The sequence below is a fragment of the Bombina bombina genome, chromosome 3 (genome assembly GCF_027579735.1).
Source record: "Bombina bombina isolate aBomBom1 chromosome 3, aBomBom1.pri, whole genome shotgun sequence".
Classification (NCBI taxonomy): domain Eukaryota; kingdom Metazoa; phylum Chordata; class Amphibia; order Anura; family Bombinatoridae; genus Bombina; species Bombina bombina.
The window spans coordinates 29,675,277-29,747,365 of NC_069501.1; positions in this window are offsets into that span (position 1 = coordinate 29,675,277).

The following is a 72,089-nucleotide window of genomic DNA, read 5'->3' on the forward strand; positions in this document are numbered from 1 at the left end:
GTTTCAAACCTATGCCAGGTTCTTAATCATGTCTGCTGAATAGTATACAGGTGTGTCTTTTATACCTGTCCAACTTTTATCAGATTGCACAACAGTGCCATCTTGTGGTCAAAATTTAAAATTACATGTGATAAACTATTGAAAGGGATTTGTTATAAATTCTTATATTTTAAGTTAGTTTCTTCATTGCTTATGTGTGTTTATCACATGGAAATTTAAAACCAAATTTATATACATACAATTAAAACCTATACACATTATAGTATCAGAATCAAATATGCTACTACAGGTACATGCTATCATATATAGATATTTCTTTATAGGGTATTTGGTTCCCTTAATGGGATGAAAAAAAATATTTCCCTTTTATTATTGAACTACAGTGACTACAATGAAGGCAAGGATAGCAATCTCTATTATCAGATCCCATTGTTGTTTGTAAAGTCTTCCTATTGCTACCTATATCTGCCCTTACTAATTCATCTCTCAAATTTTTAGTCTTTTTATAAGCTACCATAATAATCACCAATTAAATGAGATACATACTAATTCTAAAATCAACACCTTTGAAAGTAACAATACTGAATTGCATTGTAATACAGAAAATATAGAGGATGACTTAGTCCACAACATCTCCAATTATACCTTATCAGAAACAGAATACACAATTTTGAACAAAGGTTTATCATACTGCCTACCTAACATACATGATGAATTTATCATAGAACAAGACTTAGAGAGATTTTTTAGGAAACTGAAACTCAAAGTTAATTTCTCTACACTAAAAAGTATGACAGAGACACCTGTAGCAAGTAAGACTAATGCTAAGAAAAAGGATATAAAATTCAATGATCCTAAAACATTTGGTATTAAAGGTAAAAGTAAATTCAACCCACCCACACAACATAGTGTAGCCACATTTGCAAAATTAGTCCAAAAAGAAGTAAAAAATCTTTTAAAGAGAAACAAAAAGAGAGAACTAGTACAAATTGATAGGAAACAACAAGAAACCATTAACAAGTTAAAAAATAACAATGAAATTATAATAAAGGAAGCGGATAAGGGCGGAGCAGTGGTGTTATTAAATAAAATTGATTATGTGAAAGAGATACAAAAACAACTTAATGACACCACAGTATATGAAGCCTTGATTAGAGATCCCACAATTCAAATAGGGAAAGAAATAGAACATATCACCAATGTAGCAATTAAAAATGGCATCATTACAAATTAATTTAAAGAATGCCTAATTGAAAAAAACCCAGTAAGACCAGTTATATACATCTCACCCAAAATACATAAAGATAAATATCAACCACCAGGACGCCCAATAGTGGCAGGAGTAAACTCTATTTTTTCAAAAATTGCAATATTTTTAGACAAAGTATTACAGCCCTATTTATTAGACACATCTTCATATTTGAAAGACACTAATGATTTTCTTGCTAAATTAAAAGATATTGGACAGATTGGAGATAAATGCATACTGTATACGTTAGATGTCACCAGCTTATATACATCAATCAAACATACCAGTGGCATTGAAGCGGTAACTAACACATTGAAAATTAACAACAAATACAATGAAGAAGAAATACAATTTCTAATAGATTTGTTATCCATTATATTATACCACAATTATTTTTTATTTCAAGACACTTTTTTTCTGCAAAAGCAAGGCACTGCAATGGGCTCCAGTGTAGCCCCAACATATGCCAATATTTTCATGTCCCATATAGAAGAGAAATTCGTATATTCACATCCATTATTTTTACAATATGGTGCAGCATGGTGGAGATTTGTGGATGACATATTTGGCATATGGTGGGGAGACACTGGTAGCCTATTGCAATTTGTTCAACACCTAAACACATCTGTAGCTGGTCTCAAATTTACACTTAACATGGAGGAAACAGGAGTAGCCTTTTTAGACACCTTTGTATATAAAGAACAAGGTTTCTTGAAAACCGACTTGTATGTGAAACCCACAGATAAAAATAAAGTATTACAGTATGACAGCTTTCATTCAAAAAAGACAATAGAAGCAATACCCCAAGGCCAATTTAAAAGAGTGAAAAGAATAGTGACTGATGAAAGGAGATGTGACATAAGACTAAATGAAATGGCAGATAAATTCAAAAGAAGAGGGTATCCAGAAGAATTAATTACAAAACAATTAGAATACTTCAAAAATAAGGAAACTAATAGCATCAAAAACAAAACAAAAGAAAACAGAATGATATTTGTTACTCAATATAACTCTCTAGGAACAAAAATATCACACATCATAAATAAACACTGGCACATACTGAGAGACTGTAATCCCCAAGTGGAGGACTTTAAAAATATTCCTATGGTAGCTTATAAAAAGACTAAAAATTTGAGAGATGAATTAGTAAGGGCAGATATAGGTAGCAATAGGAAGACTTTACAAACAACAATGGGATCTGATAATAGAGATTGCTATCCTTGCCTTCATTGCAGTCACTGTAGTTCAATAATAAAAGGGAAAGATTTTTTTCATCCCATTAAGGGAACCAAATACCCTATAAAGAAATATCTAACATGTAGAAGCACATACGCTATATATCTCATCAAATGTCCGTGTGCCAGGATTTATATAGGAGAAACAAGTAGGGAAGTAAGAACAAGAATCACTGAACACAAATCTAACATTAGAAACAAAAACATGGAAGCTCCTGTTTCCTGTCACTTCCTCTCCATGGGTCATAACATCAGTCAACTTAGGTTTCAAGTCATTGAACAAGTTGACAGACCCAGGAGGGGAGGTGACAGGGACCAGATGCTTAAAAGAAGGGAGATGTTTTGGATAAATAAATTAAACACAATGATACCTGAAGGCTTAAATAAAGATTTTGAATGGTCATTATTTTTCTGATTCTATATGATAGCATATACCTGTAGTAGCATACTTGATTCTGATACTATAATGTGTATAGGTTTTAATTGTATGTATATAAGTTTGGTTTTAAATTTCCATGTGATAAACACACATAAGCAATGAAGAAACTAACTTAAAATATAAGAATTTATAACAAATCCATGTAATTTTAAATTTTGACCACAAGATGGCACTGTTGTGCAATCTGATAAAAGTTGGACAGGTATAAAAGACACACCTGTATACTATTCAGCAGACATGATTAAGAACCTGGCATAGGTTTGAAACGTTGTTGATATGATGGACCCTGTAAGAAATGAATAAAGGTCTTTTTAACCCCTTAACGACCAAGGACGTGCAGGGTACGTCCTCAAAAAAAAGGCAGTTAATGCCTGAGGACGTACCCTGCACGTCCTCGGTGTGGAAAGCAGCTGGAAGCGATCCTGCTCGCTTCCAGCTGCTTTCCGGTTATTGCAGTGATGCCTCGATATGGAGGCATCCTGCAATAACCGTTTTAAGCCATCCGGTGCAGAGAGAGCCACTCTGTGGCCCTCTCTGCACCGGAGATCGGTAGCTTACATCGTTGGTGGGTGGGAGCCGGACCGGGAGGCGGGTGGCGGCCATCGATGGCCCTAGTGGTGTGGAGGGGGGCGGGATTGTGGGCGGGGATGCCAGGGGGCGCGCACTGATGCGCGCACGTGCACGGGAGGGTGGGGGCGGGCGCGTGCACGGGGAGGGAGCGGGTGGGAACCGCTACACACAGAAAAAAAAGTGTTGCAAAATGGAACAAAATTGTATACAAAAATAAACAAATTGGATAAAAAAGAAATCCGTTAGGTGGTGGGGGTTGGTCTGTGGGGAGGGGGAAGCTACACTACAGAAAAAACGGTCAAAAAGTAAAAAAAACCCATATTTTTTTGCAAACTGGGTACTGGCAGACAGCTGCCAGTACCCAAGATGGCCCCCAATAAGGCAGAGGGGAGGGTTAGAGATCGGTTTTGGGGGGGATCAGGGAGGTTGGGGGCTAAGGGGGGGATCCTACACAGTAGCATATGTAAATATGCTGCCAAAAAAGTTTATTATTTTTAAAAACCCTTTTATTTTAGTACTGGCATACTTTCTGCCAGTATTTAAGATGGCGGGGACAATTGTGGGGTGGGGGAGGGAAGGGAGCTGTTTGGGAGGGATCAGGGGGTGGGATGTGTCAGGTGGGAGGCTGATCTCTACACTAAAGCTAAAATTAACCCTGCAAGCTCCCTACAAACTCCCTAATTAACCCCTTCACTGCTAGCCATAATACACGTGTGAGGCGCAGAAGCATTTAGCGGCCTTCTAATTACCAGAAAGCAACGCCAAAGTCATATATGTCTGCTATTTCTGAACAAAGGGGATCCCAGAGAAGCATTTACAACCATTTGTGCCATAATTGCACAAGCTGTTTGTAAATGATTTCATTGAGAAACCTAAAATTGTGAAACTTTTTACGTTTTTTTAAATTTGATCGCATTTGGCGGTGAAATGGCGGCATGAAATATACCAAAATGGGCCTAGATCAATACTTGGGGTCGTCTACTACACTACACTAAAGCTAAAATTAACCCTACAAGCTCCCTAAAAGCTCCCTAATTAACCCCTTAACTGCTGGGCATAATACACGTGTGGTGCGCAGTGGCATTTAGCGGCCTTCTAATTACCAAAAAGCAACGCCAAAGCCATATATGCCTGCAATTTCTGAACAAAGGGGACCCCAGAGAAGAATTTACAACCATTTATGCCATAATTGCACAAGCTGTTTGTAAATAATTTCAGTGAGAAACTGAAAGTTTGTGAAAAAGTGAACGATTTTTTGTATTTGATCGCATTTGGCGGTGAAATGGTGGTATGAAATATACCAAAATTGACGTAGATCAATACTTTGGGATGTCTACTAAAAAAATATATATACATGTCAAGGGATATTCAGGGATTCCTGAAAGATATTAGTGTTCTAACGTAACTAGCGCTAATTTTGAAAAAAATGGTTTGGAAATAGCAAAGTGCTACTTGTATTTATGGCCCTATAACTTGCAAAAAAAACAAAGAACATGTAAACATTGGGTATTTCTAAACTCAGGACAAAATTTAGAAACTATTTAGCATGGGTGTTTTTTGGTGGTTGTAGATATGTAACAGATTTTGTGGGTCAAAGTTAGAAAAAGTGTGTTTATTTCCATTTTTTCCTCATATTTTATAATTTTTTTTATAGTAAATTATAAGATATGATGAAAATAATGGTATCTTTAGAAAGTGCATTTAATGGCGAGAAAAACGGTATATAATATGTGTGGGTACAGGGAATGAGCAAGAGGAAAATTACAGCTAAACACAAACACCGCAAAAATGTAAAAATAGCCTTGGTCCCAAACGGACAGAAAATGGAAAAGTGCTGTGGTCATTAAGGGGTTAAGTTGAAAAACAATCTCCACATTTTGAATAGTGATGAACTTCTGTGTAATATCTCTGAGTCTTGTAAATTTGTCTCTAAAAAGCCCCCTACCCTAGCTACTAAACTGGCTCCTAGTATGGTTACCAGTAATAGAAAACAAGCAGCCAACTGGTTAAAGAAAAAAGGCACTTTTAAGTGTGGAGCAAGGTTCTGCATTACTTGTGGTGTCATTAAACAAAGTAATAGCTTCTCCAGCTCTGTAACCAGGGAAAATTTCATGGTCAATTTTTATGCCAACTGCAGAAGTGAATTCATTGTTTACCTACTTGAATGTAATCTTTGCTCCCTTCAATACGTCGGACAAACGACGAGGGAACTCAGATCTAGGGTCAGGGAGCACATTAATGACACCAAGAATTATAACAAGGATTCCGCTGTGGCGAGACACTTTAATCAAATACACTTCACCCATGAGGCACTGTTAACTGTTATAGTGATAGACAAAATAGAAGCTCCAATTAGAGGGGGGAATAAATGTAAATTATTACAGAAACGTGAGTTATACTGGATACATAAACTCAAAACTGTAACTCCCTCAGGTTTAAATAGAGAGTGGGATATGTCTTATTATTTTGAATAAGTGACTTTTCTCATTTCTGTTTCTGTTTTGGTCTTATCTATTATGATATATAATGTTTCATGTTGGGAGCACATAATACTTACTCTAAATGAATGGTACCGGTATGTTTAATGTTTTGGGGTATCACCAAGGAGTTATTGTTGTATATATCTGTATATTTTTGTATCCCAATCAGAAATAGATAATGACAGGCCTTTAATTTAATAATAATTCATTGATCATCTATTTTCTTTTATTATTCATTTATTCAAATGTATATACTTAAAGCACCATAGTCAATACACATGCTAAAGCAAGCCCTATTGTGCATTTACTCTATTACATCATCACCATTTATGTTGCTCTAAGAGAACCTTAGGCTTAAATCAGAGTAATAGCAGCCTTATCGCCCTTAGACATAAAATACTAGCATTATTAAATGTAATTCATTTATGTATTTACTTATTAATTGTTGCACTACATTATGGGGTGATTCATATGATGTCCTTTTTTACTTCCCCATTTGGCCCCAGCATCTGTCTCCCCCTGTTTCCCTTCTAGTGCATAGGTTTTCCAAGTACTGTCTTTTTAAATTGTACTTAGCATACTATTGGATATGGCCCCTTTAAAAGGAAGGGGCCATACCTTGAACACCTGTCCTATGATTAAGTGCCGTGTTTGGCACGAAACATGTTAGGATGTTATGTCTGCCTAGCCTGCTTGTACCTTGTTTTTAAACTGAATTAATAAATTTTGGATTTTTATATTACAACCGCCAGTGCAGCTGATTACCTTTTTTCCGTTAAAGTTTAACTGGTGGCTGGAAAAATAATTCCTTTAGAATGCAATTTTAAACATCTTTCTAATTTACTTTTATTATCTAATTTGTTTTATTCTCTTGATATTCTTTGCTGAAAAGCATATCTAGATATGCTCAGTAGCTGCTAATTGGTTGCTGCACATAGAAGCCTCGTGTGATTGGCTCACCCATGTGCATTGCTTTTTCTTCAACTAAGGATATCTAAAAAATGAAGCAAAATAAATAATAGAAGTAAATTGTAATATTGTTTAAATTTGTATTCTCTATCTGAATCATGAAAGAAAGATTTTGGGTTTAGTGGCCCTTTAAGAATAACGCACAATCAATAGCACAGGGTATGTTATCTTGTACATGGTCTTGTGCTAAGTATAACACACAATCAATAGCACAGGGTATGTTATCTTGCACTTGGTCTTGTGCTAAGTATAACACACAATCAATAGCACAGGGTATATTATTTTGCACTTGGTCTCATGCTAAGAATAACACAAAATCAACAGCAGAGGGTATATCATCTTGTACATGGTCTTGTGCTAAGTATAACACGCAATCAATAGCACAGGGTATGTTCTCTTGAACTTGGTCTCATGCTAAGTATAACACACAATCAAAAGCACAGGATATGCTATCTTGCACTTGATCTTCTGCTAAATATAACACATAATGAATAGCACAGGGTATATTATCTTGAACTTGGTCGCATAATAAGAATAACAAAGAAATCAATAGCACAGGGTATGTTATCTTGCACTTGGTCTCATGATAAGAATAACACACAATCAAAAGCACAGGATATGCTATCTTGCACTTGGTCTTGAGCTAAGAATAACACACAATCAATAGACAGGGTATGTTCTCTTGCACTTGGTCTCATGCTAAGTATAACACACAATCAATAGACAGGGTATGTTCTCTTGCACTTGGTCTCATGCTAAGTAGAACACACAATCAATAGCACAGGGTATGTTATCTTGCACTTGGTCTTGAGCTAAGAATAACACACAATCAATAGACAGGGTATGTTCTCTTGCACTTGGTCTCATGCTAAGTAGAACACACAATCAATAGCACAGGGTATGTTATCTTGCACTTGGTCTTGAGCTAAGAATAACACACAATCAATAGACAGGGTATGTTCTCTTGCACTTGGTCTCATGCTAAGTAAAACACACAATCAATAGCACAGGGTATGTTATCTTGCACTTGGTCTTGAGCTAAGAATAACACACAATCAATAGACAGGGTATGTTCTCTTGCACTTGGTCTCATGCTAAGTAGAACACACAATCAATAGCACAGGGTATGTTATCTTGCACTTGGTCTTCTGCTAAAGTATAACACATAATTAATAGCACAGGGTATGTTATCTTGAACTTGGTCTCATAATAAGAATAACGAACAATCAATAGCACAGGGTATGTTCTCTTGCACTTGGTCTCATGCTAAGTAGAACACACAATCAATAGCACAGGGTATGTCATCTTGCACTTGGTCTTGGGCTAAGGAAAAAACACAATTAATAGCACAGGATATGTTATCTTGCACCTTGTCTCATGCTTAAGAATAACACACAATCAATAGCACAATGTATGTTCTCTTGCACTTGGCCTCATGCTTAGAATAACACACAATTAAAAATAACACACAGTCAATAGCACAGGGTATGTTATCTTGCACTTGGTCTCATGCTAAGTATAACACACAATCAATAGCACAGGGAATGTTATCTTGTACTTGGTTTTATGCTAAGAATAACACACAATCAATAGCACTGGGTATGTTATATTGCACTTGGTTTCATGCTAAGAATAACACACAATCAATAGCACTGGGTATGTTATCTTGCACTTGGTCTCATGCTAAGTATAACACACAATCAATAGCACTGGGTATGTTATCTTGCACTTGGTTTCATGCTAAGAATAACACACAATCAATAGCACAGGGTATGTTATCTTGCACTTGGTCTCATGCTAAGTATAACACACAATCAATAGCACTGGGTATGTTATCTTGCACTTGGTTTCATGCTAAGAATAACACACAATCAATAGCACTGGGTATGTTATCTTGCACTTGGTCTCATGCTAAGTATAACACACAATCAATAGCTGTTATATTTGTGTTATAATTCGGAGCAAATGATGATAGAGAGGATCTCAGTTGCTAAGTTATCACAGAGTGTGTTACCACTATTAAATAGTAGTTTGTATCACTGCAAAGTGTATTACCAAATATGGTGGTTTAAAAAGGTAACTTTGTATTGCAGTGATTTAATAGGTTCAGAAACGAAGGGCAACAAAATAACAAACAGTGCTGCTATATGCAAAACTGTAATAGTCTGAGTAAGAGGCAAAAGTAAATAATGGAAACTCTTAATTTATACTGTAGAATGAATCTCTTGATAGAAACTTTCTCTTGAACACAAGCGGTATAGTAGGTAAGTGTGTAATAAAGTCTCTTTACCACGGTTGTCTAATAAATCATATGTCCCTTTAACAAGGTTTGCAGTAACTTACTGTGGAGATGTACAGAAGTATGCAGCTTGAATCGGAGTACACTTATACCTTTGTCAATGAGGAACTAGACGGTACCTCTGCCTAACGGCTTTCGAATCTGAAAGACAGGTCAGTTACGTCACAGAAGTGGGAGTGGTCTTGCTCCGGTGTTTGCAAGCGGGGAAAGCTACGATACCGATCAATGTTGTTGTTAAGCTTGCAATCCTAAATTGGAGTGGTGTTTCCAGTTATCTGAGGAACAGGTAATAGTCCACTATTAGAGTTAGAATTAGCGGTAGTGACCGAAAGTTGAATCCTGTTTGTTTCCGGCTGAGGTTTCTATATGAATTCAGGTTGAGAGAGGATTGATAAATGTTCTTTGGTCCTTCTTATGAAAGTGATAGTAAACCTTAAATCTAGAGAAAGTAAATATGCGTAGGAATAATCCTCTAGGAAGATTAGAGCTCAGCTGTAGTTCTACATGTCACACTGTAGCAAACAAAATACTAAGCACCTGCTTGCAGGTGTGCAGCACTTATAAAGACTCTGTGGGAGGAGTAATCTTAAAGGGGAATACCTGACATCACCCCCTCTTCAGGCAAGTGGTTCCAACACTTGAGGTCTAGGTCTATCTGGGTGTCGTCTATGAAACAAGGAAATGAGTCTGGGTGCACGAAGGTTCGAGGAAGGTTCCCATGAATCTTCTTCATTGGAATAGCCTTTCCAATGCACGAGATATTCAAGTTGTCCTCTACGGATTATGGAATCCAACAACGTTTGAACCTCAAATTCATCTGAAACGGATTGAACCGGAGTGGGAGGCAGAATAGTAGTGGAGTCTCTCATGTGACCAGCTGGTTTTAACAGGGAGACGTGGAAAGTAGGATGGATCCTTAGGGATGATGGAAGATCCAAGGTCATGGCGTTAGCATTAACCACCTTCACTATAGGGAAAGGTCCAATGAAGAGTTTTCCAAGTTTCCTTGACGGAATTTGTAGGCGAAGATTCTTTGTTGATAGCCAAACGTAATCACCAATAGTATAATTAGGTGTTGGTTGTCTTCTAAGGTTGTAGTAATGGCTTTGGCTTTCTTGTGATTGTCTTATATTCCGCTGGGCCAAGGTGAATGTCTCCTTTAATGTGTCAGTGTATTCATCAACTAGTGGGGATGTAGAAACCGAATCTGAGGAGAAGCTGAAGGATGGGTGAAAGCCATAATTGACAAAGAAAGGGGTCATTTTTGTACTGGAGTTGATGGAGTCATTGTGGGCGAATTCAGCCATAGAGAGGAGATCTGACCAGTTGTCCTGGTGTTGGGAACAGAAGCAACGAATATACTGCTCTAGCCATTGATTGACTCGTTCAGTCTGTCCATTTGTTTGGGGATGGAAAGAGGTGCTGTAACGATGAGAAATCTTGAGTTTTTGACATAATTGTTTCCAGAATCTGGAGGTGAATTGTGTTCCACGGTCAGATGTGAGAATAGGGGGAACTCCATGTAATCTTACTATGTGATCGATGAATAATTTTGCTGTCTCTGTGGAAGTGGGCAGTTTTTGAAACGGGATAAAATGTGCCATCTTGCTAAAAAGGTCTATAACCACAAGTATAGTGTTGAATTTGTTAGATCTGGGCAAATCAACGATAAAATCTAAACCAACATGTTGCCATGGTTTTTCTTGAATGGGTATGGGCATGAGAAGACCATAAGGACGTCTGGTCTGGGACTTTGAGGTTGCACAAACTGCACAGGATTGTATGTAATCAGTTATAGTGCTCTTCATCTGTGGCCACCAGTAAAGTCTAGAAACTTTTTCGTAAGTTCTGTTGATACCTTGATGTCCAGCTGCAGGGATATCATGGCAGTTGAATAGAATGTCGGATTGCAAGCTAGGAGGAATATATAATTTGTTGTTGTGGCAGTAGAGACCCTCCTGGTTTTTATGGAGGTTATGGTCAGTGATGAATTTTTGTTCCAAACGATATGACTTGAGAGAAGAAGATAAAGGTGAAGTGAGACCTATGAAGTTTTCTGGTGGGATAATTGGTTTTATGTCCGACATAATCGTAATGTTCCTGTCTTTACGGGAAAGGGCGTCTGCCTTGCCGTTCAGTTTAGCTGGTCTGTAAGAGATGGTATAGTTGAATCTGGTAAGGTAAAGACACCAACGAGCCTGACGAGATGATAGAGTCTTACTACTGTGGAGATACTGTAGGTTCTTATGATCAGTTATAATCTGTATGGGTTTAACAGTGCCTTCGAGGAGATGTCTCCAGTGTTCAAGCGAACGTCTAATCGCTAGTAACTCCTTCTCTGATTGGATAATGTAACTCAGCAGGGGACATAGCTTTGGAAAAAAAAGCTATTGGATGAATTAGCGAGGAGTCTGATAGACGTTGAGATAGAACTGCTCCAATGCCAAAATCTGAGGAATCCACTTCGAGTATGTATGGTAGATTAGGGTCAGGAAAATGTAGAATAGGAGCTGTGGTAAAACGAGTTTTAAGAAGCTTAAAAGCTTCATTTGCATCATTGTCCATGAGAAAGTGGTGGTTGCACCGGTAAGACGAGTTAGTGGCTTAACAATGTGAGAGAAATTCTTTATAAACTTTCTATAGTAATTTGAGAAACCAAGAAATTGTTGTAATTGTTTTTTGTTCCTTGGTTGTCTCCACTCAGTTACTGCTTTAACCTTTGAGTCTTCCATCTTGATTCCATCCGGACTGATATGATAACCAAGAAAAGATAATACTTTGGTGTGGAAAATGCACTTCTCTATTTTTGCAAAGAGATGATGTTTCCTGAGTCTCTCCAAAACTTGACGTACATGAGTAATATGATCCTGTAAGTTATTAGAATATATGAGGATATCATCCAAGTAAATAATGATGCATGTATCCAAGAGATCCCTAAAAATTTCGTTGACAAAGTGCTGAAAAGTTCCAGGGGCATTGCATAGCCCAAATGGCATGACCAAGTATTCAAAATGACCGTATCTCGTCCTGAAGGCGGTTAGCCACTCATCACCTTTCCTAATTCGAACGAGGTTATAGGTCCCGCGAAGATCTAGTTTAGTGTAAATAGTTGCTTCACGCACTCTCTCAATCAACTCGGGAATGAGGGGTAGTGGATAACGATTCTTTATGGTGTTTTTATTCAGTTTGCGGTAATCGATGATGGGTCTGAGTGACATATCCTTGTTACGGACAAAAAACAACCCGGCCCCTGCAGGGGAAGTTGAGGGCCTTATGAATCCTTTCGTTAAGTTCTCGGTGATATAATCTTTCAAATGGTCGAGTTCAGGTTTGCTAAGAGGGTATAATCGACCATAAGGGATAGTAGCACCTGGTTGTAGTTCGATGGGACAGTCGTACTGTCTATGAGGGGGTAAAGTCTCTGCTTGTTTTTTTACTAAAGACATCTGCGAAATCAAGGTATTGAGGAGGTAGATTGCTTAAGTTGTCAGAAACCTGTACAAGACAATGGTGTAGTGGGTAACATGTTTTCGTGCAATAACTCGAATCCAATTTGACCTGCAAATCCTTCCACAATATGGTAGGCTGGTGGAGTCGCAACCATGATAGACCTAATACAATAGGAAAAAGAGGAGAAGGAATTATATCAAAAGATAGAGTCTCTGTATGACCAGTTGAGGTAATTAGAGTGAGTGGTATGGTTTGATGAGTAATAGGTCCTGTTCTTATAGGTGTACCATCAATGACTCTAATAAAGACAGGTTTTTGCTTACACACATAAGGTATTTTATTGGTATGAACTAAATTAACATCAATATAACAGCCACTGGCTCCTGAGTCGACTATAGCTTCAGTGTTGAGGTTCCGTTGCTGCCACTGTAAGGACAAAGGGATACGACAGTAAGAAAAATTAACATTGTACTTTGGGTGTACTGTAGATATTTGTGACTTACTTCTCTTTGACTTGAGCAGTAGTGGACACTCCTTGACAATATGTGAAGGATTGGCACATTACATACAGAGTTGTAGGTTCCTTCTGTGAACCCTTTCTTGTGAGGAGATAGGACCACGTATGATACCCAAATCCATGGGTTCTTCAGTTGATCTTGGAGGTGGATTTTGTGAGTAGGTGCTCATTGTTTTGGTTGGAGAATCAGAATAGGAACGTTCCAGTCTTCTTTCTCTCAATCTTCTGTCAATTTGTATGACCATCTTCATGAGCAACTCTAAGCTATTTGGCATATCCATTCTAGCTAGCTCATCTTTAATCTGATCCGAAAGTCCCAGGCGAAACTGATTACGAAGGGCTATCGCATTCCACTGTGTCTGTACTGTATTGCTTAAAGTCAGTTATATACTCTTCAACAGCCCTGCGGCCCTGTTTCAGAGCTCTCATTTTTGCCTCTGCAGTGAGTTGCACATCCGTGTCTTGATATAACTCATCCATGCTATTATAAAAGGTTTGCAATGAGGACAGTATTGGGTCATTGTTTTCATAGCATGTATCCACCCAGACACGTGGCTCACCCCTAAGGTATGACACAATGGTAAGAACTCTGATTCTATCAGAATTGTAAGTCTTTGGCTTTAAAGTGAAAAGGAGATTGCATGCATTCTTAAACTGGCGATATTGTTTCCTATTACCTGAAAATGTCTCAGGTAATGATACCTGAGGTTCAGGAGATAAATCGAGGGAAGGACCCCTTTGTGCAATGCTATCCTTAATTATGTCACGTAGAGACTGGTTCTCGACTTGAAGCTCTCTTAGCCCCTGTGATAGTTGATCAACCCTCTGTGATAGAGAGTAAACAAACTGAGGTAACTCAGCTGGATCCATTATGTTTACGGCTTAGTATTATGTTATATTTGTGTTATAATTCGGAGCAAATGATGATAGAGAGGATCTCAGTTGCTAAGTTATCACAGAGTGTGTTACCACTATTAAATAGTAGTTTGTATCACTGCAAAGTGTATTACCAAATATGGTGATTTAAAAAGGTAACTTTGTATTGCAGTGATTTAATAGGTTCAGAAACGAAGGGCAACAAAATAACAAACAGTGCTGCTATATGCAAAACTGTAATAGTCTGAGTAAGAGGCAAAAGTAAATAATGGAAACTCTTAATTTATACTGTAGAATGAATCTCTTGATAGAAACTTTCTCTTGAACACAAGCGGTATAGTAGGTAAGTGTGTAATAAAGTCTCTTTACCACGGTTGTCTAATAAATCATATGTCCCTTTAACAAGGTTTGCAGTAACTTACTGTGGAGATGTACAGAAGTATGCAGCTTGAATCGGAGTACACTTATACCTTTGTCAATGAGGAACTAGATGGTACCTCTGCTTAACGGCTTTCGAATCTGAAAGACAGGTCAGTTACGTCACAGAAGTGGGAGTGGTCTTGCTCCGGTGTTTGCAAGCGGGGAAAGCTACGATACCGATCAATGTTGTTGTTAAGCTTGCAATCCTAAATTGGAGTGGTGTTTCCAGTTATCTGAGGAACAGGTAATAGTCCACTATTAGAGTTAGAATTAGCGGTAGTGACCGAAAGTTGAATCCTGTTTGTTTCCGGCTGAGGTTTCTATATGAATTCAGGTTGAGAGAGGATTGATAAATGTTCTTTGGTCCTTCTTATGAAAGTGATAGTAAACCTTAAATCTAGAGAAAGTAAATATGCGTAGGAATAATCCTCTAGGAAGATTAGAGCTCAGCTGTAGTTCTACATGTCACACTGTAGCAAACAAAATACTAAGCACCTGCTTGCAGGTGTGCAGCACTTATAAAGACTCTGTGGGAGGAGTAATCTTAAAGGGGAATACCTGACAGTTACACTGGGTATGTTCTCTTGCACTTGATTTTGGGCTAAGGATAAAACACAATTAATAGCACAGGATATGTTATCTTGCACTTCATCTCATGCTTAAGAATAACACACAATCGATAGCACAGGGTATGTTCTCCTGCACTTGGTCTCATGCTAAGAATAACACACAATCAAAAGCACAGGATATGCTATCTTGCACTTGGTCTTCTGCTAAGTATAACACATAATTAATAGCACAGGGTATGTTATCTTGATCTTGGTCTCATAATAAGAATAATGAACAATCAATAGCACAGGGTATGTCATATTGCACTTGGTCTTGTGCTAAGAATAACACATAATCATAATCAATAGCACAGGGTATGTTATCTTGCACTTGGTCTCATGCTTAGTATAACACACAATCAATAGCACAGGGAATGTTATCTTGTACTCGGTCTCATGCTTAAGAATAACACACAATCAATAGCACAGGGAATGTTATCTTGTACTCGGTCTCATGCTTAAGAATAACACACAATCAATAGCAGAGGGTATGTTATCTTGCACTTGATCTAATACTAAGAATAACACACAATCAATGGCACAGGGTTTGTTATCTTGTACATGGTCTTGTGCTAAGTATAACACACAATCAATAGCACAGGGTATGTTATTTTGCACTTGGTCTCATGCTAAGAATAACACAAAATCAATAGCAGAGGGTATATTATCTTGTACATGGTCTTGTGCTAAGTATAACACACAATCAATAGCACAGGGTATGTTATCTTGCACTTGGTCTTGTGCTAAGTATAACACACAATCAATAGTAAAGGTATGTTATCTTGCACTCGGTCTCATGCTTAAGAATAACACACAATCAATAGCACAGTATATGTTATCTTGTACATAGTCTTGTGCTAAGTATAACACACAATCAATAGCACAGGGTATGTTATCTTGCACTTGGTCTTGTGCTAATTATAACAAACAATCAATAGCACAGGGTATGTTGTCTTGCACTCGGTCTCATGCTTAAGAATAACACACAATCATTAGCACAGGGTATGTTATCTTGCACTCGGTCTCATGCTTAAGAATAATACACAATCAATAGCACAGGTTATCTTATCTTGCACTTGGTTTTGTGCTAAGAATAACACACAATCAATAGCCCAGGATATGTTCTCTTGCACTTTGTCTCATGCTTAGTATAACACACAATCAATAGTACAGGGTATGTTCTCCTGCACTTGGTCTTGTGCTAAGGATAAAATACAATTAATAGCACAGGATATGTTATCTTGCACTTTGTCTCATGATTAAAAATAACACACAATCAATAGCACAGGGTATGTTATCTTGCACTCGGTCTCATGCTTAAGAATAACACACAATCAATAGCACAGGGTAAGTTTTCTTGCACTTGGTCTCATTCTTAGAATAACACACAATTAACTATAACACACAATCAATAGCACAGGGTATGTTATCTTGCACTTGGTCTCATGCTAAGAATAACACACAATCAATAGCAAAGGATATGCTATCTTACACTTGATCTTGTGCTAAGTATAACAAACAATCAATAGCACAGGCTATGTTATCTTGCAATTGGTCTCATGCTTAAGAATAACACACAATCAATAGCATAGTGTATATTATCTTGCACATGGTTTTGTGCTAAGAATAACATACAATCAATAGCACAGGATATGTTCTCTTGCACTTGGTCTCATGCTTAAGAATAACACACAATTAATAGCATAGTGTATATTATCTTGCACATGGTTTTGTGCTAAGAATAACATACAATCAATAGCACAGGATATGTTCTCTTGCACTTGGTCTCATGCTAAGCATAACACACAATCAATAGCACAGGGTATGTTATCTTGCACTTGGTCTTGTGCTAAGGATAAAACACAATTAATAGCACAAGATATGTTATCTTGCACTTTGTCTCATGCTTAATAATAACACACATTCAATAGCACAGGGTATGTTATCTTGCACTTGGTCTTGTGCTAAGAATAACACACAATCAATAGAACATGGTATGTTATCTTGCACTTGGTGTCATGCTAAGTATAGCACACAATCAATAGCACAGGGTATGTTATCTTGCACTTGGTCTCCTGCTTAGTATAACACACAATCAATAGCACAGGGAATGTTATCTTGCACTCGGTCTCATGCTTAAGAATAACACACAATCAACAGCACAGGGTATGTTATCTTGCATTTGGTCTCATGCTAAGAATAATACAGAATCAATAACACAGGGTATGTTATCTTGTACATGGTCTTGTGCTAAGTATAACACATAATCAATAGCACAGGGTATGTTATTTTACACTTGGTCTCATGCTAAGAATAACACAAAATCAATAGCACAGGGTATGCTATCTTGTACATGGTCTTGTGCTAAGTATAACACAGAATCAATAACACAGGGTATTTTATCTTGCTCTTCGTCTCATGCTTAAGAATAACACACAATCAATAGCACAGGGTATGTTATCTTGCACTCGGTCTCATGCTTAAGAATAACACACAATCAATAGCACAGGGTATGTTATCTTGCATTTGATCTCATACGAATAATAATACAAAATCAATAGCACAGGGTATGTTATCGTGTACATGGTCTTGTGCTAAGTATAACACACAATCAATAGTACTGGGTATGTTATCTTGCACTTGGTCTTATGCTAAGAATAACTCAGAATCAATAGCACAGGGTATGTTATCTTGTACATGGTCTTGTGCTAAGTAAAACACACAATCAATAGCACAGGGTACGTTATCTTGCACTTGGTCTTGTGCTAAGTATAACACACAATCAATAGCAAAGGGTATGTTATCTTGCACTTAGTCTTGTGCTAAGAATAACACACAATCAATAGCAAAGGGTATGTTATCTTGCACTTGGTCTTGTGCTAAGAATAACACACAATCGATAGCAAATGGTATGTTATCTTGCACTTGGTCTTGTGCTAAGTATAACACACAATCAATAGCACAGGCTATGTTATCTTGCACTTGGTATTATGTTAAGAATAACACGCAATCAATAGCACAGGGTATGTTATCTTGCACTTGACATGCTGCTAAGGATAACACACAATCAATAGCACAGGGTATATTATCTTGCACTTGGTCTATTGCTAAGAATAACACACAATCAATAGGACAGGGTATGTTCTCTTGCACTTGGTCTCATGCTAAGTATAACACACAATCAATAGCACAGGGTATCTTATCTTGCACTTGGTCTCATGCTTAGTATAAAACACAATCAATATCACAGGGTATGTTTTCTTGAACTTGGTCTCATGCTAAGAATAACACACAATCAATAGCAAAGGGTATGTTCTCTTGCAGTTAGTCTTGTGCTAAGAATAACACACAATCAATATGACAGGGTATGTTCTCTTGCACTTGTAACATGGTCTTGTGTTAAATATAACACACAATCAATAACACAGGGTTATCTTGCACTTGGTCTTCTGCTAATTATAACTCACAATCAATAAAACAGGGTATGTTATCTTGCACTTGGTCTCATGCTAAGTATAACACACAATCAATAGCACAGGGTATCTTATCTTGCACTTGGTCTCATGCTTAGTATAAAACACAATCAATATCACAGGGTACGTTATCTTGAACTTGGTCTCATGCTAAGAATAACACACAATCAATAGCAAAGGGTATGTTCTCTTGCAGTTAGTCTTGTGCTAAGAATAACACACAATCAATATGACAGGGTATGTTCTCTTGCACTTGTAACATGGTCTTGTGTTAAATATAACACACAATCAATAACACAGGGTTATCTTGCACTTGGTCTTCTGCTAATTATAACTCACAATCAATAAAACAGGGTATGCTATCTTGCGCTTGGTCTCATGCTAAGTATAACACACAATCAATAGCACAGGGTATGTTATCTTGCACTTGGTCTCATGCTAAAAATATCACACAATCAATAGAACAGGATAGGTTATCTTGCACTTGGTCTTCTGCTAAGTATAACTCACAATCAATAACAGCACTTGGTCTTCTGCTAAGTATAACACACAATCAATAACACACGGTATGTTATCTTGCACTTGGTCTCATGCTAAGAATATCACACAATCAATAGAACAGGATAGGTTATCTTGCACATGGTATTCTGCAAAGTATAACACACAATCAATAGCACAGGGTATGTTATCTTGAACTTTGTCTCATGCTAAGAATAACACACAATCAATAGCATGGGGTATGTTCTCTTGCACTTAGTCTTGTGCTAAGAATAACACACAATCAATATGACAGGGTATGCTCTCTTGCACTTGTCTCATGCTAAGTATAACACACAATCAATAGCACAGGGTATGTTATCTTGCACTTGGTATTGTGCTAAGTATAACACACAATCAATAGCACAGGGTACGTTATCTTGCACTTGGTCTTGTGCTAAGTATAACACACAATCAATAGCAAAGGGTATGTTATCTTGCACTTAGTCTTGTGCTAAGAATAACACACAATTAATAGCAAAGGGTATGTTATCTTGCACTAGGTCTTGTGCTAAGTATAACACACAATCAATAGCACAGGCTATGTTATCTTGCACTTGGTATTATGTTAAGAATAACACGCAATCAATAGCACAGGGTATATTTTCTTGCACTTAGTCTTGTGCTAAGAATAACACACAATCAATATGACACGGTATGTTCTCTTGCACTTGTCTCATGCTAAGTATAACACACAATCAATAGCACAGGGTATGTTATCTTGTGCTAAGTATAACACACAATCAATAGCACAGGGTATGTTATCTTGCACTTGGTATTATGCATAGTATAACACACAATCAATAGCACAGGGTATGTTATCTTGCACTCGGTCTCATGCTTAAGAATAACACACAATCAATAGCACAAGGTATGTTATCTTGCATTTGATATCATACTAATACTAATACAAAATAAATAGCACAGGGTATGTTATTGTTTACATGGTCTTGTGCTAAGTATAACACACAATTAATAGCACTGGGTATGTTATCTTGCACTTGGTCTTATGCTAAGAATAACTCAGAATCAATAGCACAGGGTATGTTATCTTGTACATGGTCTTGTGCTAAGTAAAACACACAATCAATAGCACAGGGTACGTTATCTTGAACTTGGTCTTGTGATATGTATAACACACAATCAATAACAAAGGGTATGTTATCTTGCACTTGGTCTTGTGCTAAGAATAACACACAATCGTTAGCAAAGGGTACGTTATCTTGCACTTGGTCTTGTGCTAAGTACAACACACAATCAATAGCAAAGGGTATGTTATCTTGCACTTAGTCTTGTGCTAAGAATAACACACAATCAATAGCACAGGGTATGTTATCTTGCACTCGGTCTCATGCTTAAGAATAACACACAATCAATAGCACAAGGTATGTTATCTTGCATTTGATATCATACTAATACTAATACAAAATAAATAGTACAGGGTATGTTATTGTTTACATGGTCTTGTGCTAAGTATAACACACAATTAATAGCACTGGGTATGTTATCTTGCACTTGGTCTTATGCTAAGAATAACTCAGAATCAATAGCACAGGGTATGTTATCTTGTACATGGTCTTGTGCTAAGTAAAACACACAATCAATAGCACAGGGTACGTTATCTTGCACTTGGTCTTGTGCTATGTATAACACACAATCAATAACAAAGGGTATGCTATCTTGCACTTGGTCTTGTGCTAATAATAACACACAATCATTAGCAAAGGGTATGCTATCTTGCACTTGGTCTTGTGCTAAGTGTAACACACAATCAATAGCACAGGCTATGTAGTCTTGCACTTGGTCTTGTGCTATGTATAACACACAATCAATAACAAAGGGTATGCTATCTTGCACTTGGTCTTGTGCTAAGTATAACACACAATCAATAGCACAGGGTATGTTATCTTGCACTTGGTCTTATGCTAAGAATAACTCAGAATCAATAGCACAGGGTATGTTATCTTGTGCATTTTATTGTGCTTAGTAAAACACACAATAGCACAGGATACACAATCAATAACAAAGGGTATGCTATCTTGCACTTGGTCTTGTGCTAAGTATAACACACAATCAATAGCATAGGGTATGTTATCTTTCACTTGGTCTTGTGCTAAGTATATCACAAAATCAATAGCACAGGCTATGTTATCCTGCACTTGGTCTTGTGCTAAGTATAAAACACAATCAATAGCACAGGGTATGTTATCTTGCACTTGGTCTCATGCTTAAGAATAACACAATATCAATAGTACAGGGTATGATATCTTGCACTTGGTCTCATGCTTAAGAAGAACACACAATCAATAGCACAGGGTATGTTATCTTGCACTTGGTCTTGTGCTAAGTATAACACACAATCAATAGCAAAGGGTATGTTATCTTGCACTTAGTCTTGTGCTAAGAATAACACACAATTAATAGCAAAGGGTATGTTATCTTGCACTAGGTCTTGTGCTAAGTATAACACACAATCAATAGCACAGGCTATGTTATCTTGCACTTGGTATTATGTTAAGAATAACACGCAATCAATAGCACAGGGTATATTTTCTTGCACTTAGTCTTGTGCTAAGAATAACACACAATCAATATGACACGGTATGTTCTCTTGCACTTGTCTCATGCTAAGTATAACACACAATCAATAGCACAGGGTATGTTATCTTGTGCTAAGTATAACACACAATCAATAGCACAGGGTATGTTATCTTGCACTTGCTATTATGCATAGTATAACACACAATCAATAGCACAGGGTATGTTATCTTGCACTCGGTCTCATGCTTAAGAATAACACACAATCAATAGCACAAGGTATGTTATCTTGCATTTGATATCATACTAATACTAATACAAAATAAATAGCACAGGGTATGTTATTGTTTACATGGTCTTGTGCTAAGTATAACACACAATTAATAGCACTGGGTATGTTATCTTGCACTTGGTCTTATGCTAAGAATAACTCAGAATCAATAGCACAGGGTATGTTATCTTGTACATGGTCTTGTGCTAAGTAAAACACACAATCAATAGCACAGGGTACGTTATCTTGAACTTGGTCTTGTGATATGTATAACACACAATCAATAACAAAGGGTATGTTATCTTGCACTTGGTCTTGTGCTAAGAATAACACACAATCGTTAGCAAAGGGTACGTTATCTTGCACTTGGTCTTGTGCTAAGTACAACACACAATCAATAGCAAAGGGTATGTTATCTTGCACTTAGTCTTGTGCTAAGAATAACACACAATCAATAGCACAGGGTATGTTATCTTGCACTCGGTCTCATGCTTAAGAATAACACACAATCAATAGCACAAGGTATGTTATCTTGCATTTGATATCATACTAATACTAATACAAAATAAATAGTACAGGGTATGTTATTGTTTACATGGTCTTGTGCTAAGTATAACACACAATTAATAGCACTGGGTATGTTATCTTGCACTTGGTCTTATGCTAAGAATAACTCAGAATCAATAGCACAGGGTATGTTATCTTGTACATGGTCTTGTGCTAAGTAAAACACACAATCAATAGCACAGGGTACGTTATCTTGCACTTGGTCTTGTGCTATGTATAACACACAATCAATAACAAAGGGTATGCTATCTTGCACTTGGTCTTGTGCTAATAATAACACACAATCATTAGCAAAGGGTATGCTATCTTGCACTTGGTCTTGTGCTAAGTGTAACACACAATCAATAGCACAGGCTATGTAGTCTTGCACTTGGTCTTGTGCTATGTATAACACACAATCAATAACAAAGGGTATGCTATCTTGCACTTGGTCTTGTGCTAAGTATAACACACAATCAATAGCACAGGGTATGTTATCTTGCACTTGGTCTTATGCTAAGAATAACTCAGAATCAATAGCACAGGGTATGTTATCTTGTGCATTTTATTGTGCTTAGTAAAACACACAATAGCACAGGATACACAATCAATAACAAAGGGTATGCTATCTTGCACTTGGTCTTGTGCTAAGTATAACACACAATCAATAGCATAGGGTATGTTATCTTTCACTTGGTCTTGTGCTAAGTATATCACAAAATCAATAGCACAGGCTATGTTATCCTGCACTTGGTCTTGTGCTAAGTATAAAACACAATCAATAGCACAGGGTATATTTTCTTGCACTTAGTCTTGTGCTAAGAATAACACACAATCAATATGACACGGTATGTTCTCTTGCACTTGTCTCATGCTAAGTATAACACACAATCAATAGCACAGGGTATGTTATCTTGTGCTAAGTATAACACACAATCAATAGCACAGGGTATGTTATCTTGCACTTGGTATTATGCATAGTATAACACACAATCAATAGCACAGGGTATGTTATCTTGCACTCGGTCTCATGCTTAAGAATAACACACAATCAATAGCACAAGGTATGTTATCTTGCATTTGATATCATACTAATACTAATACAAAATAAATAGCACAGGGTATGTTATTGTTTACATGGTCTTGTGCTAAGTATAACACACAATTAATAGCACTGGGTATGTTATCTTGCACTTGGTCTTATGCTAAGAATAACTCAGAATCAATAGCACAGGGTATGTTATCTTGTACATGGTCTTGTGCTAAGTAAAACACACAATCAATAGCACAGGGTACGTTATCTTGAACTTGGTCTTGTGATATGTATAACACACAATCAATAACAAAGGGTATGTTATCTTGCACTTGGTCTTGTGCTAAGAATAACACACAATCGTTAGCAAAGGGTACGTTATCTTGCACTTGGTCTTGTGCTAAGTACAACACACAATCAATAGCAAAGGGTATGTTATCTTGCACTTAGTCTTGTGCTAAGAATAACACACAATCAATAGCACAGGGTATGTTATCTTGCACTCGGTCTCATGCTTAAGAATAACACACAATCAATAGCACAAGGTATGTTATCTTGCATTTGATATCATACTAATACTAATACAAAATAAATAGTACAGGGTATGTTATTGTTTACATGGTCTTGTGCTAAGTATAACACACAATTAATAGCACTGGGTATGTTATCTTGCACTTGGTCTTATGCTAAGAATAACTCAGAATCAATAGCACAGGGTATGTTATCTTGTACATGGTCTTGTGCTAAGTAAAACACACAATCAATAGCACAGGGTACGTTATCTTGCACTTGGTCTTGTGCTATGTATAACACACAATCAATAACAAAGGGTATGCTATCTTGCACTTGGTCTTGTGCTAATAATAACACACAATCATTAGCAAAGGGTATGCTATCTTGCACTTGGTCTTGTGCTAAGTGTAACACACAATCAATAGCACAGGCTATGTAGTCTTGCACTTGGTCTTGTGCTATGTATAACACACAATCAATAACAAAGGGTATGCTATCTTGCACTTGGTCTTGTGCTAAGTATAACACACAATCAATAGCACAGGGTATGTTATCTTGCACTTGGTCTTATGCTAAGAATAACTCAGAATCAATAGCACAGGGTATGTTATCTTGTGCATTTTATTGTGCTTAGTAAAACACACAATAGCACAGGATACACAATCAATAACAAAGGGTATGCTATCTTGCACTTGGTCTTGTGCTAAGTATAACACACAATCAATAGCATAGGGTATGTTATCTTTCACTTGGTCTTGTGCTAAGTATATCACAAAATCAATAGCACAGGCTATGTTATCCTGCACTTGGTCTTGTGCTAAGTATAAAACACAATCAATAGCACAGGGTATGTTATCTTGCACTTGGTCTCATGATTAAGAATAACACAATATCAATAGTACAGGGTATGATATCTTGCACTTGGTCTCATGCTTAAGAAGAACACACAATCAATAGCACAGGGTATGTTATTTTGCACTTGGTCTCATGCTTAGAATAACATTCAATTAACTATAACACACAATCAATAGCACAGGGTATGTTATCTTGCACTTGTTCTCATGCTTAGAATAACACACAACTAAAACAACAATCAATAGCAAAGGGTATGTTATCTTGCACTTGGTCTTCTGCTAAGTATAACACACAATCAATAGCACAGGGTATGTTATCTTGCACTTGGTCTCATACTAAGAATAGCACACAATCAATAGCAAAGGGTATGTTATCTTGCACATGATCTTGTGCTAAGAATAACACACTAAGCAGGGTATGCTGGAGGAAGATAAATTGATTAATTATTGGCTCCCTTATATTTCCTCTATAGATGTTGAGAAAGTAAGCAATAGTCTTGCAAGAGTCGCTAAACTCCCGTTGTCGGTGAGTTGGAAGGAATCTCATTTAAAATTATTGAACAATTCTTATCTTTTTCCGGCCTTACTGGCTAAATTCTTTCCTGATAAAAATTTCCAGTGTGAACACTGTGCTTATATCCGGGCCGATCTCTGCTATATGTTGTGGGCCTGTCCAAAGATCGCTCAACTTTGGTTGAAAGTCCAGTTCTGGTATAATAGAGTCTTTGAAAGTTCTATTACCGTCACTTTTGAAGACATTTTGTTACTTTTTTTGGAACCTAGAAGGGATGTAAGAATTCGTATCCTAAATACAATTATATTAACAGTGAGATATAATATCTTTAAAAAATGGATTGCAAAGAGTCCTCCCAGCCTGACTCAAATCTTAAAAGATATTCAAGCTCAGATTATTTTTGAATCTTTCCATTTACAGTCAGTGGGGGGTAGTTATCAACATGTCTACTTTACCTGCCTTTGCCGGTTCAATACGCCCGCCTAAGCTCGCCTACCATCACCGCCGCGGACCTGCAAAATTTCGCCTAAGTTATCAAAAAAGCTGTCAAAAAGCCGCGCACCAAGTACGGGGCGATGAGCAGCGGATTGTGAGAGTTATCACTCATCCGATCTCGCTGCTCTTCGGCTTTTTGACAGCTTTATTGCTAGCCTGTCACTAAGCACCCACACTAACTACACTGTTCTACCGCCTATACCGGCGCCCCCGGAGCCCCCCGCAACTCAATAAAGTTATTAACCACTAAACCGCCGCTCCTAGACCCCGCCGCAACTCTTATAAATGTATTAATCCCTAAACCGCCGCTCCCGGACACCGCCGCCACCTACATTATACCTAGTAACCCCTATCCTGCCCCCCCTATACCGTCGCCACCTATGATAAAGTTATTAACCCCTATCCTGACGATCCCGGACCTCGCCGCAACTAAATAAATAGTTTAACCCCTAAACCGCCGCTCCCGGACCCCGCCACAACCTATATTAAACTTATTAACCCCTAATCTGCCCCCCCTACACCGTCGCCACCTATAACTTTATTAACCCCTATCCTGCCCCCCTATACAGACGCAACCTATAATACATTTATTAACCCCTATCCTGCCCCCCCCCTACACCGCCGCCACTGTAATAAAATTATTAACCCCTAAACCTAAGTCTAACACTAACCCTAACACCCCCCTAGCTTAAATATTAATTAAATAAATCTAAATAATATTTGTCTTATTAACTAAATTAATCCTATTTAAAACTAAATACTTACCTTTAAAATAAACCCTAATATAGCTACAATATAAATAATAATTATATTGTAGCTATTTTAGGATTTATTTTTATTTTACAGGCATCTTTCAATTTATTTTAACTAGGTACAATAGCTATTAAATAGATATTAACTATTTAATAGCTACCTAGCTAAAATAAAGAGATATTTACCTGTAAAATAAAAACTAACCTAAGTTACAATTACACCTAACACTACACTATACTTTAATAAATTATTCCTATTTAAAACTAAATACTTACCTGTAAAATAAACCCTAAGATAGCTACAATGTAATTAATAATTACATTGTAGCTATTTTAGGATTTATATTTTAGGATTTATATTTATTTTACAGGTAACTTTGTATTTAGTTTAGCTAGTTAGAATAGTTATTAAATAGTTATTAACTATTTAATAACTACCTAGCTAAAAGAAATACAAAATTACCTGTAAAATAAATCCTAACCTAAGTTACAATTAAACCTAACACTACACTATCATTAAATTAATTAAATAAATTACCTACAAATAACTACAATTAAATACAATTAAATAAACTAACTAAAGTACAAAAAATAAAAAAGCTAAGTTATAAAAAATAAAAAAAATAAGTTACAAACATTTAAAAAATATTACAACAATTTGAAGCTACTTACACCTAATCTAAGCCCCCTAATAAAATAACAAAGCCTCCCAAAATAAAAAAATGCCCTACCCTATTCTAAATTAAAAAAGTTCAAAGCTCTTTTACCTTACCAGCCCTTAAAAGGGCCTTTTGCGGGGCATGCCCCAAAGAATTCAGCTCTTTTGCCTGTAAAAGAAAAATACAACCCTCCCAACATTAAAACCCACCACCCACATACGCCTAATCTAACCCAACCCCCCCTTAAATAAACCTAACACTACCCCCCTGAAGATCATCCTACCTTGAGTCGTCTTCAGCCAGACGACCCACCGATGAAACCGAAGAGGAGATCCGGAGTGGAAGAAGTCATCATCCAGGCGGCGCTGAAGAAGTCTTCCATCCAATGAAATCATCATCCAGGCGGCGCTGAAGAAGTCTTTCATGCGATAGAAGTCTTCATTCATGCGGCGTCTTCAATCTTCATCCATCCGGAGCGGAGCGGAGCCATCTTCAGACGAGCCGACGCGGAGCCATCCTCTTCTTCCCGACGACTAACGACGAATGGATATTCCTTTAAGGGACGTCATCCAAGATGGCGTCCCTTCAATTCCGATTGGCTGATAGGATTATATTAAGGTAGGAAAAATCTGATTGGCTGATTGAATCAGCCAATCAGATTGAAGTTCAATCCGATTGGCTGATCCAATCAGCCAATCAGATTGAGCTTGCATTCTATTCGCTGATCGGATAGTCTCATGTTAAGAATAACACAGAATCAATAGCACAGGGTATGTTTTCTTGCACTTGGTGTTATGCTAAGAATAACACATAATCAATAGCACAGGGTAGTTTATCTTAAACTTGGTCTCATGCTAAGGATTACACAAAATCAATAGCACAGGGTATGTTATTTTACACTTGGTCTCATGGTAAGAGTAGCACTATCAATAGCACAAGCGCATGTTATCTTGCACGTGGTCTCTTGCTCAGGTTAACACAAAATCAATAGCACAGGGTATGCAATATTGCAGTTGGTCTTATGCTAAAAATCGCATTGATCAATTGCACAGGGTATGTTATCTTGCACTTGGTCTCATGCTTAGAATAACACCCAATTAAGTATAACAACAATTAATAGCACAGGGTATGTTATCTTGCACTTGGTCTTCTGCTAACTATAACACACAATCAATTGCACAGGGTATGTTATCTTGCACTTGGTCTCATGCTAAGAATAACACACAATCAATAGCAAAGGGTGTGTTATCTTGCACATGTTCTTCTGCTAAGTATAACACACAATCAATAGCACAGGGTATGGTATCTTGTACTTAGTATTATGTAAAGAATAACACACAATCAATAGCACAGGGTATGTTTTCTTCCACTTGGTGTCATGCTAAGTATAACACACAATGAATAGCATAGGGTATGTTATCTTGCACTTGGTCTTGTGCTAAGGATAAAACACAATCAGTAGCACAGGATATGTTATATTGAACTTCGTCTCATGCTTAAGAATAACACACAATCAACCGTCCCTGTGAACAAGGAATTGCAACAGACCCTCCGGATGCACGTCCATGTAGGTCCTAATGAGTCTGACTGGGCAACACGCTGAGCCCTCATGGGCCGGTAAAGACATTTTATACTCCTTTCCCTTTTTGGTCAGTCTTCGATCTGGGAAGAAATACAAGAATAGACGACTTGTCGTTCTTGACATGAGAGGCCTGAAGACCTCCAGGCTTGCTCTTCGAGGGGGGGGGACCAATTCCCCCACCTTGAGTGCCCTGTGAAAAGCCAACCCGAAGGCGGCCAAGAACAGGGTAGCCTAGTAGGCAGAAGAACACACTGCAGGCAAAGCTTGACACAGGACAACCAATCGCTCGATAGTGACGGGTTCCCTAACATCCTTATATCCACTTTAAAACTGCAACAAGTGAGATCACTTTTTTACTTATACACTTTAAATTCTAATAAACTATCATACCCACATTCATACAAAAAATAATAAATAAGAACGAAATAAAAATCTAACTAAATAAAACTAAACTTTATAGGGACGGATATATTTGAGTTATTCATGAAAAATATTGGATTTATACAAGCTCTTTAAGTTTTGGACTGAACCAATATGATGATCCCTTGCATTAAGGTACACCCGCATACTAGGTGTATTATGGTATTGCCTGCAATCAGGTGCTCGTCTCTTGCCCAATAAAGAAGCCGTCTCAACAATGTGACGTCAGACCCGGAAGAAGCTCCAAGCGACCACGAGAGTGGAGCAAAACGCGCACAGGGACGCGTTGGTCGGTCGCTACCTCATCCAGCCTGGGCATGTCCCCTTGTCCACCCGTCTGCCAGCCTTTCTGATATTTGACAAGTGCCCACCTGATGAACTCTTTTGAAGCGGATAAGTATCATCTCTCCTTATTTTATCTAAGGCACCGCCGAATGCGGTTGTATGCTGATGTTCCGCAACAACTGTGGCACTTTGTCTATGTAATCTGTATAAATCAATCATACACTACTACTATTTGAGGCGCTTGGTGGAAATATTTGGAACATTTATGTTTAACCTTTTGACATAATCTACTTGCTTGCTGAGCAATTGTGTTCTCTCTGGTATATGATTGTATGTCCTGCACTTCAATACAGCTTGACTCTGCATCATCTTAAGACCAGCTTGACAGTCTTGCTTGCTGCTTTTCTGCAACACCTATGTTTGAACATCTTTTTGCCTTATTGTGCTGTTTTGCCTTTTCCATCTGCAGCTAACAGGACTCTATAGTGGTGCACCACCTACTTATACCTTTTTGTGCTCTGCTTTGCATTAATCAGGGGACCCCTTGTTGTGTGTGAGTGTATGGATGAATGAATGATTTATAAATTTTTTTAATTTTATTTTATTTTATATTTTTTTGTTTTTTAGGATTTATATTGTACATTTACTTTTATCTATATAAAGTATATTTTGCACTTATCATACTTGATTGTCATTGTTTTATTTAAATACTGTCTATTAGGTACTTATATCCTAGACTTTTGGATTTCACGTATTGGTGAACTCCACTTCCTTTTTACTACCTATATATGATATCTTGCACTTGGTCTCATGTTTAAGAAGAACACACAATCAATAGCACAGGGTATGTTATTTGCACTTGGTCTCATGCTTAGAATAACACACAATTAACTAAAACAACAATCAATAGCAAAGGGTATGTTATCTTGCACTTGGTCTCATACTAAGAATAGCACACAATCAATAGCAAAGGGTATGTTATCATGCTCTTGATCTAATGCTAAGAATAACACATGATCAATAGCACAGGGTATGTTATCTTGTACATGGTCTCATGTTAAGAATAACACAGAATCAATAGCACAGGGTAGTTTATCTTAAACTTGGTCTCATGCTAAGGATTACACAAAATCAATAGCACAGTGTATGTTATCCTACACTTGGTCTCATGGTAAGAGTAGCACTATTAATAGCACAAGGGCATGTTATCTTGCACTTGGTCTCTTGCTAAGGTTAACACAAAATCAAAAGCACAGGGTATGCTATTTTGCAGTTGGTCTTATGCTAAGAATAGCACATGATCAATAGCACGGGGTATGTTATCTTGCACTTGATCTTGTGCTAAGAATAACACACAATCTATAGGACAGGGTATGTTATCTTGCACTTGGTCTCATGCTTAGAATAACACCCAATTAACTATAACAACAATCAATAGCACAGGGTATGTTATCTTGCACTTGGTCGTCTGCTAACTATAACACACAATCAATTGCACAGGGTATGTTATCTTGCACTTGGTCTCATGCTACGAATAACAGACAATCAATAGCAAAGGGTATGTTATCTTGCACATGTTCTTCTGCTAAGTATAACACACAATCAATAGCACAGGGTATGTTATCTTGTACTTAGTATTATGTAAAGAATAACACACAATCAATAGCACAGGGTATGTTTTCTTCCACTTGGTGTCATGCTAAGTATAACACACAATTAATAGCACAGGGTATGTTATCTTGCACTTGGTCTTGTGCTAAGGATAAAACACAATCAGTAGCACAGGATATGTTATATTGCACTTCGTCTCATGCTTAAGAATAACACACAATCAACCGTCCCCGTGAACAAGGAATTGCGACAGACCCTCCGGATGCATGTCCATGTAGGTCCTAAGGAGCCTGACTGCACAACACGCTGAGCCCTCATGGGCCGGTAAAGACATCCAAACTCCTTTCCCTTTTTGGTCGGTCTTCGATCTGAGAAGAAATACAAGAATAGACAACTTGTCGTTCTTGACATGAGAGGCCTGAAGACCTCCATGCTTGCTCCTCGATGGGGGGACCAATTCCCCCACCCTGAGTGCCCTGTGAAAAGCCAACCCGAAGGGGGCAAAGAACAGGGTAGCCTCGTAGGCAGAAGAGCACACTGCAGGCAAAGCTTGACACAGGACAACCAATCGCTCGATAGTGACGGGTTCCCTAACATCCTTTGTTCTGGGCACTATACGCCCACCACCCCTAAATACCTGCCTAACCAGGAAGGTCTTTGAAGAGTCAGCGAGGCCATATAGTTCACAGGACATGGCGGTCAGTCGAGAACCGACCGCTCCTTTAGATACCCCATTACCTTTAAGCTCAGTGATCCACTCCAGAAGACCCAATTGATCGCCATCACAAGATGGTCGGCCCATCCTATCACAGAAAGCGATCTACTCAGTCCAGTGCTTCACATAAGTGTTCCAGGTAGAAGGGGCAAGCAAAGAAAGGATCATCCCGATCACAGGTCCCCATTCAGCACTACCTGCCATAGATAATCAGGACAAAGGGATCTGTTAGTATCTGCTTGAGGAATTAACGCATAGAAGGCTTCCTATTGCAAACGGGAAAGTGCATCTGCAATCCTATTCTGGACACCAGGGACATGCTTAGCATGGAACACAATGTTCAGGTGCAGACCCCTCAGAACCAGCAGCCTTAAGTATCGCACCACCGGAGGAGACCCAGACGTGAGTTTGTTAATAGCAAAAACAACGCTCAGGTTATCTGTCCAGAATACCACTTCGCAGTCTCGGAGCTGTTCGCCCCAAACCCAGAGGGCCACTATGATGGGCAAAAGCTCCAAAAGACACAAATTCTGAACCGGCCCCCTGTCAACCCACGAGCGAGGGCACGGGCCGGCGCTCCATTGACCGGACATATAGGCACCGTAGCTGTGGGACCCTGCCATGTCGGTGAACAATTGAATCGCCGAGTTGGAAGGAACAGCCTTCCGCCACAGGCAGATATCATTAAAATGGCTCAGAAAATACTCCCATACTGCAAGGTCATCCACCATTTCAGTTGACATGCGAAACCGCGCGTTTGGGACCGCTCCCCACACAACTGCCGTTCGAGCCATCAAAGGAAAATCCTACCCATAGGAATAATCCTGTCAGCAAAATTTAGGAGGCCCAATAGGGTCTGAAGGTCCTTTACGGACCCGTAAGGCTCCAATTTCATGGACCTTACAGCCCCCAGCATGCGGGCAATTTTATCTTGCGGCAAACGACACTGCCTTGCCACTGAGTTGATTTCAATGCCCAGAAAAGTGAGGCACATAACAGGACCTTCGGTCTTGTCCTCAGCCAAAGCGACTTCCATTCTGGCCAGCAGGAGTCTAGTGACCTTCATCAAGAAAGTGCATTAAGCAGACCCTGCAGGCCATCGAAACCAGCAACCGCTGCGATGGCCCACTGCCAGTAACTACTGAACGCTTCAAAATAGGCACAGGAGATAGAGAAACCCATAGGCAAGCATGTGTCTACGAAATACTTCCCCTCAAATCAACACCCCATGAGGCGAAAGGAGGAGGAGTGAATTGAAGGACTGGTAATGAACTGAACTAAGCTCGGGAGAGATAGCACCATTAACCGACTGCCCCTTTGGAAAGGAAAGGTGCTGAATGAGCCGAAACTTACCCGGCTACTTCTTTGGAACAACCCCTAAAGGGGAGATAACCATCCCTGGAATCATAATCTCCTCAAATGGGCCTGCCATGCGTCCCAAAGCTATCTCTTTGCTCAGTTTCTCCCTCACTACGCTGGGAAATTGATAAGTGGATTTCAGATTCCTGCGAACAGAGGAACCCACGACTGCAGAGCCGAAGGGGATAGTAAATCCCCATCGGAGACCGACGCGAAGTAAATCGGCGACCCCTTTATCAGGATAAAGCAAAAGCGTGATGCTAGGTACTTTCGTAGCAGAAGCCCTCATAGTGACGGCCGGAGAGGCCCCGCTGAGGGCCATGCCCGCAGGCGATCCACGTGTGCCCCGCGATGTGCTCTGCGAATTCTGCGCAAGGAGGCCGCACGGCTCCTACTAGGCCACAAATTACAATCAAGCTGCTTCTTGCCCCCCGCCTGACTAGATAATGGCTGAGGCCCTAAAATATCCATTGCAACTGGCATGTCCCCTGTCAGGCCTGCGGCCTGCTCATAATCACCAGTATTGCCCCCTACTTGAGACTCGACACCTTTCAAATTGTCCCCACGTGACTCTTGGCCTTGGCCCCCTGAAGCACCAAACACATTGCCCCCACACGAGTGCTGTACCCCTGTGGCAAGCTGCACCCCCCATGGGCCTAACCCCCCCCCCCCAGGCACTCTTCTCTTACCTGAGCACTCCGGAGGCAAAGACGATGCTACCCGCTTTACTGGCGCTACTCGAATGGCCGGACCGGAAGTGACGTCACCGGACGTGACGTCACCGGAAACGACCAAACTGGAAATGAAGTCATCCGAAGCAAACATGGCCGCCCAAGTGGATGACGGTTCCTGCGCCACAGAAGCTGACCGACAAGCCGGGAAAAGAAGAGGAGACCCAAAGTCTACGCCCACCGAGGGAAAACTACAGCCCACCAGAACCGGCGCTAAGGACTGGAGGAGCGCGACCGCAGCGGACACTGCATTGCCAGATAGGGTAACTGACGGCGAAGGTAAGGCCAAGATGCTCCGACTAGGCCCAGCCACCGATGCATTAGGGGGCAACATTCGCAAAGGGGGAAGAATAACCCCAGACTCGCCCACACGGAAATCAAGGAGAGGGGGGCAGGATGGAGGCACCGCAGATGTAAGGGCCTGCGAAGAAGGGACATGAACCTTGGGGTATAAGGAGGAGGAGACCGGGGCATGACTCAATGGGGCTTGGGGTGATGGAGTCAAAGTTCCCAATCATAAGCTCTTCCAACTCCTCAATCCTCACAGGAACTCCGGCTGAACGATCCATGATGCAGCAGACTGGTATCAGACAGACTGACAGATCCTACAAGCTGTGAAGACGAGCTGGAAAGAGGGTCTGGGGCCTTTAACCTAGCTTCTTATAGGTAAGCTAATTCCCCACACACACTAATGCAACATTGTTGCCACTTCGGAAAAATGAGAAACAACAGAGGGGCGCCTCATGTGTAGTATTGTCTGGATGAAGACATATAATATGTAACAGAATAGCCAAATGAATACTCACATACTCCAGGATCACACTTATGTGCTGGTAGAGACAGGCTGTAGATTTAGGTAGGTGTAACAGCTCACCTGTTCAGGGATACTTCCAATGCTGTAGTGCTGCAACAGGTGTGATAAAACAAACAGAGAGCACTATATGTGCAGACCATTAAAGATGATACAAAAGGGATATCACGCCCTTTGTGCACAGCTACTGAGAAGCATTAAGTCTGCCTTTGTTCTCATTGCACTAATACCTGAAAGACCGTTTGTTTGGGTGAGCTGCCACACCTGCCTGAATCTGCAGCCTGCCTCTACCAGCACATTGGTGTGCTTTTGGAGTATGTGAGTACCCACTTTATACTATCAAGCACACACCTATGTATCATCTTTAATGGTCTGCACATATAGTGCTCTCTGTTTGTTTTATCACACCTGTTGCAGCACTACAGCATTGGAAGTATCCCTGAATGGGTGAGCTGTTACACCTACCTAAATATACAGCCTGCTCCTACCAGCACATAAGTGTGATCCTGGAGTATGTGAGTACTCATTTGGCTATTCTGTTACATATTATATGTCTTCATCCAGACAATACTACACATGAGGCGCCCCTCTGTTGTTTCTCATTTTTCCTAGTTCTTACCTGGATCATCCGGTGAAGAGGAGGCAGCCACCGCCAGCTATCAGCTTAAAGGGACAGTATACTGTAAAATAGTTTTTCCCTTAATGTCTTTACAATTGCTTTTTTTACCAACTGCAGAGTAAAAAATGTATGAAAATTAGCTTTTTAAGGTTTATTTCTGTATATTAAAGCTCTGATTTTGTGTTTTGAAGCCACAGCCTAATAAAATAGGTTGAGCTTGTAGGTATAATCTGATCTCATTACTGTATCACATTGTGCACATATACCTGCTTCTTTATCTTATATCTGTCCTTAAAACAATCACCAATACTTTGAGAGAACAATGGAAAATCAACATGTTATTACCTTATCTCTGCTTTATCACACTAGGAGTGTAATTTCTTCTGCTGGCTGTGTTTACAAAGCTTATCTATAGCTGGTACGCGCGGCCACAAACTTTCAGAATAGGTGGGGATACCACATGCTAAATTAACAATTTCAAATGCCAATATAAGGGTAAAGGAGCTACTTGTAAAAAATTAAATACACTCCAGCAGGTAAAGTGGATCACTGGGAACAAATTAAAGGGGAGACATTTTTTGAGTAAACTGTCCCTTTAATTCAAAAAGACTCTTTCTTTTCTATTGATTCCAAAAGGGATTTACATAAAGATAACCATATATTGATATATATTTTTTATCTAACAAGATAATATCAGCTTATCTAAATTGTAGATTGTTTTTGTGGGTTCCTAATTATCACCATCTAATTGTATACCATTTTGCACCCCCTCCACTGTGATTTTATCACACACCAGATTCATTGTTGCCACTTCACAGCAGCACACTCCTAAGGGCCTTAATTTTTATGTTTGTTACAGGCTGTTCTGCCGTCCACTGTCTATAGCACAATTAAACTTGGTCTCATTCTAAGTTTGGTTTCATGCTATGAATAACACATGATCAATAGCAGAGGGTATGTTATCTTGCACTTGGTCTCATGCTAACAATAACACACAAGCAATAGCACAGGGTATGTTATCTTGCACTTGGTCTCATTCTATGAATAAAACCCAATCAATAGCACAGGATATGTTATCTTGCACTTGATCTAATGCTAAGAATAACACATGATCAATAGCACAGGGTATGTTATCTTGCACTTGGTCTCATGTTAAGAATAACACAGAATGAATAGCAAAGGGTATATTTTCTTGAACTTGGTGTTATGCTAAAAATAACACATGATCAATAGCACAGGGTACTTTGACTTAAACTTCGTCTTATCCTCAAGATTAAACAAAATCAATAGCACAGGGTATGATATCTTACACTTGGTCTCATGGTAAGAGTAACACAATCAATAGCACAGGGTATGTTATCTTGCACTTGGACTCATGCTAAGGTTAACACAAAATCAATAGCACAGGGTATGCTATCTTGTACTTTGTATTATGTTAAGAATAACACACAATCAATAGCACAGGGTATGCTATCTTGCACTTGGTCTGATGCTAAGGATAACACACAATCAATATCACAAGGTATGGTATCTTGCACTTGGTTCCATGCTAAGAATAACACACAATCAATAGCACAGGGTATGTTATCTTGCACTTGGTCTTGTGCTAAGTATAAGACCCAATCAATAGCACAGGGTATGTTATCTTGCACTTGGTCTGATACTAAGGATAACATACAATCAATATCACAAGGTATGTTATTTTGCACTTGGTCTCATGCTAAGAATAACACAAAATCAAAAGCACAGGGGTTGTTATCTTGCATTTGGTCTCATGCTAAGAATAACACACAATCAATAGCACAGGGTTTGTTATCTTGCACATGGTCTCCTGCTAAGAATAACACACAATCAATAGCACAGGGTATGTTATCGTGCACTTGGTCTCATGCTAAGAATAACACACAATCAATAGCACAGGGTATGTTATCATGCACTTGGTCTCATGCTAAGAGAAACACACAATCAATAGCAAAGGGTATGTTATCTTGCACTTGGTTTTATGCTAAGAATAACACACAATCAATAGCACTGGGTATGTTATCTTGCACTTGATCTAATGCTAAGAATAACACACAATCAATAGCACAGGGTATGTTATGTTGCACTTGGTCTCATGCTAAGGTTAACACAAAATCAATAGCACAGGGTATGTTATCTTGCACTTAGTCTCATGCTAAGAATAATACAGAATCAATAGCACAGCGTATGTTATTTTGCACTTGGTTTTGTGCTAAGAATAACACATGATCAATAACACAGGGTATGTTACCTTGAACTTGGTTTTATGCTATGAATAACACATGATCAATAGCAGAGGGTATGTTATCTTGCACTTGGTCTCATGCTAACAATAACACACAAGCAATAGCACAGGTTATGTTATCTTGCACTTGGTCTCATTCTATGAATAAAACCCAATCAATAGCACAGGATATGTTATCTTGCACTTGGTCTCATGCTAAGAATAACACATGATCAATAGCACAGGGTATGTTATCATGCACTTGATCTAATGCTAAGAATAACACATGATCAATAGCACAGGGTATGTTATCTTGCACTTGGTCTCATGTTAAGAATAACACAGAATGAATAGCAAAGGGTATATTTTCTTGAACTTGGTGTTATGCTAAAAATAACACATGATCAATAGCACAGGGTACTTTGACTTAAACTTCGTCTTATCCTCAAGATTAAACAAAATCAATAGCACAGGGTATGATATCTTACACTTGGTCTCATGGTAAGAGTAACACAATCAATAGCACAGGGTATGTTATCTTGCACTTGGACTCATGCTAAGGTTAACACAAAATCAATAGCACAGGGTATGCTATCTTGTACTTTGTATTATGTTAAGAATAACACACAATCAATAGCACAGGGTATGCTATCTTGCACTTGGTCTGATGCTAAGGATAACACACAATCAATATCACAAGGTATGGTATCTTGCACTTGGTTCCATGCTAAGAATAACACACAATCAATAGCACAGGGTATGTTATCTTGCACTTGGTCTTGTGCTAAGTATAACACCCAATCAATAGCACAGGGTATGTTATCTTGCACTTGGTCTGATACTAAGGATAACATACAATCAATATCACAAGGTATGTTATTTTGCACTTGGTCTCATGCTAAGAATAACACAAAATCAAAAGCACAGGGGTTGTTATCTTGCATTTGGTCTCATGCTAAGAATAACACACAATCAATAGCACAGGGTATGTTATCTTGCACTTGGTCTCCTGCTAAAAATAACACACAATCAATAGCACAGGGTTTGTTATCTTGCACATGGTCTCCTGCTAAGAATAACACACAATCAATAGCACAGGGTATGTTATCGTGCACTTGGTCTCGTGCTATGAATAAAACACAATCAATAGCACAGGGTATGTTATCTTGCACTTGGTCTCATGCTAAGAATAACACACAATCAATAGCACAGGGTATGTTATCATGCACTTGGTCTCATGCTAAGAGTAACACACAATCAATAGCAAAGGGTATGTTATCTTGCACTTGGTTTTATGCTAAGAATAACACATGATCGATAGCACAGAGTATTTTATCTTAAACTTGATCTCATGCTAAGTATTACACAAAATCAATAGCACAGGGTATGTTATCTTGCACTTGGTCTCAAGCTAAGGTTAACACAAAATCAATAGCACAGGGTATGTTATCTTGCACTTGGTCTTGTGCTAAGAATAACACACAACGATTAGCACAGGACACGTTATCTTGCACTTGGTCTTACCTCTAAATTTTGGTCTGCCTTTTTCAAGGGGCTGCATATTCAAGGAGCATTATCCACTGCCTTTCATCCCCAAACAGATGGTCAAATGGAGTGCACTAACCAGACACTTGAACAATACCTACGTTGTTATACCACCACCTGAGTTTGTTTATAACAATAAAATTAATAGATCTACAGTACATCCATATCTCCTTTTATGTATCTATGGCTATCATCCAACTATGTTACCTTGTTCCCCTCTCCAAAGCTCGGTACCAGTCCCCCTCTCCAAAGCTCGGTACCAGTCACTGATCAATGTCTACTTGGCATTCAAAATATGTTTGCACTTGTCAAAAAAAAGTTACTGCAGGCTTAGTAACAGTACAAACAGTACGCTTATAGGAAAAGACGTCCTACCCCAGATTATCAGGTAGGGGATAAAGTATATTTATCTACTTCTCACCTACAGCTTGCTCTACCCTCTAAGAAATTGGGTCCTTGTTTTATTGGACCTTTCACCATTGAGAAAATTATATCACCAGTAGCAATATGTCTGCAATTACCTTCATTGTAGTATATTCATCCAGTATTTCATGTTTCTCTTCTTAAACCTGTAATACTAGATCCATTTTTGTCTCGTACACTGTCTACACCAGGACCTGTTATGGTGGATGGATCAGAAAAATATGAAATAGAATAAATTCTGAATGCCAAAATCAATAGAGGAAAACTGGAGTACTTTATCCAATGGAAAGGATATGGGCCTGATGAGAGAAGTTGGGTACCTGCAACTAAACTCCATGCTCCTGCATGCATCCGGGATTTCAAGAAGAAAAATCCTAACCATGCTACTCACAGTCATCCCCAGAGGTCACGCCTAAGGAGGGGGCACTGTCAGGAACCCTGACTTACCTGGCCACCGTTGCGGTAAAGACAGGTCCAGTAATACGTCTCAGTGTCCCACGAGAAGAGATGCCGAGACCAGCCTGTCCGTAGCAGTAAATGTCTAGGCGCGCGTGGCCGCATGCTGCCTAGATATAAAGGAACAGTAACTGATTACAGGAACTCCCACCTGAAAGGCACAGGTATGGGATTTCCTATAAAAGACTATTCAGTGCTTCATTCTGCACTGTTATTGCCTTAGAACGTGCTTTCCTGGTTCCTGCTCCTCTGCTGAGACACACCTGTTGTATGCTTCTACTACTGCTGAGACCAAAGGCCTCTGCTGATATACTTGGGTATGCTATACTACTGCTGGCACCAAAGACCTCTGGTGACATACTTGGGTATGCTATACTACTGCTGAGACCAAAGACCTCTGCTGACATACTTGTGTATGTTATACTACTGCTGAGACCAAAGACCTTTGTTGTATGCTTCTACTACTGCTGAAACCAAAGACCTCTGTTGACATATTTGGGTATGCTTATACTGCCACTGGGACCAAAGACCCCTGTTGTAATACTGATGTATGCTTCTACTTCTGCTGGGACTAAAGACCCCTGTTTTAATACTGATGTATGCTTCTACTACTGCTGAGACCAAAGACCTCTGCTGACATACTTAGGTATGCTTATACTGCCGCTGGGACCAAAGACCCCTGTTGTAATATTGATGTATACTTCTACTTCTGCTGGGATCAAAGACCCCTGTTGTAATACTAATGTATGCTTCTACAACTGCTGAGACCAAAGACGTCTCCTGACATACTTAGGTATGCAATACTACTGCTGAGACCAAAGACCCCTGTTGTATGCTTCTACCTCTGCTGAGACCAAAATCCTCCCCACTCAGGTGAGATGATCTAAAGCTATGTGCTCATATAAGATAATCTATAGCTCTCTGCTCAGGTGAGATGATCTAAAGCTCTCTGCTCAGGTGAGATGATCTAAAGCTCTCTGCTCAGGTGAGATGATCAAAAGCTCTATGTTTAGGTGAGATGATCTAAATCTCTCTTCTCAGGTGAGAGGATCAAAAGTTCACTGCTCAGGTGATATGATCTAAAGCTCTCTGCTCAGGTGAGATGATCTAAAGCTCACTGCTCAGGTGAGATGATCTAAAGCTTTTTTCTCAGGTGAGATGATTAAACTCTCTATGTTCAAGTGAGATGATCTAAATCTCTCTTCTCAGGTGAGATGATCTAAAGCTCGCTACTCAGGTGAGAGGATCTAAAGCTCACTGCTCAGGTGAGATGATCTAAAGCTCTCTGCTTAGGTGAGATGATCGAAAGCTCTCTACTCAGGTAAGATGATCTAAAGCTGTCTTCTCAGTTGAGATTATCAAAAGCTCTATGTTCAGGTGAGATGATCTAAATCTCTCTTCTCAGGTGAGATTATCTAAAGCCCTCTGCTCAGGTGAGATGATCTAAATCTCTCTTCTCAGGTGAGATGATCTAAATCTCTCTTCTCAGGTAAGATAATCTAAAGCTCACTGCTCAGGTGAGATGATGAAAAGCTCTGTTCTCAGGTGAGATGATCTAAAGCTCTCTTCTCAGGTGAGATGATCTAAAGCTCTCTGCTCAGTTGAGATGATCTAAAGTTCTCTGCTCAGGTGAGATGATCTAAAGCTCTCTGCTCAGGTGAGATGATCTAAAGCTATCTACTCAGGTGAGATGATCTAAAGCTTTCTTCTCAGGTGAGAGGATCAAAAGTTCACTGCTCAGGTGATATGATCTAAAGCTCTCTGCTCAGGTGAGATGATCTAAAGCTCACTGCTCAGGTGAGATGATCTAAAGCTTTTTTCTCAGGTGAGATGATTAAACGCTCTATGTTCAAGTGAGATGATCTAAATCTCTCTTCTCAGGTGAGATGATCTAAAGCTCGCTACTCAGGTGAGAGGATCTAAAGCTCACTGCTCAGGTGAGATGATCTAAAGCTCTCTGCTTAGGTGAGATGATCGAAAGCTCTCTACTCAGGTAAGATGATCTAAAGCTGTCTTCTCAGTTGAGATTATCAAAATCTCTATGTTCAGGTGAGATGATCTAAATCTCTCTTCTCAGGTGAGATTATCTAAAGCCCTCTGCTCAGGTGAGATGATCTAAATCTCTCTTCTCAGGTGAGATGATCTAAATCTCTCTTCTCAGGTAAAATAATCTAAAGCTCACTGCTCAGGTGAGATGATGAAAAGCTCTGTTCTCAGGTGAGATGATCTAAAGCTCTCTTCTCAGGTGAGATGATCTAAAGCTCTCTGCTCAGTTGAGATGATCTAAAGTTCTCTGCTCAGGTGAGATGATCTAAAGCTCTCTGCTCAGGTGAGATGATCTAAAGCTATCTACTCAGGTGAGATGATCTAAAGCTTTCTTCTCAGGTGAGATGATCAAAATCTCTATGTTCAGGTGAGATGATCTAAATCTCTCTTCTCAGGTGAGATGATCTAAAGCTCTCTGCTCAGGTGAGATGATCTAAATCTCTCTGTTGTAATACTGATGTATGCTTTTACTACTGCTGAGACCAAAGACCTCTGCTGACATACTTAGGTATGCTTATACTGCTGCTGGGACCAAAGACCCCTGTTGTAATATTGATGTATACTTCTACTTCTGCTGGGATCAAAGACCCCTGTTGTAATACTAATGTATGCTTCTACTACTGCTGAGACCAAAGATGTCTCCTGACATACTTGGGTATGCAATACTACTGCTGAGACCAAAGACCCCTGTTGTATGCTTCTACCTCTGCTGAGACCAAAAACCTCCCCACTCAGATGAGATGATCTAAAGCTATGTGCTCATATAAGATAATCTATAGCTCTCTGCTCAGGTGAGATGATCTAAAGCTATCTGCTCAGGTGAGATGATCTAAAGATCTCTGCTCAGGTGAGATGATCTAAAGCTCTCTGCTCAGGTGAGATGATCAAAAGCTCTATGTTCAGGTGAGATGATCTAAATCTCTCTTCTCAGGTGAGAGGATCAAAAGTTCACTGCTCAGGTGATATGATCTAAAGCTCTCTGCTCAGGTGAGATGATCTAAAGCTCACTGCTCAGGTGAGATGATCTAAAGCTCTCTGCTCAGGTGAGATGATCTAAAGCTCTCTACTCAGGTGAGATGATCTAAAGCTCACTGCTCAGGTGAGATGATTTAAAGCTCACTGCTCAGGTGAGATGATCTAAAGTTCTCTGCTCAGGTGAGATGATCTAAAGTTCTCTGCTCAGGTGAGATGATCTAAAGCTCTCTATTCAGGTGAGATGATCTAAAGCTCACTGCTCAGGTGAGATGATCTAAAGTTTTCTGCTCAGGTGAGATTATCTAAAGCTCTCTACTCAGGTGAGATGATCTAAAGCTCACTGCTCAGGTGAGATGATCTAAAGATCTCTGCTCAGGTGAGATGATCTAAAGCTCTCTGCTCAGGTGAGATGATCTAAAGCTCTCTTTTCAGGTGAGATGATCTAAAGCTCTCTGCTCAGGCGAGATGATCTAAAGCTCTCTGCTCAGGTAAGATGATCTAAAGTTCTCTGCTCAGGTGAGATGATCTAAAGCTCTCTGCTTAGGTGAGATGATCGAAAGCTCTCTGCTCAGGTGAGATGATCTAAGGCTCTCTACTCAGGTGAGATGATCTAAAGCTTTCTTCTCAGGTGAGATGATCTAAAGCTCTCTTCTCAGGTGAGATGATCTAAAGTTTTCTGCTCAGGTGAGATGATCTAAAGCTCACTGCTCAGGTGAGATGATCTAACGCTCTCTGTTCAGGTGAGATGATCTAAAGCTCTCTTCTCAGGTGAGATGATCTAAAGCTCTCTGCTCAGGTGAGATGATCTAAAGCGCTCTGCTCAGGTGAGATGATCTAAAGTTCTCTGCTCAGGTGAGATGATCTAAAGCTCTCTGCTTAGGTGAGATGATCAAAAGCTCTCTGCTCAGGTGAGATGATCTAAAGCTCCCTACTCAGGTGAGATGATCTAAAGCTTTTTTCTCAGGTGAGATGATTAAACGCTCTATGTTCAGGTGAGATGATCTAAATCTCTCTTCTCAGGTGAGATGATCTAAAGCTCGCTACTCAGGTAAGATGATATAAAGCTCTCTACTCAGGTGAGAGGATCTAAAGCTCACTGCTCAGTTGAGATGATCTAAAGCTCTCTGCTTAGGTGAGATGATCGAAAGCTCTCTACTCAGGTGAGAGGATCTAAAGCTCACTGCTCAGGTGAGATGATCTAAAGCTCTCTACTCAGGTGAGAGGATCTAAAGCTCACTGCTCAGGTGAGATGATCTAAAGCTCTCTGCTTAGGTGAGATGATCGAAAGCTCTCTACTCAGGTAAGATGATCTAAAGCTCTCTACTCAGGTGAGAGGATCTAAAGCTCTCTACTCAGGTGAGAGGATCTAAATCTCTCTTCTCAGGTGAGATGATCTAAATCTCTCTTCTCAGGTAAGATAATCTAAAGCTCACTGCTCAGGTGAGATGATGAAAAGCTCTGTTCTCAGGTGAGATGATCTAAAGCTCTCTTCTCAGGTGAGATGATCTAAAGCTCTCTGCTCAGATGAGATGATCTAAAGTTCTCTGCTCAGGTGAGATGATCTAAAGCTCTCTGCTCAGGTGAGATGATCTAAAGCTATCTACTCAGGTGAGATGATCTAAAGCTTTCTTCTCAGGTGAGATGATCTAAATCTCTCTTCTCAGGTGAGATGATCTAAAGCTCTCTGCTCAGGTGAGATGATCTAAATCTCTCTGTTGTAATACTGATGTATGCTTCTACTACTGCTGAGACCAAAGACCTCTGCTGACATACTTAGGTATGCTTATACTGCCGCTGGGACCAAAAACCCCTGTTGTAATATTGATGTATACTTCTACTTCTGCTGGGACCAAAGACCCCTGCTGTAATACTAATGTATGCTTCTACTACTGCTGAGACCAAAGACGTCTCCTGACATACTTGGGTATGCTATACTACTGATGAGATCAAAGACCACTGTTGTATGCTTCTACCTCTGCTGAGACCAAAGACCTGCCCACTCAAGTGAGATGATCTAAAGCTATGTGCTCATATAAGATAATCTATAGCTCTCTGCTCAGGTGAGATGATCTAAAGCTCTCTGCTCAGGTGAGATGATCTAAAGCTCTCTGCTCAGGTGAGATGATCAAAAGCTCTATGTTTAGGTGAGATGATCTAAATCTCTCTTCTCAGGTGAGAGGATCTAAAGCTCACTGCTCTGGTGAGATGATCCAAAGCTCTCTGCTCAGTTGAGATGATCTAAATCTGTCTTCTCAGGTGAGAGGATCTAAAGCTCACTGCTCTGGTGAGATGATCCAAAGCTCTCTGCTCAGGTGAGATGATCTAAAGCTCTCTGCTCAGGTGAGATGATCTAAAGCTCTCTGCTCAGGTGAGATGATCTAAAGCTCTCTGCTCAGGTGAGATGATTTAAATCTCTCTTCTCAGGTGAGATGATCTAAATCTCTCTTCTCAGGTAAGATGATCTAAAGCTCACTGCTCAGGTGAGATGATCTAAATCTCTCTTCTCAGGTAAGATGATCTAAAGCTCACTGCTCAGGTGAGATGATGAAAAAGCTCTGTTCTCAGGTGAGATGATCTAAAGCTCTCTGCTCAGGTGAGATGATCTAAAGCTCTCTGCTCAGGTGAGATGATCTAAAGCTCTCTGCTTAGGTGAGATGATTGAAAGCTCTCTGCTCAGGTGAGATGATCTAAAGCTCTCTACTCAGGTGAGATGATCTAAATCTCTCTTCTCAGGTAAGATGATCTAAAGCTCACTGCTCAGGTGAGATGATGAAAAAGCTCTGTTCTCAGGTGAGATGATCTAAAGTTCTCTGCTCAGGTGAGATGATCTAAAGCTCTCTGCTCAGGTGAGATGATCTAAAGCTCTCTTCTCAGGTGAGGTGATCTAAAGCTCTCTGCTCACGTGAGATGATCTAAAGCTCTCTGCTTAGGTGAGATGATTGAAAGCTCTCTGCTCAGGTGAGATGATCTAAAGCTCTCTACTCAGGTGAGATGATCTAAAGCTTTCTTCTCGGGTGAGATGATCAAAAGTTCTATTTTCAGGTGAGATGATCTAAATCTCTCTTCTCAGGTGAGATGATCTAAAGCTCTCTACTCAGGTGAGATGATCTAAAGCTTTCTTCTCGGGTAAGATGATCAAAAGTTCTATGTTCAGATGAGATGATCTATATCTCTCTTCTCAGGTAAGATGATCTAAAGCTCACTGCTCAGGTGAGATGATGAAAAGCTCTGTTCTCAGGTGAGATGACTAAAGCTCACTGCTCAGGTGAGATGATCTAAAGCTCTGTGCTCAGTGGAGATGTTCTAAAATGATCTTACAGCACTGTGAGATCCCTAGTGAAATCCTTAAAAGGCATATTTTGCTATAATTCTCCAAGAGGCATTCCCTGTGCGCGAGCGGGAACACTCATATTGCAAGTTATAGCATTAAATACCACTCCAGTTGTAATCTGGCCCTATATTAGTCCAACAAAAAAGGTATCACTGCATATTTTGACAACTTGTCTACTGGACTAATATGGCTAAACCAATCTATATCTATCTATCTATCTATCTATCTATCTATCTATCTATCTATCTATCTATCATCTATCTATCTATCTAATCTATCTATCTATCTATCTATCTATCTATCTATCTATCTAAAGAGAGACTCTGTAAATGTTTATGCTGAGATATAAGGAGTATTTATTAAAGAGGGGACATTTGCTCTGCCTCACCTCCCGCCCTCTAGACACTCACCGGGAGCTACAGCTAACAGAGAAGTTTTCTTTAAAACAAGGGACAGTTTAATCAGATTGTTAGGAAGATAAATGACAGCTTCCTTCATTACAGAGCTTCTTGTTTCCTATACACAGAGCATAGATCGGTAACTCATCTGTAACTGATGCAGGTCACTTGTCATATGGGGATCCCTGAATGCCCACTGGGATTTTCAGCCAAATACTCCGGGGGTTGGGGCAGCCCCGACACCAGATTCATCTATTACTTACACCATAGAAACCACCTTATTAAATTTCCAAAACTCTATAAAGAAAAGAGAAGTTTAAGTGTGTTGGCTATAAAAATATTGCACAACAAAAAAACCACTCGCTGATACCCAGATACTTTATCATTGTGGTGAGAGGTTCCTGTAGCGTTATCTCTGGCAGAATATCAAGTTTTGTTGTGGATGTTACGTGGCTCTGTCACTTTAGTGTTTGCTCATTAGAATTTTGTTACTATTATGAAAGCAGTAAAATTCTCTTATGTAGTAAACATGGAAAGTAAAACAAATACATGTGCAATATACTAACATAAAGATGACATTTATTAATTAGGTTATGTCAGATATCATGACACACAGTGCAATCAGGGTGCGGTTTTATGTCTTATAGTCCTTATCAGCAGAGACACAACTGCTGTACAGCTTAGTACAAACCCACAGTTTAATGCAGAACAACAGCACAGACTATTATGTCTATTTGTACAGATTAAATGCCTTAGTGTTGTCCAACGTTTACATATGAGGGGCCAAGCAGGGCTTTTTGTTGCTCACTGAGCCAGTGAACAGAGTTTATAAATTGTACAAAATAATATACTTTAGTATCTACAAACCTCTATAGCAGGATTTATGACTTTGCTTACTCAGGGGCTACACAATGACGTCTACTTCAATCCATTAAAGGGATGTTAAATAAAAAAACATTAAGAAGTTGCTTAAATTTAATAGATATCGTTGCAGTATGTATTATTCATCTATTTTAAAGGATTTTACCTTTTATTTAAGTTTTTACAATACATTTGTGCTTCCTGTCACAGCCCTACAAGGAGGAGGAGCCTCTGCAGGAATTTTTATCTTAGTCTGATGTGATATAACACCTGCAAAAAAGCAGAGTTCAGATCCTAACGCAGCCCCATTGTTTCCTATGGGGAAACACTTTCTAAGTCTACACCTAACACCCTAACATGAACCCCGAGTCTAAACACTCCTAACCTTACACTTATTAACCCCTAATCTGCCGCCCCCGCTATCGCTGACACCTGCATTATATTATTAACCCCTAATCTGCCGCTCTGGACACCGCCGCCACCTACATTATAGCTATGAACCCCTAATCTGCTGTCCCTAACATCGCCGACACCTATATTATATTTATTAACCCCTAATCTGTCCCCCCCCAATGTAGCCGCCACCTACCTACACTTATTAACCCCTAATCTGCCGACCGGACATCGCTGCCACTATAATAAATGTATTAACCCCTAAACCGCTGAACTCCCGCCTCACAAACACTATAATAAATTTTATTTAATTATAGTAAATTTATATAGATTTCTTTAAATTATTTTTAATTTAGGGTGGTGTTAGGGTTAGGGTTAGACTTAGATTTAGGGGTTAATAACTTTATTATAGTAGCGGCGACGTTGGGGGCGGCAGATTAGGTGTTAATAAGTGTAGGTAGGTGGCGGCGACATTGGGGGGGCAGATTAGGGCTTAATAAATATAATATAGGTGTCGGCGATGCTAGGGACAGCAGATTAGGGGTTCATAGCTATAATGTAGGTGGCGGCAGTGTCCGGTCGGCAGATTAGGGGTTAAATAATTTTATTATAGTGTTTGCGATGTGGGGGGGCCTCGGTTTAGGGGTTCATAGGTAGTTTATGGGTGTTAGTGTACTTTGTAGCACTGTAGTTAAGAGCTTTATGTTCCGGCGTTAGCCCATAAAACTCTTAACTACTCACTTCTTCCAAGACTCGTAATACCGGCGTTAGGCAAATCCCAGTAAAAAGATAGGATACACAATTGTAAGGGGATTTGCGGTAGCCTCGAGTTGCGGAAGAAAAGTGAGCGGTACACCTGTACCTGCCATACTCGTAATACCAGCGGGCGTTAAAAAGCAGCGTTAGGACCCCTTAACGCTGCTTTTTAAGGCTAACGCAGAACTCAAAATCTAGGCGTAAGTTTTTAAAATGATCTCCTCTTATCACGCTGGGGGCTACACTGAGAATTTCTAAGTGCTAATTGTGCAAGAAAGCAAGTAAATTATTTGCTGTTTTTTACACAAACTTTTTATATTTACTTTGATTTAACATATTCGTTTTTAACAAAGGAGCAATGTTTAATATCCCTTTAAAAAAGAGTGATTTTCAAGTCAAGGCCAGTTCCATTCATTTCACAACCGTTAGGATACCTGCTTACTGGGATATTTAAATAGACCCCTATGAGGTTGCCAAGGGGGCTTGTCATTAATGTGACATCATGTGTAAAATTCCTTCAAAATCGCTCCTATTATTTCCAGCATTTCATTTGTTAATTCATTAGTGGGAGTTTCTGCTATTAACTAACAGTTAGATTACGAGTTTTGGGTTATTAGCGGCTCGGTACTTAGTTATTTCCACCGCTCACCTCCCTATAGCGCTGCTACTACAGGTTTTCATAAACCCGACGTTAGCAGGCAGTATTTCAGCGTTGAGCTCCATTGAACTACATACCGCACTCAAATGCCAGCGCTGCTTTGAGCTGGTTTTTCGTGCTCATGCACAATTTCCCCATAGACATCAATGGGGAGAGCCGGCTAAAAAAAAGCCTAACACCTACAATAAAGGAGCGTAAAGTTCCGAAACGCAGCCCCATTGATTCCTATGGGGAAACAAAATTTATGTTTACACCTAACACCCTAACATAAACCCTGAGTCTAAACACCCATAATCTGCGCCCGACATCGCCGCAACCTACATTACACTTATTAACCCCTAATCTGCCACCCCCGACATCGCCGCCACCTACATTATACTTATTAAACCCTAATCTGCCGTCCCTAACATCGCTGCCCCTACCTACCTTTATTAACCCCTAATCTGCCGCCCCCAATGTCGCCGCAACCTACCTACATTTATTAACCCCTAATTTTCCGCCCCAAACGTCGCCAACACTATACTAAAGTTATTAACCCCTAAACCTGGCCCTAAGTCTAACCCTAACCCTAATGTAACCCTAACCCTAACACACTAACTTTAACATAATTAAAATAAATCTAAATAAAAATTACAATTAATCCCTAAATACTGTAAATCCTATTTAAAACTAAATACTTACCTGTAAAATAAACCCTAAGCTAGCTACAATATAACTAATAGTTACATTGTATCTATCTTAGGTTTTATTTTTATTTTACAGGCAAGTTTGTATTTATTTTAGCTAGGTACAATAGTTACTAAATAGTTATTAACTATTTACTAGCTACCTAGTTAAAATAAATACAAATTTACCTTTAAAATAAAACCTAACCTGTCTTACATTAACACCTAATCTTACACTACAATTAAACAAATTATAATAATTAAATACAATTAACTAAATTACAAAAAAACTAACACTAAATTACACAAAATAAAAAATAAATTATCAAATATTTAAACTAATTACACCTAATCTAATAGCCCTATCAAAATAAAAAAGCCCCCCAAAATAAAAATAAAAACCCTAGCCTAAAATATACTGCCAATAGCCCTTAAAATGACCTTTTGTGGGGCATTGCCCTAAAGAAATCAGATCTTTTACCTGTAAAAAAAAATACAAACAACCCCCCAACAGTAAAACCCACCACCCACACAACCAAACCTCCCAAATAAAATCCTAACTAAAAAACCTAAGCTCAACATTGCCCTGAAAAGAGCATTTGGATGGGCATTGCCCTTAAAAGGGCATTTAGCTCTTTTTCAGCCCAAACCCTAATCTAAAAATAAAACCCACCCAATAAACCCTTAAAAAACCTAACACTAACCCCCGAAGATCCACTTACAGTTTTTGAAGATCAGACATCCATCCTCAACGAAGCCGGGAGAAGTCTTCATCCAAGCGGCAAGAAGTGGTCCAGACGGCATCTTCTATCTTCATCCTTCCGACGCGGAGTGCCCCCATCTTCAAGACAACCGGCCCGGAGCATCCTCTTCTCTCGATGGTCGCAGAAGAATGAAGGTTCCTTTAAATAACGTCATCCAAGATGGCGTCCCTTGAATTTCTGATTGGCTGATAGAATTCTATCAGCTAATCAGAAGTAAAGGTGAAAAAATTGAGCTTGCATTCTATTGCCTGATTGGATCAGCCAATAGGATTGAAGCTCAATCCTACTGACTGATGCATTTTTTCACCTTTAATTCCGATTGGCTGATAGAATTCTATCAGCCAATCAGAATTCAAGGGATGCCATCTTGGATGACGTCATTTAAAGGAACTGTCAGGTTAGGAAATGTCCAGAAGACAAATGCTAGGGCGAACTTAAACAACACCCTTGCACTCTGAGTTTAATCCAGGACATGACCCCACGACAATAAGAGGGTTAAGCCAAGCAAAGTCAGTTATGCAGAATCTGGCAACAGGTTATCAGGCAGTTTGAGGGTAAGCACAGCGTAGTCAGAACTTGCACAGTTTGGCAACAGGTTATCAGGCAGTTTGAGGGTAAGCACAGCGTAGTCAGAACTTGCACAGTTTGGCAACAGGTTATCAGGCAGTTTGAGGGTTTACACAGAGTAGTCAGAACTTGCACAGTTTGGCAACAGGTTATCAGGCAGTTTGAGGGTTTACACAGAGTAGTCAATACTTGCAGAGTTTGGCAACAGGTAATCAGGCAGTTTGAGGGTTAAAACAGAGTAGTCAGTACTTGCAGAGTTTGGCAACAGGTAATCAGGCAGTTTGAGGGTTAACACAGAGTAGTCAGTACTTGCAGAGTTTGGCAACAGGTAATCTGGCAGTTTGAGGGTCAACACAGCACAGTACACACAGGAGCCACGAAGGAACAAACGGGCACCGAAGTAACTGGAAGCCCGGACTATGAAACCTAATTGTGATGTCAGCTGAAGGGGACGGCAAAGCCGAGCTAGACATTGCCGTGGAAACCCAGCACGCAAGGAGGGCTGCCGGAGCTTCCCGGCGGCCTAGTGTGACAGTGCCCCCTCCTCAAGGACCCCTCCGGGGGACCCGACCAGGCCTGGCAGGGTATTTAATGTGAAAATGGATTTTGATGGGGTGTAGCGCCAAAGACGAGCACCTATAGCTCTGAACAGTAGGCTAACTAGCTAGCTTGGAAAATGTACTAAGAAAATAAATGTGTTCAGAGCACCTCAAATGGGCTAGGTGTTGTACAATGTGTAGAGTGTGTATTTATAAATATTTTAATTGTAAATCCAGTACTTTACAAAAGAATAAAACATGCCACGGTGGGTACAGTGGTAATAAATGACAATAAAAACAATAAGATGTGGATCCACTCTTGTACAAATTAAATATTGAATATATCTATATAAAACACTGAATATAAAATGATACAGAGGCAATAATAATGGTAGCCCCAATAAAAATATGAGAAAGTTAAAATTCCAAACAATGTCCGAAAGAAATCGATCCAATGTGTGGATTAATAAAATGCAGTAAATCAAATGAATGGATTGCTGATATCGACTAGGAGGAGGATATGGTGAGGATGGTGATAATGTGTATAAAAAGGGAGTGAAAAATTATCCTTAGTGATTGCAAATATAAAGGCCTAGATTTGGAGTTTGGCGGTAGCCGTGAAAACCAGCGTTAGAGGCTCCTAACGCTGGTTTTAGGCTACCTCCGGTATTTGGAGTCACTCAAAAAAGGGTCTAACGCTCACTTTTCAGCCGCGACTTTTCCATACCGCAGATCCCCTTATGTCAATTGCGTATCCTATCTTTTCAATGGGATTTTTATAACTCCGGTATTTAGAGTCGTGGCTGAAGTGAGCGTTAGAAATCTAACGACAAAACTCCAGCCGCAGAAAAAAGTCAGTAGTTAAGAGCTTTCTGGGCTAACGCCGGTTCATAAAGCTCTTAACTACTGTACTCTAAAGTACACTAACACCCATAAACTACCTATGTACCCTAAACCGAGGCCCCCCCACATCGCCGCCACTCGATTAAATTTTTTTAACCCCTAATCTGCCGACCGCCACCTACGTTATACTTATGTACCCCTAATCTGCTGCCCCTAACACCGCCAACCCCTATATTATATTTATTAACCCCTAACCTGCCCCCCACAACGTCGCAGCCAGCTACCTACAATAATTAGGGGTATGTGGGTGGTGGGTTGTAATGTTGTGGGGGGGTAGTGTATGTTTTTTTTTTACAGGCAAAAGAGCTGAATTCTTTAGGGCATGCCCCGCAAAGGGCCCTGTTCAGGGCTGGTAAGGTAAAAGAGCTTTGAACTTTTGTAATTTAGAATAGGGTAGGGCATTTTTTATTTTGGGGGGCTTTGTTATTTTATTAGGGGGCTTAGAGTAGGTGTAATTAGTTTAAAATTGTTGTAATATTTTTCTTATGTTTGTAAATATTTTTTTATTTTTTGTAACTTAGTTCTTTTTTATTTTTTGTACTTTAGTTAGTTTATTTCATTGTAGTTATTTGTAGGTATTGTATTGAATTAATTTATTGATAGTGTAGTGTTAGGTTTAATTGTATATAATTGTAGGTATTGTATTTAATTAATTTATTGATAGTGTAGTGTTAGGTTTAATTGTAACTTAGGTTAGGATTTATTTTACAGGTAATTTTGTAATTATTTTAACTATTTTAGCTATTAAATAGTTCTTAACTATTTAATAGCTATTGTACCTGGTTAAAATAAATACAAAGTTACCTGTAAAATAAATATTAATCCTAAAATAGCTATAATATAATTATAATTTATATTCTACCTATATTAGGATTTATTTTACAGGTAAGTATTTAGCTTTAAGTAGGAATAATTTATTTAATAAGAGTTAATTAATTTCGTTAGATTTCAATTATATTTAACTTAGGGGGTGTTAGTGTTAGGGTTAGATTTAGCTTTAGGGGTTAATACATTTATTAGAATAGCGGTGAGATTCGGTCGGCAGATTAGGGGTTAATAATTGAAGTTAGGTGTCGGCGATGTTAGGGAGGGCAGATTAGGGGTTAATAAATATAATATAGGGGTCGGCGGTGTTAGGGGCAGCAGATTAGGGGTACATAGCTATAATGTAGGTGGCGGCTCTTTGCGGTTGGCAGATTAGGGGTTAATTATTGTAGGTAGGTGGCGGCAACGTTGTGGGGGGCAGGTTAGGGGTTAATAAATATAATATAGGGGTCGGCGATGTTAGGGCAGCAGATTAGGGGTACATAGCTATAATGTAGCTGGCGGCGGCGTGCGGACGGCAGATTAGGGGTTAATAAGTGTAGGTAGCTGGCGGCGACATTGTGGGGGGCAGATTAGGGGTTAATAAATATAATATAGGGGTCGGTGGTGTTAGGGGCAGCAGATTAGGGGTACATAAGGATAACGTAGGTGGCGGTCGGCAGATTAGGGGTTAAAAAAATGTAATCGAGTGTCGGCGATGTGGGGGGACCTCGGTTTAGGGGTACATAGGTAGTTTATGGGTGTTAGTGTACTTTAGGGCACAGTAGTTAAGAGCTTTATGAACTGGCGTTTGCCCAGAAAGCTCTTAACTACTGACCTTTTTCTGCGGCTGGAGTTTTGTCGTTAGATTTCTAACGCTCACTTCAGCCACGACTCTAAATACCGGAGTTAGAAAGATCCCATTGAAAAGATAGGATACGCAAATGACGTAAGGGGATCTGCGGTATGGAAAAGTTGCGGCTGAAAAGTGAGCGTTAGACCCTTTTTTGACTGACTCCAAATACCGGCGGTAGCCTAAAACCAGCGTTAGGAGCCTCTAACACTGGTTTTCACGGCTACCGCCAAACTCCAAATCTAGGCCATAGAGAATACAAATGAAGATCAAGAAAGAGTGACAAATACAACATATAAAACTAAGAATCAAGCTAGAGACTATTCCCTTCAAGATACACAAAGACGAACTATCAGGAAACAGAATTGGCACCCAAATAGATTTCATACTAACCGTTATTACAATCAACACAGAGAAGATCACAATAGCAGGGTATGGGGCAATAAACATCTACAAATTCAAGATAATTGGAATAGACCACACTACAATCGAGGTAAGCAATACAATAGGAACTATAGAGGTGAAAGAAATAATAGATATAATGACAACAGGTACAATGATGATGACTATAATGACAGTCATAGGAATTATAAAGGTGAAAGAAATAACAGATATAACGACAACAGGTACAATGATGACTATAATGACAGCCATCTTAACTATGACTATGCTAGAGAAGGTCACCACCAATATCCATATAGGAGACCAGATGAAAGTAAATACTATCCATCAAGATATACATATGAGAACAACAGAAGCTATTACAATCATGAGAAAAGGACACCAAGGGGTATTTATAAAACACACCATGAAAATGGGTCAGGTCAAAGAACTAATGACCACTACAATAGATGTCCTTTTAGGGAAGCTGACACTACACAAAACTGGAACAAAATAGATCCAAATGACAACGGACCACAGCTTGAAGAATTTGAGAATCCCAAGGATCAAAATTTGGGTAACATTCAAAATAAATGGAAGGAACAAACAAGGAGAGAGGAACATGCATCCTCAAGACACCAAGAAATAGACTCTGGGCTATTGGCACCAACCCCCTCATCCTCATCTTTTTTAGAACTAAATCAACCAGCCATAAAAGACAGAGAGAGGACACTACTAAGAAAGAAAACCCAGGGGGAAGAGGCATACACTCCACCAAACTCAAAAAGAAGGCCCATAGAGGGAAAAGGGGAGGCATCACATTGAGAAAACCTAGGAACATAACATCAACCAGCAATGGAATAAAAACTACTGATGGAGTCTTCAACTTAATCTCATATGAGCTGACAGAAAAAGAAAGAGAGGTATTAAGATATGGCCTCACATTTGCACCATCAAAAAGTCTAGACAAATTCCAAACGTTTATTAATACTAAGGAATTTGTAAGGAAGCTAACTTAAAAAGGGTCTTCCAGAAGTCCCCAGTAGAAAGAGTGATATCAAATAATTATAGTACTAACATACAACAAGACCAATTTACACATACAGACTTAAAAACCAAAGTCTACTTTCTACCCAATTAACAGCAAGGGGAGCGCCATAGAAGCATTTGAAACCCTAGTGTGTAACGAAATAAAGAATATTCCATCTAAGAGATTGAAGAACATCAAACACAATGGCCCCTAGTTATTAAGCCGTCAACCTCAAATACGCTGGAATTCCGCAGCGTATTTGTGGCGAGGCTGATTCGCCTTAGTTATCAAGCCCTAGACACTGGCAAAAGTAGAATATAGTGACGTATGCTTCGATCCGCCGGACTCAGTCCGACACAGATCGATTCTTACGTCACTCCAGATGTTCCGAACAAAAGTTTGGCACTATCTGACTACTTTTGCTAGTTATAAAAAAAACGGCACTTTTCCGGCCCAGCGTACCTGGTTTTCAACCTGCCGCCCCGGAGGCGGCGGATCCCATAGGAATCAATGGGAGTCTGACCATAGTGAAAGTTCATGTTCGCTGCTGCCAGACATCCCATTGATTCCTATGGGAGCTGTCTACACCTAACACCCTAACATGTACCCCGAGTCTAAACACCCCTAATCTGTCCCCCCCTACACCGCCGCAACTAAATAAACTGTTTACCCACTAAACCGCCGCTCCCGGAGCCCACCGCAAGCTATAATAAATATGTTAACCCCTAAACCACCACTCCTGGACCCCGCCGCCACCTACATTATACCTATTAACCCCTATCCTGCCCCCCTACACTGCGGCCACTATAATAAATGTATTAACCCCTATCCTGCCCCCCCCTACACCGCCGCCACTGTAATAAAATTATTAACCCCTAAACCTAAGTCTAAAACTAACCCTAACACCCACCTAACTTAAATATTAATTAAATAAATCTAAATAATATTTCTCTTATTAACTAAATTAATCCTATTTAAAACTAAATACTTACCTTTAAAATAAACCCTAATATAGCTACAGTATAAATAATAATTATATTGTAGCTATCTTAGGATTTATTTTTATTTTACAGGCAAATTTCAATTTATTTTAACTAGGTACAATAGCTATTAAATAGTTATTAACTATTTAATAGCTACCTAGTTAAAATAAAGAGAAATTTACCTGTAAAATAAAAACTAACCTAAGTTACAATTACACCTAACACTACACTATACTTTAATAAATTATTCCTATTTAAAACTAAATACTTACCTGGAAAATAAACCCTAAGATAGCTACAATGTAATTAATAATTACATTGTAGCTATTTTAGGATTTATATTTATTTTACAGGTAACTTTGTATTTATTTTAGCTAGTTAGAATAGTTATTAAATAGTCATTAACTACCTAGCTAAAAGAAATACAAAATTACCTGTAAAATAAATCCTAACCTAAGTTACAATTAAACCTAACACTACACTATCATTAAATTAATTAAATAAATTACCTACAAATAACTACAAATAAATTCAATTAAATAAACTAACTAAAGTACAAAAAATAAAAAAGCTAAGTTACAAAAAATAAAAAAAATAAGTTACAAACATTTAAAAAATATTACAACAATTTTAAGCTACTTACACCTAATCTAAGCCCCCTAATAAAATAACAAAGCCCTCCAAAATAAAAAAATTCCCTACCCTATTCTACATTAAAAAGTTACCAGCTCTATTACCTTACCAGCCCTTAAAAGGGCCTTTTGCGGGGCATGCCCCAAAGAAAACAGCTCTTTTGCCTGTAAAATAAAAATACAACCCCCCCAACATTAAAACCAACCACCCACATACCCCTAATCTAACCCAAACCCCCCTTAAATAAACCTAACACTACCCCCCTGAAGATCATCCTACCTTGAGCCGTCTTCAGCCAGTTGACCACCGATGGAACCGAAGAGGAGATCCGGAGCGGCAGAAGTCATCATCCAAGAGGCACTGAAGAAGTCTTCCATCCGATTGAAGTCTTCATCCATGCGGCGTCTTCAATCTTCATCCATCCGGAGCGGAGCGGAGCCATCTTCAGACGAGCCGACGCGGAGCCATCCTCTTCTTCCCGACGACTAACGACGAATGAAGGTACCTTTAAGGGACGTCATCCAAGATGGCGTCCCTTCAATTCCGATTGGATGATAGGATTCTATCAGCCAATCGGAATTAAGGTAGGAAAAATGTGATTGGCTGATTGAATCAGCCAATCAGCTTGAAGTTCAATCCGATTGGCTGATCCAATCAGCCAATCAGATTGAGCTCGCATTCTATTGGCGGATCGGAACAATAATATACAGCCTACCGAAAATACACAAAAGTCTACATAACCCACCTGGTCGACCCATAATATCCGGTATTGGCTCACTGACAAGCAACCTTTCGGAATACGTGGACAAAAAAACTACAAAAATATGTGAATCAGTTACCATCCTATCTTCGAGACTCCACACAAATACTCCAACTATTAATACACCATGGGAAGAAGGCTATATACTAGCCATCTGTGATGTTACATCACTCTACACGAGTATCCCACACCTTGAAGGTCTCGAAGCTGCAAAGTGGTTTTTGGATAAAGATCCAGAAATCCCGGAACAACAAAGCCAATTTATATTGGATAGCATTGAATACATTTTAAAACACAATTACTTCTGCAACGAAGGCAAGTACTATAAACAAATTTGTGGTACAGCAATGGGGACCAGGTTCGCACCGAGTTATGCCAACTTATACATGGGCAAGTGGGAGCAAATATTTTGGGACTCCTGCCCAGCCGGCGCGGACCTGGTCCTGTATCAAAGATATATAGATGATATCATTATCATCTGGAAAGAATCGATACCAGACCTAGAATACACCATAGAGGTAATGAATAAAAATGTAAACAATCTGAGATTCATGCACGAATGGAGCCACAAGAGCATCACATTCCTAGATTTGAAAATTGAAGCGCTAAATGGCAAATGGGAGACATCCACACATTTCAAAGAGGTAGATAGTAACAACTACATCCATAACCTCAGTTGCCACCATGAGAAATGGAAAAGTAACATTCCGAAGGGGCAGCTAAGAATAAGAATCCGAAAGAATTGCTCAAATCTGGAAAAATGGGAACAAGCAATAACTTTGAAAGAGAAATTTATAGAAAGGGGGTACGATGAGGAATTTCTACGACTTAAAATGGAGGAAGTAAGGAACACCGAGAGAGAAGACCTTCTAAAATACAAAAATCCGAAAATGACAGAGACAGATGATACTATTCTAAATGTTCCTATGATTAGCGAATACAGTAGTAATAGATATATCATAGAGAATATATTTAGAAAACATTGGTCCATACTGAAGGAAGATGACACTACTGGAGACAAACTGCCTGCACAGCCAAGATTTATATACAGAAAAATGGATAATCTAAAAAATAAACTAGCACCAAGCATTCAAAAGACAAATACATCGAACACCTTAGATGTCCGTGGAAAGAAAATAAAAGGCTTTTTCCCGTGCCCAACTTGCAAGGCGTGCAAATGCGGCAAGAAAACAAATAAATTCAACTCCAGACATACTAAAGAAGAATATTAAATAAAGGATCATATCAGATGCACAGACAAAGGTGTCATATACTTAATGGAATGTACATGTGGACTACAATATGTCGGACAAACCTCACGACTCCTAAGGGACAGAATCCGTGAGCATATACTCCTTATTGAAAAATTGAGTATGGACACGTCTCTATATAAGCATTTTTCCATGAAACATCAAGGAAATATACAAGACTTAAAATTCATTGGTATACAGAAGGTCAAGAAAAATTGGAGGGGAGGAGATTTTGAGAGGAAGCTTTTAACATCTGAGTCAAGGTGGATTTTCCAATTAGATTGTCTCTTCCCTAAAGGTCTGAATAATAAAGAAGACCTTACACATCTATTAAATTTTCGATAACATCACCCCCTCCAAAAATCCTTCCAATAACAGAAGGCTGACCCACCTCTACAAAATTTAAAGTAAAAGACAACAAGAAAAAGCCCTTAAATATGGACTATCTACATGTTTTACCCTACTAGTAACTAGCCATACAAAGGGCATACTATCACTAAGAAAAAACTCTGAAATAAAATCCCCCTTTCGCTAATGACGAAACCACAAAAGAAAGAAGACAGGGACCTAACAGAACCTTGGAGAATCTCAAAGTACCCCTGGACACCGTATATAACATATCATAATGCTAGGACAATGTTCTTCCAGCTAAGTTTAAATCAATGTAATCATAAATAAATTATGATGATACTACAATCCTAATCTCATATCTGGACAAATTAATACACAATTTCTATAACTCAGATTCAACTAAAAAGCTAGGTCTAATTATATATTCTGTTCACCCTAATCTAATCTACTCACTTCAACTGTATATAATAAGCTAAGTCATCTAGAGTATATAATACTTTAATAGCAATGGTTGTGCCGAATTAAACCGTTACCTCCTTTGTCATAACATTTTTATAACGTTTTGTATAATACCAACTTACCATGACAGAACCATAACATATGTAACGATTCCAATATAATGAAATTCTTTAACAGAACTAAACCACCCATCAGTATGGAATATTTCATTAATAATATCTGTACTCAATTGACCTACATAACAACCCATTATAACAGTGCCACAAATATACACATTAATTTCAATAAGTATAGATAGTAATCTCACGCTTTTTGCCACCCGCCACCTTTTACCGATTACAATATCAGGTTTTTCCATCAATACATTCAATATACAACTATGGATACGAATATGGTCAGTGCTCCTTAAAATACCGTTATGAATTGATAATGATTCATGCTTTTCTTATATAAGAAATTAAATTGGGATATATTGCAAAAGCCAAAATAACTTATCTAAGTATCTTTGTTTTTAAAAAACAAATATTCTAGATTAACCAGCAATAGACTAATGATAAGGTACATTATGCTATCATTCAGAAAAACTTGCACCTGATAAACTTCAAAATCTAGCAAACACAGCAGTAGAGGAGAATATTCCCCAGTTTGCATGATAAACTCGTGACAAGTTGTTTGATTTCATTACCACCCAACATTATATATACAAACATTATGTTAGGTTCAATAAATTATCTGTAGTTAGTAGACAAGCCATCGTAGTTTATTAATGTCGATTTAAACACTTCTAGACCTATCAGCAAAGGAATCCTTATAAGGTATACTACATTACAGTTTTAAAAAACTTTACCCCCCAAATAAATGTCATATTATAGTGAACATAAAAGAATAACATATGTTTTTTTCAGCTTGTGCAAAAAACATTTGAAAAGTCACTCGATCTCACTATCATTTAAATATTATATGCTCAATTTACACATGATGAAAAACCTACATTAACGCGACAAGCTATTCAGTATCAAAGAATAGCATTTCATTTTTTTTTTTTTTTTTTTTTTTTTAATTTTTTAATTTTTTGATAAGCCAATCGATTCTATATATATATAAACATTTGGACCAGAATAACTCGCATTTCTTAAAGGTCAATTTTTATTGAATACAGTTCTAAAGGATAGTATCTGTTTTCCTAGCCAACGTGACAAGTTTTACAAGTCACTTGATTCCACTACCTCTAAACATAACGCTATGCCCAATGAACTGAGTAATTAATAGAAAAGGAGCCACTTTAATAATTTTTTTTTTTTGTTTGTTTGTTTTTTGGGTAAAGTTTTTTCAAAAAGAAAAATTTTTTTTAGCCACGCCCCCAAACACACTTTTTGGTGCAAAACTTTTCACTACAAAAGGGACACTTTTGACAACCAGCTGGCAGTCTTGAGAAAGGCCTAGAGGAGGCAGAAACGCGTTGACCACAGCTGGTAAGCACTATTCTGATTTTAAATAAGTTTTTAGTACCATCTACACTATTGTTGTTTTTATTTGCTTTTAGGTTTAATTTATGATTCAAAAAGAAAAACATTTTTTTGGGATTGCAGTTTCTCCCAACCACCAAAGGTTCTCACCATCAGGAACAGGAACACTAGCCCATTAATTGGGTTTGACCTAAAAGACCCTTGACTTTATTCTCACCATCAGGAACCTCAGATGGACTCTCACCACTAGGAAAATAAGGTTTCCTTTTCTTCACATTATTAACTTTTGACTTTTATTTGGATCTTCACATTTAGCCTTTTTTTAGGATTTTGTTTCTTGGATTACAATCACTGACTTTGTTCTCTTTTTTTTTTTTTTCTTTGATCATTGACTTTGTTCCCTTTTTTCATTTTTTGAGCAGCATTTTTTCATTTTTTCCTTTGTAATTTTTTCAATTTTTCACATAATTTTTTTCACTTTTGAATAAGCAAGTTTACACTGTCTGTTTTCTTTATATTTGCAATCACTAAGGATAATTTTTCACTCCCTTTTTATACACATTATCACCACCAACACTGGTACATAATATCTCTTACGGTATCCTCCTCCTAGTCGATATCAGCAATCCATTCATTTGATTTGCTGAATTTTATTAATCCACACATTGGATTGATTTCTTTCAGACATTGGGGCCTAGTTATCAAGCCGTCAACCTCAAATACGCTTGAATTCCGCAGCGTATTTGTGGCGAGGCTGATTCGCCTTAGTTATCAAAGGCTCGAGACCGGCAAAAGTAGAATTTTGTGACGTAAGCATCGATCCGCCGGACTCAGTCCGACACAGATCGATTCTTACGTCACTCCAGATGTTCCGCACACAAGTGCGGCACATTCTCACTACTTTTGCTAGCTATCAAAAAACTAGCAGGTACGCTCGGCACTTTTACGGCCCAGCGTACCTGGTTTTCAATCCGCCACCCCTGGAGGCGGCGGATCCCATAGGAATCAATGGGAGTCTGACCATAGCGAAAGTACAAGTTCGCTGCTGACAGACATCCCATTGATTTCTATGGGAGCTGTCTACACCTAACACCCTAACATGTACCCCGAGTCTAAACACCACTAATCTGACCCCCCCTACACCGCCGCAACTAAATAAAGTTATTACCCCCTAAACCGCCGCTCCCGGGGCCCACCGCAAGCTACTCTATACATATTAACCCCTAAACCGCCGCTCCCGGAGCCCACTGCAACTATAATAAATGTATTAACCCCTAAACCGCCGCTCCCTGAACCCGCCGCAACCTATATTAAATGTATTAACCCCTATCCTGCCCCCCTACACCGTCGCCACCTATAATAAATTTATTAACCCCTAATCTGCCCCCCCTACACCGTCGCCACCTATAATAAATTTATTAACCCCTATCCTGCCCCCCACTACGCCGCCGCCACTGTCATAAAATTATTAACCCCTAAACCTAAGTCTAACCCTAACCCTAACGCCCCCCTAACTTAAATATTAATTAAATAAATCTAAATAAATTAACTCTTATTAAGTAAATGAATCCTATTTAAAACTAAATACTTACCTTTAAAATAAACCCTAATATAGCTACAATATAAATAATAATTATATTCTAGCTATCTTAGGATTTATTTTTATTTTACAGGTACCTTTCAATTTATTTTAACCATGTACAATAACTATTAAATAGTTATTAACTATTTAATAGCTTACCTAGCTAAAATAAAGAGAAATGTACCTGTGAAATAAATCCTAACCTAAGTTACAATTACACCTAACACTACACTATACTTTAATAAATTATTCCTATTTAAAAATAAATACTTACCTGTAAAATAAACCCTAAGATAGCTACAATATAATTAATAATTATATTATAGCTATCTTAGGATTTATATTTATTTTACAGGTAACTTTGTATTTATTTTAGCTAGTTAGAATAGTTATTAAATAGTTATTAACTATTTAATAACTACATAGCTAAAAGAAATACAAAATTACCTGTAAAATAAATCCGAACTTAAGTTACAATTAAACCTAATACTACACTATCATTAAATTAATTAAATAAATTAACTACAAATAACTACAATTAAATACAATTACATAAACTAACTAAAGTACAAAAAATAAAAAAAGCTAAGTTACAAAAAATAAAAAAATAAGTTACAAACATGTTACAAATATTACAACAATTTTAAGCTACTTACACCTAATCTAAGCCCCCTAATAAAATAACAAACCCCCCCAAAATAAAAAAATGCCCTACCCTATTCTAAATTAAATACATTTCAAAGCTCTTTTACCTTACCAGCCCTTAAAAGGGCCATTTGTGGGGGCATGCCCCAAAGAAAACAGCTCTTTTGCCTGTAAAAGAAAAATACAACCCCCCCCAACATTAAAACCCACCACCCACATACCCCTAATCTAACCCAAACCCCCCTTACAAAAACCTAACACTAATCCCCTGAAGATCATCCTACCTTGAGTCGTCTTCACTCAGCCAAGCCACCGATGGAACTGAAGAGGACATCCGGAGCGGAAGAAGTTAATCCTCCAAGCGGCGCTGAAGAAATCCTCCATCCGATGAAGTCATCTTCCAAGCCGGGTCTTGAATCTTCCTTCCGCCGACGCGGAACCACCTTCTTCACCGACGGACTACGACGAATGACGGCTCCTTTAAGGGACGTCATCCAAGATGGCGTCCCCTCAATTCCGATTGGCTGATAGGATTCTATCAGCCAATCGGAATTAAGGTAGGAAAAATCTGATTGGCTGATGGAATCAGCCAATCAGATTGAGCTCGCATTCTATTGGCTGTTCCGATCAGCCAATAGAATGCGAGCTCAATCTGATTGGCTGATTGGATCAGCCAATCGGATTGAACTTGAATCTGATTGGCTGATTCCATCAGCCAATCAGATTTTCCTACCTTAATTCCGATTGGCTGATAGAATCCTATCAGCCAATCGGAATTGAGGGGACGCCATCTTGGATGACGTCCCTTAAAGGAGCCGTCATTCGTCGTAGTCCGTCGGTGAAGAAGGTGGTTCCGCGTCGGCGGAAGGAAGATTCAAGACCCGGCTTGGAAGATGACTTCATCGGATGGAAGATTTCTTCAGCGCCGCTTGGAGGATTAACTTCTTCCGCTCCGGATGTCCTCTTCAGTTCCATCGGTGGCTCGGCTGAGTGAAGACGACTCAAGGTAGGATGATCTTCAGGGGATTAGTGTTAGGTTTTTGTAAGGGGGGTTTGGGTTAGATTAGGGGTATGTGGGTGGTGGGTTTTAATGTTGGGGGGGGTTGTATTTTTCTTTTACAGGCAAAAGAGCTGTTTTCTTTGGGGCATGCCCCCACAAATGGCCCTTTTAAGGGCTGGTAAGGTAAAAGAGCTTTGAAATGTATTTAATTTAGAATAGGGTAGGGCATTTTTTTATTTTGGGGGGGTTTGTTATTTTATTAGGGGGCTTAGATTAGGTGTAAGTAGCTTAAAATTGTTGTAATATTTGTAACATGTTTGTAACTTATTTTTTTATTTTTTGTAACTTAGCTTTTTTTATTTTTTGTACTTTAGTTAGTTTATGTAATTGTATTTAATTGTAGTTATTTGTAGTTAATTTATTTAATTAATTTAATGATAGTGTAGTATTAGGTTTAATTGTAACTTAAGTTCGGATTTATTTTACAGGTAATTTTGTATTTCTTTTAGCTATGTAGTTATTAAATAGTTAATAACTATTTAATAACTATTCTAACTAGCTAAAATAAATACAAAGTTACCTGTAAAATAAATATAAATCCTAAGATAGCTATAATATAATTATTAATTATATTGTAGCTATCTTAGGGTTTATTTTACAGGTAAGTATTTATTTTTAAATAGGAATAATTTATTAAAGTATAGTGTAGTGTTAGGTGTAATTGTAACTTAGGTTAGGATTTATTTCACAGGTACATTTCTCTTTATTTTAGCTAGGTAAGCTATTAAATAGTTAATAACTATTTAATAGTTATTGTACATGGTTAAAATAAATTGAAAGGTACCTGTAAAATAAAAATAAATCCTAAGATAGCTAGAATATAATTATTATTTATATTGTAGCTATATTAGGGTTTATTTTAAAGGTAAGTATTTAGTTTTAAATAGGATTCATTTACTTAATAAGAGTTAATTTATTTAGATTTATTTAATTAATATTTAAGTTAGGGGGGCGTTAGGGTTAGACTTAGGTTTAGGGGTTAATAATTTTATGACAGTGGCGGCGGCGTAGTGGGGGGCAGGATAGGGGTTAATAAATTTATTATAGGTGGCGACGGTGTAGGGGGGGCAGATTAGGGGTTAATAAATTTATTATAGGTGGCAACGGTGTAGGGGGGGCAGGATAGGGGTTAATAGGTTTAATATAGGTTGCAGCGGGTTTATGGAGCGGCGGTTTAGGGGTTAAACTATTTATTTAGTTGCGGAGAGGTGCGGGATCAGCAGGATAGGGGTTAATAATTTTATTATAGAGGGCGACGGTATAGGGGGGGCAGGATAGGGGTTACTAGGTATACTGTAGGTGGCAGCGGTGTCTGGGAGCGGCGGTTTAGGGGTTAATACATTTATAAGAGTTGCGGCGGGGTCTAGGAGCGGCGGTTTAGGGGTTAATACATTTATAAGAGTTGCGGCAGGGTCTAGGAGCGGCGGTTTAGGGGTTAATACATTTATAAGAGTTGCGGCAGGGTCTAGGAGCGGCGGTTTAGGGGTTAGTAACTTTATTGAGTTGCGGGGGGCTCCGGGGGCGCCGGTATAAGGGGTAGAACAGTGTAGTTTAGTGTGAGTGCTTAGTGACAGGCTAGCAATAAAGCTGGGAAAAAGCCGAAGGGCAGCGAGATCGGATGAGTGATAACTGTCACAGTCCGCTGCTCATCGCCCCGCGGCTTTTTGACAGCTTTATTTGATAACTTAGGCGTATTTTTTCAGGTCCGCGGCGGCGAAGGTAGGCGAGCTTAGGCGGGCGTATTGGGCCGGCGAAGCCAGAAAAGTAGACGGCTTGATAACTACCCCCCATAGTTGGAATTTTAACCTTCTCATATTTTTATTGGGGCTACCATTATTATTGCCTCTGTATCATTTTATATTCAGTGTTTTATATAGATGTATTCAATATTTAATTTGTACAAGAGTGGATCCACATCTTATTGTTTTTATTGTCATTTATTACCACTGTAGCCACCGTGGCATGTTTTATTCTTGTGTAAAGTACTAGATTTACAATTAAAATATTTCTAAATACACACTCTACACATTGTACAACACCTGGCCCATTTGAGGCGCTCTGAACACATTTATTTTCTTATTTAATGTGAAAAGACTTGACAAGAGCAGGAGCATGAACATGAGAGGCTGGTTCCCAAGACCAGTCAGTGATAGGGTAACCCTTCCAATGGACCAGGTAGTACAACCGATTGCCCCGTAGCTTGGAATCCAGAATCTGACTGACCTCGAACTCTGAAGTACCCTCTACGGAAAGTGGAGGAGGAGGTTTACTCTTGATGGAGTACCAGTTGTAGATGACAGGCTTGAGTAGGGATACATGAAATACAGGATGGATCTTGAGGGTCTTGGGTAAAGCCAGGCGGTATGCTGAAGAACAGACTTTGGAAACAATTCGAAAAGGTCCTATGTACTTAGGACCCAACTTTGCACAAGGTTGTTTCAGACGAATGAATCTAGTGGATAAAAATACCCTGTCTCCAGTACGTAGTAAAGGAGCCTTACACCTTCTGCGATCAGCATATCGCATGTGTTTTAAGGAAGAAGAGAGTAGATTTTGCTGAATAAGTTGCCAATGGTTACTGAGATTTTTCACAATGCGATCTGCTCCAGGAACATCAGTAGAATTGGTAATCATAGGAAAAGTTCTAGGTTCAAAACCATAAGCCACCTTGAAGGGTAAGGTCTGTAAGGAGGAATTGTAGCATGAGTTGTGAGCTAATTCCACTAAAGGCAGTAACTGAGACCAGTTGGAGTGATGATGGTTTACATAATGTCTAAGAAAAGATTCCAAGGATTGATTTACACGCTCAGTCTGTCCGTTGGATTGAGGATGATGAGCAGTAGAAAGGGATATGTTGATTCCAAAGTGCTTACAAAAAGACCTCCAAAATTTGGAAACAAATTGAACTCCACGATCAGAGACTATGTCAGAGGGAAATCCATGTAAACGAGATATATGTAGAACAAAGAGTTCAAAAAGTCTTTGAGCCGAAGGCAAACCTGGAAGAGGTATGAAGTGAGCAGCCTTGGAGAACCGATCCACCACTACCCAAATGGTCGTATTTCCAGCAGAAACAGGAAGATCCGTAACAAGGTCCATGGATAAGTGGGACCAATGGTAATGAGGAACAGGAAGAGGGTGTAACAAACCAAACGGTCGATGAGAAGATTGTTTGTTCGAAGCACAAGAGCTACAAGCAGCAATGTAATCCTTAACATCCCTCTCATGGTGGACCACCAAACATGCTGCTTCAGTTTCCACAATGTATTGGTTACTCCAGGATGACCTGCTGAAATGTTGTTGTGAGCCCAACGTAAAAGTTTAAGACGTAAACCTCTGGGTACATACAGGATTCCAGAGGGTAGTTTGTAAGAATATGGTACCCGGTCTTGAGCAGAACGTAAAGCTTGTACAGGAAAAGAGGATACTTTAGCCAAAACTCTGACTGGCCGTAGAATAGGTTCAGAATCCAATGGAGAAGACTCAGAAGATAGAAACTGCCTGGATAATGCATCTGCCTTGGAATTTTTGGAACCAGGAACATAGGAATGTATGAAATTAAACCTGGAGAAGAACAAGGCCCACCGAGCCTGACGAGGATTGAGGCGTTTAGCTGTATGGAGGTATAGAAGATTCTTGTGGTCTGTCAGAATGAAAAAAAGGTTGACTGATACCCTCCAACAAGTGCCTGCACTCATCCAAGGCTAATTTTATAGCCTAAAATTCCTTATTGCCCACATCATAGTTTAACTCGTCAGGATTGAATTTTTTCGAAAAGAACGCCACCGGATGTATCTTGCTGGTAGACGGATCTCATTGGGAGAGAACAGCTCCAGCAGCAATAGGGGAAGCATCTACCTCCAAAATATATCAGGAATTGGATGACTGAGGAGAGGTGCAGAAGAAAATGCTGATTGTGGCGTTTCAAAAGCCTGTACTGCCGAAGTAGACCAGTTCTTACAATCTTCCCCTTTCTTAGTAAGAGAAGTGAGAGGAGACATGATGTCAGCGAAGTTTTTTATAAACTTCCTATAATAGTTGGCAAAGCCAAGAAACCTTTGCAGGGATTTGAGAGTAGTTGGTCTGGGCCAGTCCTTGATAGCTGAAAGTTTAGCAGGATCCATCTCAAAACCAGATTCTGAGATAATATAATCCAAAAAGGGAATGGAACTCTGATGGAAAGAGCATTTCTATAATTTAGTGAAAAGGGAGTTATCACGTAATCTTTGAAGCACAAGTTTTACATGATGTACATGTTCCTGTAATGTTCTGGAATAGATCAGAATGTCATCGAGATAAATGATAACAAATTGATTTAGATAATCTCTGAAGATTTTGTTAAGTGCTGAAATACTGCTGGTGCATTACACAATCCAAAAGGCATTACAAGATACTCGTAGTGACCAAATCTAGTGTTAAATGCCATCTTCCATTTGTCTCTTTTACGAATTCTGACCAAATTGTAGGCCAACTTGGAGAAAATAGAAGCACCTTGAAGTCGATCAAATAGCTCAGGGATGAGCGGCAGAGGAAAACTGTTTTTTACAGTAATCTGATTCAAAGCACGATAATCAATACAGGGACGAAGACCTCCATCTTTTTTCCAGATGAAGAAAAACCCCGCACCCACAGGTGAAGAGGAAGGATGAATAAATCCTCTGGCTAAGTTGTCCTTTATGTATTCTTCAAGAGAGACATTTTCTTGACAAGAGAGAGGATAGGTCCTTCCCTTAGGTAGAGGAGTCCCTGAATACAATTCGATAGGAAAGTAAAATATCCAGTGCGGACGTAACGTCTCAGCCTCCTTTTTAGAAAACACATCACTAAAGGCATGATAGAAATTAGGCAATGAATCAGGAACTTCCACCATAGCTACGACAGGACAGGATGGTTTAGAGGGACTTTGCAGGCAATGCTTGAAACAGGTAGTTCCCCAGAAAATAAGTTCTCCTTTCGACCATAAGAATACTGGATCATGAAGCTGCAACCAAGGTAACTCCAAATTAACGGTATGTGGGGGGAAGAGATGACATCAAAACGAATAATTTCAGAGTGGAGTATGCCCACAGACAAAAGAAGAGGAACAGTAGAATGTTGAATGATTCCAGAACCCAGAGGCTGACCACTGACTGTAGTTACCTTGATTAACTGTTTCTTGGCTAGAAGAGGAATCCTGAGAGAGTCAACAAAACTTGAATCAATGAAAACTCCAGCAGCTCCAGAGTCGATGAGAGCTTGAGCTTAAAACTTGGTGTTTCCAAAAGTGATAGTTACAGGAACAAAGAGTTTAGGATTGAGGGATGACATGGGATTCTGGCTTAACTATGTCCCTCTATCAGTAGTTAAGCCTTGGCTTTTACTGGCCGGATGGGACACTCCTTCAGTAAATATCCTTTGGTGCCACAATACAGACATAACCCAAGAGTACGCCTTCTATGGCATTCAGGTTCTGTTAACTTAATAGCTCCTACTTCCATGGGTTCTACAGAATCTGGAGAATGGGAATTATTATTAGAAAGACTTGAGGTTCGAATAGGAGGACGATAAGTAGATCTAAACAAGGATCTCTGATTCCTATCTCTCTCCTGAAGATGTTCATCAAGATTAATACACAAATTGATAAGACCCTCCAACGAGTCGGGAAGTTCCTGAAATACAAGTTCATCCTTAAGACATTCGCAAAGTCCTTTGCGAAAGGCTGCTCGTAAAGCTCCATGGTTCCAATCAGTTTCTGCAGCTAAAGTCCTGAATTCAATAGCATATTGAGCTACAAAAAGGGAAATCCAACAATCCTGCCTCAGCTGCTGCAGACCTCCCAGGCTTGTCAAAAACAGAAGATAAAATAGACACAAATAATTCCACATCCTGAAGTAAAGGATTGTCTTTTTCCAAAAGAGGAGATACCCAGGCTAGAGCCTTACCCTTCATGAGGGATATAATAAAGGTGATCTTGGAAGAAGCATTGACAAAAACTTGAGGATTATTTCTGAAATGTAAATGACACTGATTTAGGAATCCACGGCATTCTTTTGGATTACCGTCATATTTAAATTGCTTTCTATTCAGACGGATAAAGGTAGATTTACCGAGACTAATGGAATAGTAGAAATTTTTCATACCTATTATCAACAGCTTTATGCCAGAATTGAAATAGATAACGTTAAGCAAAATATGTTTTGGAACATGATAAAGGTACCAAAAATATCTTGTGATGATTTAACCGTAATTAATGCCCCGATCTCTACGGAAGAAATTAGCAAAGCAATAGATAATTTAAAGATGAACAAAGCAGCGGGTCCGGATGGATTCCCTGCTGAGTTCTATAGATGCCTCGCCGAAGATATACTCTTGATATTAGAAAAACTTTTTAATTCTAATTTTTGTACACAGAATCCTATTTCAAGCTATTTCTCTGCAGCAAATATTTCACTTATCTTAAAGAAGGATAAAAACTCGGAAGATCTGGCTTCATACAGACCAATCTCAGTTCTGAATATAGATTACAAAATATTAATGTCCATTATTGCATCGAGATTGTCCACCTGTCTGCATAAAATTATCCACTCAGATCAAACCGGATTTATGGTAGGTAGAAACCCAACAAAAAAATATCCATAAATTGATTAATTTTTTGGATTATGCTTGGAATGTAGATAAGGGCAAGACGAAGCCTTTATGGCAGGATGTTGCTATGTCCTGTCAAAGCATTTGCTTCAATTGTTTGGGAGTAAGTATTTCGGGCATTAGAGCAGTTTGGTTTTAAAGGAGAATTTGTACAATTTATTCATAGATTATACCTTAACCCTATATCTTTCATATTGATTAATGGGACCCTATCTCCTAAAATAATATTACAAAGAGGTACCAGACAGGGGTG